Source organism: Notechis scutatus, chromosome 2 (assembly GCF_049901735.1).
Source record: "Notechis scutatus isolate UNSWTSFEM ecotype Mainland chromosome 2, rNotScu1.2, whole genome shotgun sequence".
NCBI classification, from domain to species: Eukaryota; Metazoa; Chordata; class Lepidosauria; order Squamata; family Elapidae; genus Notechis; species Notechis scutatus.
Window position 1 is genome coordinate 154,973,098 of NC_142010.1, and position 66,062 is coordinate 155,039,159.

Below are 66,062 nucleotides of genomic sequence, written 5' to 3' on the forward strand. Positions count from 1 at the left end.
CATGTGACCATGGGGATGCTGCAATGGTCATAAGTGTGAAAAATGTTCATATGTCACTTTTTTCACTGCCCTTGTAACTTCAAACGGTCACTAAGTAAACTGTTGAGGAGTACCAGTATTAAAAACCAACTGTTGAGGTAATTCCCCGTTGGGAGAATGAGCGCATACAGGGAGACATATTGAGAGTAGTGTTTGAATAATACACACACAGCACACAAATACACTGTACAGTAAATGTAGGGTTTTACTTCCAGAAACGGTTTAAGCAAAGTCCAAACAAGCAATCCAAAGTCATTCACAGGTAAGATCAGTCAGTTTTTAGTCCAGATATAGTCCAATAACAAAGTCCAGTGCCAAAAACAGTTCAGTATCAGACTTACATCAAATCCAAGAATATCAGTCAATTAGAAGAACGCAATACTTTCCAACAGAAGGAAACAGAGATTCACTGAGACACACTCTCTTCTGAGACTAAGACTAAGACAACCCAGGTTTCTGGCTCCATGTTATGGCCATCTGAGAAACCACACCCAATTACCATTTTTTTCATTTTCTTAAAGATACAATTTTAAAATGTTTATCCTGGTTTATATATTTTCAGTCCAAATAGCTGTTAGGTGGCTTACATTCCTAACACCCACAACTGACTGGGTTTAAAGTGAAAACACCCAACTGTGAGCTAAATGAAAAGGGATTAAAGTTGTAGGCAAGGCCGGGAATATTAAAATCGATAGTAGCTGTCAAAGCCTACACCAACATGCTGTATTTTTACTTCTTTTAATTTAATTTCTCTTACATTAATAGAAATTAATGTTGTGAAGGTTTTCAAATAACAATCCTTTCTTTTAAGTGAACATAATATTGCTGTTTGGGGAGAATGCAATAAATGGTCGTATTTTTTTTGCCTGTGTGGAATGGTACACCAAATTTCAAAGAATCTAGTTCTGTATAATAAATACCCCTTGCAGGTTATGTGTATAAATCAACAATTCTTCTCGTTGTCTTCAGCTAAGAGATGCCAAGGTCAGGTTGTTCCATGTATGAGGGGGGCAAATATAGCAGGTTTCATTCATGGGTGTGTATGTAAACCTCAACATGCTCACGATGGCCTACAAATCCTGAATCTGATACAACCAGAAGGGTCTGGGAAGTCACAGCTATATCTGCACAGGACTGTACAAATGACAATTAAATTTGACTGGAGCAAGAGAGCGAGGCTTAAAAGGTATAAATGTCCAGTCACCAGAGCTGCTCATTCCCAAGGAAGTCTCACAGAAGGCCGCTCCACCCTGCAGCCCAAGTTGCTTGTCTCTCATCTCTCTTGATTGTTTCTCCAACCAGTTTCGGAAATTATTTTCCAGATTGCAGCAACTTGGCAAAGAATCCAGGACAGGGGTGTCAAACTCAAGGCCTGTGGGCTGAATCTGGCCCACAGAGTGCTTAGATCTGGCCTGCAGGGCTGTCCTGGAAACAGTGAAGGATTGGCCCAAAGTGCCTCTGCCAATGAAAACGGCGCAGCCCTCCCCCCAGCCCCCCCAGGCCACCACAAGTGCCCCCGACACGAGTGACATCAAGCTGGCCATGCCCTCTGGTCATGCCCCCTCCAGCCTTCCTGAGGTCAAACACAAGCCTTATGTGGCCCTCAATGAAATCAACTTTGACATCCCTGACTCCTGGCATCCCATGACTGATTGGTCACTGCTTCTTCCCCTTCCCACCCATGCAGGGAAGGCAAACTTGGCTGACTAGCTCTGGTGAGGTTGTGTCTACCAATACCTGGCCTTTTGTCTCAGGGATTGTTCCCTTCTCACTCATTCCCTCTCTTTTGCCTTCCTTTCCCAAAAATTTATACATGTGGGTGCTTTCATCCCTCCTTTGGTTCTAACATAAAACTTTCATTCCCCTCCCCCACCCACCCCTGATAGTATCATTGCAATTCCAATGATATAATAATGAATGCAGCGGGGTTCTTCTTTCCCATTTCCTTCATAGGTTCATGGAAAATCTGATGCAAGGAAGAACCGGATAGATCGGTCTCACAGAAACAAAGCAGCAGTTATCCAACATGATCGCTTGAAAATGTTGTCAAAAACAAAAGAGCAGGAAGGGAACAGGGCGATCTTAACAGCATTATGGGCCCCGGGCAAAGCAGTGTACTGGGGCCCCTATGATAACCTGTTCTCAGGAATAAAAATGTAAATGATCAATAAAATTAAACATATATTTATTTTATTGGCACTTCCAACAAAATTAGTGTTATTTAATAAAATAACACCTATTAATTTTAAAATGCAGTAAAATTTAATAAATATGTTGCTGTATTTATATGATACAAGGTGCATTGAAGGGTTAATATACACATATTAGTGGGGGGGGGGCTATGCTCATTGGGCCCATGGGCAAGTGCCCATCAGGCCCATGCATTAAGGCAGTCAGTCCTGGAAGGGAAACTTTGTAGTACTGTAGGCAGGGTGTGGGAAAGCAAAGAGTGCATGCTTCATCCAGCCTGGACACAAACCCAAACAGGTGCAAACTGGGAAATGTCAGGGTGAATGGAGTGATAAGAGTCTGGCATTGATGGTTCACAGGCTTAACAGATCACCATTGGGTTAAGCAGAAGATTATTTAAGGAAAAGTAATTGGCAATTGGCAGACAACATAGCAGCCAGACTGCCCAGGAGTAGAGTGCTGCCCAAGCAGAACAAAGCATAGGAACCATCCACCATTGTGAGGGTCTTAAGATGACTCAGATCAGAAAACAGTAATTACCTTTTTTGAATTGAAGCTGGGAAGAAATTGGTGTGGGGCGTATTTGCAAAATGATGGGAGTAGAAGTAGGAGGACAACATCATCTGTTCCTGCATTCAAGAAGTGGCAAGCAGCAAGTTGCTGATGGGCCAAGAAGTAGGTGCAGTGCTAACCAGGATTATTGATAGAGGAAAAGGCAGATCAGGTGTAGGAACATTGGCAACTGGATATCTTTGTACAGGTAGTTACAACAGTTTCTTAGTGACCAGTTCAAAGTTACCATGACATTGTAAAATATCACTTACAAATGTTTTTTTATAGTTATGACCTTTCTAGCATCCCTATAATCATGTGATCAAAATTCAGATTTTTTTTTGCAACTGGTTCATGTTTATGACCTTTGCTGTGTCCCAGGGTCATGCGATCACCTTTTGTGACCTTCTGACAAGAAAGTTAATGGGGGAGCCAGATTCACTTAGCAACCTGGTTACTAACTTATCAACTGCAGCGATTCACTTAACAATAGTGGCAAGAAAGGTTGTAAAATGGGACAAAACTCACTTAACAAATGTCTCACTTAACAATAAAAATTGCGGGGGTCAATTGTGGTCATAATCTGAGACTACCCGAATTCCCTTTATATCTCAGTTTGTTAGGAGAGGGATTCCTTGACCGTCTCAATGATGATAACAATTATGATGATGTTATCCATTTCTTGATGGCAGTGGGGAGCTGGCGGGAAATCAAGAAACCTTGTTTTCATGATCAAGGAAAAATGTGGAGATCTTCCAAACTTGTGCTGTTTGGCAAACTAACATCCTGTTTCTCAGGTTCTGAGAATACCTTTATTGTTTGGTGAGGTGATTAAGGTGCTGCTGGCCTAGAAACCAGGTTACTGTGAGTCCTAGTCCTTCCTTAGGCATGAAAACTGACTGGGTAACTTTAAGCCAGTTATTCTTTCTCAGCCCAACTCACCTCACAGGACTGTTGTTGTGGAGAAAATAAGAGGAGGAAAGAGTATTAGGTATGCTCTCTGCCTTGAGTTACTTATAAAAATCATAAATGTGAGACAGAAAACAAATAAACGATGAACCAGAAGAACATTGGAAAAAGGAGTTTGTTTGGTTTGATTTAGTCTTCATCAGCTATCGTAACAGATCGGTGGGGTCAGATCAGCTGTACTGGGAAACCTCCATAAATTGTTGCTACAATACTGTATTGTCGTATATAATTTGTGTATGTGTGAATTTTTCAATACTGTAAAAATGAACAAACAAAAATTGCAAAGTAAGAAAAAAGCATAAAGAAAGTAATTAGAAAAAATATACAATTATGCCTTCTGCTCTCTTCTTTATTGAGCAGTTATCATCTTAAATATCCTGTCTGTGCCATTTTAATCCCAAAATTGTTGTCATCTTAATGAATTCTAGACTTGTTTGTAGTCACTTTGGAGTTTTCTGATATCTTACAAGAAAGCTAATTTCCAGAAATCAATGCTTTACATTAGAATACACCAGAGGTTGTATTCAGCAGGTTCTGACCAGTTCTGGAGAACCGGTAGTGAAAATTTTGAGTAATCCAGCAAATACCACCTCTGACTGGAGATTTAATTGTCACTTGCCTCACAAGGTGTCAGCAAAGGGTCAGGAAGACACTGTTGCTATGCCCATGTTAGGTTGCAGTTACTCTTGGGACCTTTGAATTAAATTGATTAAATTGTCCACAAGAGTTGCAAAAGGGGTCATCAATGGATAAACACTCTGGTCAATCTTGAGAGACTTTGTAAAAAAAAATCATAGCAAAAGGCAAGATGCTGTTTAAATCATTGCTAGATTAAGTGTCTCTCTTCAGGGGGAAGGAATGTGCCCATTGCTCTGGAGATGGCTCTGGCCGGAAGAATTTTTATAACCGTGGCCTCTTTATTGCTTTGCCAGAGGAGCAGAGGAAGATCAGCTTTGTTTTACTGACAAACATATAGGTATGATTTCTCAGAGTCTCTCACTGCATTTGTAGAAGGTTTAAAGACAGGTTTGATTTTCCTTTGAGAGCTGGGAAATATCTGACTTCTCCTTGTTATGCAAATGGAGTCTTTGAGATAGCAGGAAGACAAATTGAGCAAAGAAGAGGGGGTGGGTGGGTAGTCCTCTTTGTTTGTAACATGTGGGGGAATTCCAACCCCTCCCACCATCCAACCAGCATGTAAAAAATTCCGATGTTCACAGAGAGAGAGAGAGAGACAATGGGAAATGCAGGTTTAGATTAACATTGCATATTCACTCCTGGCTTCAATATTACTTTGCTTTATCAGAAATCCAAATTAACAATCTTTATACTGATGGGGTTCAGGAATTCAAATTTTAATCATCTTTTACTTTTCTGCCTTCTGCACAGAGGTGGATTTGAAGCTGTACAGATGCAGATAGATAACTCAAGAAGACGTCCATAACAAATTACATTCATTGGTTCATCAGGCATCCTCATAGCTCACATTTGTGATGAAGTTCTTCTTTAATGACCAATCCTTTGTATATCTGCCTTGTAGTAAAAGATGGTTATCTCCTAACCCATCTCATAGTGATAGAAAGCAGTTCCCATGAGTTAGAGAGTTCAGGCAAAAGTGAGGGAAACTCCCCCAACCCATCGAGGGTCAAATTAGTGACCAATCAGGATTACAGATGTGACCACGTGACATGAACTACATTTCCCAGGATACCTTTAACTACATTTACCATGATGCATTCCCTTAAGGGGACAGCTCATAATTCCTAAGTAACTATCCAATTCCCATAGACTGTCTGGGACAGCAGATTGAGCAATTATCATCTTAAATATCCTGTCTGTGCCATTTTAATCCCCAAATTGTTGTCATCTTAATGAATTCTAGACTTGTTTGTAGTCACTTTGGAGTTTTCTGATATCTTACAAGAAAGCTAATTTCCAGAATTCAATGCTTTACATTAGAATACACCAGAGGTGGTATTCAGCACGTTCTGACCAGTTCTGGAGAACCGGTAGTGGAAATCTTGAGTAATCCAGCAAATACCACCTCTTACTGGAGATTTTACAGTCTCCTTCCCCTGCCATGCCCACCAAGCCACACCCAACAGAACCGGTACTAAAAAAAAAATTGAATCCCACCACTGGAATGCATTTTCTGATTGCCTTTGTAGCACAGCGAGTGGTGGGTTTAACTTTCCTTCCACAATCTGAGCATAGTTGAAACTGTGGGTTAGCTGAAACTGCAAAGACTGAGCACCTTTGGCTGAGGGCAAAGATACCAACTGACAGACATAACTCAGGAATGAGCTGCAGAGACTTTGGACACTGTAGTGCACATCCCTCCCTCCCCTCCCCTTGAAAAGATGTTATTGATTTCTATGGAAGAAATAGACCTGCTAATACTTGAAAGGAAATACCTTTCTGTTCAAAGACTCCTCAGAAAGTGCTGCAGCTATAAAATATATAATTAATAATAAAATATGTGTTATTAAGAGTAGGGTTAACACAGGTTGGTTAACACCCAGTATTTGTTATTAATGCAAAGAGCTTCTCCTTCAGAGTTGTCTTTCTAGGAACTCAAAAGCTGGGGGCCTTATCTTCTCCTAACAGGAAGAAGTTTTGCCTGCCTGACTTTTATTACCACTAGCAGCAGAAACCTCATTGACTGGAGAAAGCTTGTAGCAAGACAACAGCACCAACCACACGGAGACCACATTGTCTTCTTCAGGTGCTCTTCCTCCTTTGAGCCACTTCTGCCACCAGGTAAGTGATTAAAACCTCCTGAATCTCTTTATCATCTCAATATGGGGAGGACATCAAAACCTTCACTTCACAGGGAATCAGCCAAATGGGTGTAGACTGGCAAAAAGGTGGAGAATGGACTATGGGAGCAAAGTAGAAAGATGCTTTGAGCAGACTTGTTTTTTCAAGCTTCCTTCACTTCAGGAAGGCTTTGATGAGGAGAAAATTTATTTTTTTATTTATTTGATTTGTCAATCGCTTACAAGATAATAGGTATAAGTATAAACATAGTTATGAATACATGAAATGGATACATGTAAAAAAAATAAAAAGAAACAATAGGACAGAGACGTTAGGCACGTTGGTGCGCTTATGCACGCCCCCTACAGGCCTCTTAGGAAAGGGGTGAGGTCAATAGTAGACAGTCTAAGGTTAAAGTTTTTGGAGTTTCGGGAAGAAACGACAGAGTCAGGTAGAGTGTTCCAGACATTGACCACTCTGTTGCTGAAGTCGTATTTCCTGCAATCAAGTTTAGTGTGGTTAACCTTGAGTTTGTATATATTGTGTGCTCCTGTATTGTTATAGTTGAAGCTGAAGTATTCATTGACTGGTAGGACATTGCAATGTATGATTTTATATACTATACTTAGATCGGACCGAAGGCGGCATAGTTCTAGGTTTTCTAGGTCTAGAGTTTCAAGTCTGGTGGCATAAGATATTCTGCAACGAGTAGAGGAGTGAAATATTTCACTCTTCTTGTGAAATATTTCTGGACTTTCTCAACTGTGTTAATATCAGATACGTAATGTGGGTTCCAGACTGATGAGCTGTATTCAAGTATTGGTCTAGCAAATGTTTTGTATGCTCTAGTTAATAGTGTGATATTACCAAAGAAAAATCTACGTAAGGTTAGGTTAACAACCCTTAATGCCTTTTTGGCTATGTACTTACAGTGGTCTCTAGCACTTAGATCATTAGACATGATCCAAGGTCCTTGACAGAGTTTGGATCATCAACAAGGACTTGACTATTCAGCTTGTATTTTATTTTCTGTTGTTTTTTTTGTCAATATGTAAGACAGAGCATTTATTTGTTTAGATTTGAAGTTGCCATTTGTTTGACCATTCTGATACATAGTCAAGGTCTTTTTGAAGGGTAGCAGCATTTTTTGTGGTGTTGAACAGCTTTACATCATCAATGAAGAGAATGCAGTTGCTCTTAATATGAATACATAAAATAAAATTGTCCTGAATTTCTTGTCACAAAGCAAGGAAGAAAAGGGGGAGATTTATGAGAAGAAAAAGCAGCTCTAGAGGATGTAAGAAAACCCAAGAAGCACTTGGAGCAGAGGTTGCAAATTGATTTTCAGAAAAAAAACACCTCCTAGCAAATTGTAAAACAGTTAGAAACAGTAAAAACAAAAATCACAAAAGATAAGGAAAGACCCATTTTTTAACATGCTTCATGGCATAAGAAGAACACACAAAAAAGCAAAAAAATCCACATTCAAACATTACAGCACTGAAGCATGTGAAGAAGAAATCAGAACATCTACACTGACAAATAAAACCAGCAACAGCAACAGATTAAAACTGTTCCAAGACTTGCAGCAAGTCTTCAGCTTGCAAGGAAAAATTAACTGGAAGAACAAAAGCCCAACCCAATATCACCAAAAGAAGAACAAATGGTGGGGGGAACCATGTAACTAAAATATTTCATTTGCATGTTGGAATATAGGGGAACATTCAGGGCCGGTTATCTTGCATTCATGTTTTCTAGACCAAGGGTCTCCAACCTGGCCAACTTTAAGCCTGGAGGACTTCAACTCTGGGAGTTGAAGTCATCCAGGCTTAAAGTTGCCAAGGTTGGAGACCCCTGTTCTAGACAGCATATCAAGGAAGATTTCAAATACTTCTCTACATGCCAAAAGATGTGGGCGCTCCTAGGCTACAAGAATGGACTCTTGGGTCCTGGAGTCAGAGGTTGACACTTAGCTTGGTCTTCACTTCGCAGTTGTCCCTGATGATTTATTCTGGGGTGATCTTTGAAGGAGATATTTTCTAAGTCAATGAGCTACTTCTTTTCCTTTCTTTTTTAGTGATGGAGGTGAAAACCTGGAAGCACTTCACTGCCTTTCTGTGTTGCACTGGATTCCTCCTGGCCCTTTCAAGTAAGTGTCCTGAAGCTGGAACCCAGGCAGAATTTAATCTCCATTCTGGACTTTGTATTCACCTTGAAGGTCTTTGCTTGGCTTTCCAAACTGTGACTCACCATGTGCTTTAATGCTACAGCATCTGTTGTGACATTCAACAGGCTAGTGAAACACAAGCATTATATTCCAACCTATGTGCAAGAGTCAGTTTGGGAAATACTCCCTTGCTTTCATTTTTTGAACTGTCCATATGTGAATAATTGAGTCTTTAACTTAACAACATGAAACCTGGATCTCGTTTCAAGATGGACTACAGCAAAAGGCTTTCTTAGTGGTAGCACAAAAATTAAGTATTAATTTTAATTTTTTCCAAGTATTGAATTTTGGTTATACTTTTAATTTTAGCTGATTTCTGTGCATACATATGTCCAGGTTTCCTTGGCTATGGTCTTAAGCATACATTTTCTTTCAATGTATGTTTATTATATGTTTGTATATTTTTCATTTCATTTCATGAGCTGCCAATATATAAGTATTGTAAATATGATGTGCCTGGGAAGAATCTTCAGAAACTATAAAGTAGAGAAATGCATTATTAGCAATAATACTAAAGGTATAAGTCTTGCTATCTATCTTCTGCACAAATGGAAGGTTCAGATATTAGCATCACAGTGTGAATAAATAAATTATAAGATTGGATTAATTAGGGTATAAACTAATTATAAATGATAAAATGATATTTTTCAATAAAAAAGAGTCTTTTCCATCTAGCATCCCATCTCTCTGGTTTGAGACAAGAAAACTAAGCATGCTTCAACCCTCTCTGGCTCCTTTCCGTTTCAGAAGAAGGTTGCCTTGGCTACTTCTAATCTATACAGCTCAGAAAATATCCAGAGACGGAGTGTTTTGCATTCAGGCCATTATCAGGACCAACAGAAACTACCCTCATGCAGGTTGAAATAACACATTTCCCAACCATACTATGTAAAGATTAGATGTCATAAATTCACACTGCAAACATGGATGCTGTATGCGAGCTCAAGAAATTTAACACAAGTTCTTGATTTTGTCCTTGCCATGGCATGCCTGTGAGACAGAACTATCAACAGAAGGAATAGAAGTTGTCTTTGGAAGTTGTGGGAGCTTCATCACTGGAAGGTTTCCAAAAGAGACTGGACAGCTGTTTGTCAGAAATGGTGTTGGGTCTCCTGCTTGGGCGCGGGGGTTGGATTAGATCCCTTCCAACTCTGTTAATCTGTTTGTACAATAGTAATGGGCCCAAGATCATGAAGATCTTGGAACAGTACTGATGTTAAATCAGGAAAGTTAAATTGGTTCTCTCTGGATTTCAGCATGTTCAGTAGTCAAGGGTGATAGGATTTGTCTTCCAGTTTACCTTCCCATAGAAGAGCACGGGGGGCAACATTTTCTGGTTCTTTCCATCTCTGGCAAGGGGAAACAAGTGAGCAACCCAGAGTGACCAAAAGTCAGGAGTCTAGTAGCACCTTTTGCAACATTTTGTTTAAAAGATATACAGTAGCTGTTATGAACTGCATCTCACTTCCTCATCTGCATAGAGTGGCCACTGGCTAAGTCTAAATCTTGCCTCAAAGATTTAAATTGGGGTGAAAAGGGGAGGGGAAGAGGGGGTGGTTATAAGATGCAGGCTACATATGAGACTGATTACAAGTACCTTATCAATTAATAGTTGTCATGTGTTAAAATGCCATTGTGTTTGTTGAGATTTATTTTTTTTGAAATCTTCCCTTCTTAGAGTTGAGAGAGAATGACTGGCTGCAGGACATCCAAAGGATTTCATGCCTAAGGCGGGACTAGAACTCACAGCTCCCAGTTTCTAGCCTGGTGTCTTAACCACTATTGTTCTGCACTGAATAGGAAAATAGAAAAACACAAAAAGAAGCCACTACTAAGCACAAGTAGACAGAGATAAAAACATTATGGGAAAACAATTTTTCCTGCATCTGTCTTAGTCAAATGTGATTTTTTTTGTTTAGCTTTTCTGGACTTTTCTGCGAAGTTTTTCCTGTTTATCCTATATAGAATCCAGAAGGGCATTGCTGGCAGATGATGGGGTATGTCACTTTAGAGTGTGCTTGTTGGAGCTGGTGATGGAGCCATTGGTATTTGTGGGAGCAAATCTGGATTTGTGGCAGGGTCAGGTTCCTGTTTTAGCATCATTGTCCTGTTATTTCTTATTGCTTGTGAGAATATGCTTCACGATGGATGGATGCTTATTTAAAATATAGGTAAATAAAATATATCCTGTACTTGAGAAAATGAAGTGTCACTGTCCATTATTGGCTTGAGCTTATTAATAATCTTTTGTGTGATTGAGCTGTGAGCTATAAGTGACAATGGTATTCTGTTCTGTTTTTGTGGTCTGTCTTTTAATAGATCTTCCCTGAGAACCAATCAGGTTCTATTGATTTGCCTGTTGATCTTCTTTGGAAGATACATTCAGCCTCCTGAGTGTCTGGTTTAATTCCACCACTTGAGCATGACCTTCAGGTGGACCAGAACAGATGCCATTGTAGTGTAGCGCCTGGATGTAGATGAGAGGGTGGCTTGATTATGTGCTCTGGGTGGAAGCTAGAAGCATGCTGTATATTGCCTAGGTGTCCATTGGTGTGATTTTACTGTGACATTAAGGAAGTGGACCAGTGGTGGGATTCGAATTTTTTTACTATCAGTTTTGTGGGCATGGCTTGGTGGGCGTGGTGTGGCTTGGTGGGTGGGGCATGGCTTGGTGGATGTGGCAGGGGAAGGATATACTGCAAAATCTCCATTCCCTCCTCACCCTGCTAACCTGCTTTTCAGCTCCATTATCCTGTGCAGGGAAACAAAAAAAGACCCAGGTGATTAGCTGGGACTCTGGTCAGCTGAGACTCGGGAGGCAGCGAATAGATGGGGATGGGGCCAGTCAGAGGTGGTATTTGCCAGTTCTCCGAACTACTCAAAATTTCCGCTACCGCTTCTCCAAAACCTGTCAGAACTGGCTGAATGCCACCTCTGAAGTGGACTTGTTTTGTAGATTCATTGATGATGGGATGGAAGCTGTTGAGGTATTGATGGAATTTGTGGAGAAATTCTTTTTTATGAGTCCAGATGGTGAAAACTGCCATGAATCTCAAGTAAAGGAGCCAAAGTGGCACAGTGGTTAGAATGCAGTACTGCAGGCTACTTCTGCTGATCACCAGGTGTGAGCAGTTTGGCAGTTCGTGTCTCACTGGCTCAAGGTTGATTCAGCCTTCCATCCTTCCGAGGTCAGTAAAATGAGGACCCAGATTGTTGGGGACAATATGCTGACCCTATAAACCGCTTAGAGAGGGCTGTAAAGCACTGTGAAGCGGTATATAAGTCTTAGTGCTGTTGCTATTGCTAAAGAAGGGGATAAGAGTTAAGAAAATATAATTCTAGATCAGCTGTGAAAAATGACATATGGAGGAGGCATTTGTGTGCCTTTTAATAAACATTTAATAAGAAAAATGTGATTGGTTGATTATTTTATTTTTTTGCTATGATAGACAAACAGCTAATTTACTGAGGGATAAAATTATGTATATGCTTCTGAAACAGGTGGCAATCCGAACATTTAACAACAACAATTTAACAAGTATTTTAGAAGTTCAGTAATAAGAGTTAACCTCCTGGTGCAAAATTTTACAAACATCTTTCTGGATGTCACGGTAGAAGCAGGTTACTATAATAACGTCCTTTTCTGAATTTTTCATGGTGATATTGGTGAGCAAGATCTCAGCTGATTGTGTGAGAGATTTAAATACTTTGGACAAAATCAGAAGAAAATGACAGTATCTTGTTATTTCCTGTTCTTGACACATGTGTTTTTTCCTTGTGTTTTCAGAGGCTCAGGAGAAAGACCCAATAGAGCCCTTGAGAAAAGCTGTGGTGAAATTTGGACACTTCTTTGTGCTGAATTGCACAACGAACAGCAGCAGCATCAGTAGCTGTGATATTCAGGAGAGGTCTTCTGAAACCTATGATTATAATGACATCGGCCCCACCTGGAAAACTTTCACTTTCATTGTCGTTTACTGGTCACTCCGTGCATCATGTGTTGTGACCTGTAATAATGAACCCAGGTCTTGGGAAACAATTGTCACAGTTTACCGTAAGTTAAATTCAGCTATGAAAGTCTAATTTTTTAATGTTGCCTACTGTGAAGGATCCTTACTGCAGTTCGGTGGAAGAGAGGAAGGAATTCTCCCTTCTTTGGGATCAGGCGCTCAAATTCAACAAGATCAGAAAAGAAAATGGGGGCTCAGGAAGCCAAAAGGCAAACCTGAGAGTACAAATCTGCCTGATATAGAGGAAGATTTATAGCAGGCATGTCAAACTCGATTTCATTGAGGGCTATATCAGGGTTGTGTTTGACCTTGAGGGGCCGGGGTGGGTGTGGCCAGGGTGGGCGTGGCCAGCTCAACATCACTCATGTCGGGGGCACCTGTGGTGGCTCTAGTGCTCTGCCAGCAGGCTCCTGAGCTCTGTTTTTGACCATGATGGCCTCCTGCAACCTTCTGCCAGGGAAAATGGAGCTCCGTTTTCACTGGCAGAGGCACCACAGGCTGGTCCTTTGCTGTTTCCAGGGTGGCCCCACGGCCAGGTCTAAACACACTGCGGGCCGAATGCAACCAGCGGGCCTTGAGTTTGACACGCCTGATTTATAATGTCCAGAAGAAGTCCCCAGGCATCTTGTAGGAACTTCCCCCCTCACAATTGCAGCAAAGTTTTAGATTTCCCCCCCACCCTGGAAAAACTACACTTTGTCCCACTTCACCTTCTGACAACAGCTGAAGAGGTTTTTATGCAATTAGGCCTTGAAATCCTTTATAATTTCTTTTAAATTTGCTTTTGGCATTAAACTTCTTTGCCACTGTCATCCCACTGACGGAGAAAAGTCATTCGAGGTTCCAATGTAATGTCAAGCATCTGTTTCAAAATCAACGCTTGACTGCTGAAGCTTAATCTTAGTAGTCCGTGGTTATCTGGCACTTAGAAGTATCTAGTGTTCACTCTAGTTACAATAAAAATTATATACTAAAATGGCCCCAAAGTGTGCCAGTAAAATGAAACAATAGAACTTGGTTTAGCTAGATGATTTGTTTCTGCCTTAGGTTAGTAAAGAAAGTGTTAACTGTTTCGCAGTTACAGTATCTCAGCCAGTGAAGTCCCTCCCTCTAGAAACCTTTTCAGTCATGTCTGGGCACATAGAGGAAAAGTTTGTGAGATTCGCTAAACCAGGCATGGGCGTGGCCAGTGCGTGACGCATCGGGCCTGCAGGCCGGGAGTTTGACGGCCCTGTTCTGCAGCAACAACAGCAGGCGGCCTGGGCTAGAAGGAAAATATTGGCCATCATTGCTGGATGCTCTTCTCACTTCCCTCTTCCTTCCTCCTTAAGAAGGGATGAGAAGAGAGAGCAGACAAATCCTGCAACTGTACATATTAGCTAATGTAATAAATCTACCCCTTTTCTGCGGTTAGCAGAATATGGCTGGCCACTTTCACTGTTTTGCAGAGCTTAAGTTGCTTTTAAAGAATGCAGCCACCAATGCTTTACTCCAGGGGTGTCCAACCTTGGCAACTTTAAGACTTGTGGACTTCAACTCCCAGAATTCCTCAGCCAGCAAAGTCTTAAAGTTGTCACCCCTCCAAGTTCTCCAACACTTACTTTTGCTGAGAAATCACTTTCCACCAGTCTGCAGGGAGATCCACTTAATTTTTTTCAAATGGGAGAAGGAAGCCTTTAGTGGGTGATAGAGAAGGACAGACGGCCAAATATAGACATATACAGGTAATGCTCAACTTACAACCACAATTGAGCCCAAAACTTGTGTTAAGTGAGAAATTTGTTAAGTAAGTTTGCTCCATTTTACGACTTTTTGCGCTTCATTTGTTAAGTGAATCACTGCAGTCATTAAATCAGTAACACGGTTGTTAAGTGAATCTGCTTTCCTAATTGATCTTACCTGTCAGAAGGTCACAAAAGGGGATCACACAACTCTGGGACACTGCAACCCACATAAATGTGAGTCAGTTGTCAATCATCCGAATATAAATCCCGTGACCATGGGGGGGGGGGCGAGGGAATGCTGCAAAGGTCATAAGTGTGAAAAACGATCATCAGTCACTTTTTTCAGTGCCGTAACTTCAAACGGTCACTAAATGAACTGTTGTAGGTCAAGGACTTCCTGTATTCTATCCCAGATGTGCTTTGGAAATCTTTTTGCTGAACTGCAATGGAATTAAGTCCAGAAAAGCCAGGATTTTACTCATCATCACATTGAAGATGTTTGGCTATATCTTATTCTATTACAGAACCTCCAGAGAAGATTGAGCTGGATCCATTACCAGAAATGGAAGTGGGCAAGCAGTATAATTTGACATGCCGGGTTTTTGGTGTAGCCCCCATCCGGGACCTCACCGTGACCTTGCTGAAAGGGGAAGAACAACTTCTGGTAAAGACCTTTAAGGATCATACTGACCCTGAGGCTGGTGCTGTTGTGGTGAACCATCACATGATAGCTCAGAAAGACGACTACAGCAAGACAATCACCTGCCAAACATCCCTGAATCTGGGACCAACAGGACCACTCCTGGAAAACACCTCCCACAGCATATCATTGTGGATTTTGGGTAAGATCCCATCCATTGCTCCAGTTCTGATTTACTTCACTCTGTAGTTACAGAGTATAATAATCCCCCCCTCCGGTGGGGTGGATGGGTGTGCATGAGGGAGAAAAGGTCTTCCCCCTTTTTAATTCATCCCTCTATTTTGATTATCTTTGCATAGATTTTGGCGAACTCCCATTCACTTCCTTTAAAGCAGGTCTTTCCAACTTGCCTTTCTTGAGACTCAGGCCATGTCAATGTCCTATAGTGACCGCCCTGCAGAATAGCAGCAGTTAAGGTCAGACAGAGAAACATGCAAGACCAGGGCAAAAAAAAAAAAATGAGAAGCAACTGGAACTTGAGGAAATTTAACTTAATTAGAGTTAATAAAGTCTCATCATCCTTTAATAACTTCCTGTTATTTCACATTAAAGTTAGATGGCAACTTTTAGAAGGGCCTGTGGACTGCTCTGGAGAGGCTAGGAGCTTCTGTGGTGCAGTGGTTAGAGTGCAGTTCTGCAAGCTACTTCTGCAGCCAATTGCCTACAATTTGGCAGATCGAATCCCACCAGGCTCAAGGTTGACTCAGCCTTCCATCCTTCTGAGGTGGGTAAAATGAGGACCCAGATTGTTGGGTGCAATATGCTGACTCTGTAAACCGCTTAGAGAGGACTATAAAGAAGCACTATAAAGCAGTATATAAGTCTAATTAATATTGCTATAGGCAGCCCTGGGGCCCCAATCCTCCTCTGCTATGAAGACAACTGCAGCAGTCAAAGGTCTAAACCAGGGGTGTCCAACCTTGGCAACTTTAAGACTTGTGGACTTCAACTCCCAGAACTCTGGGAGTTGAAGTCCACAAGTCTTAAAGTTGCCAAGGTTGGACACCCCTGGTCTAAACAAAAACTGTAACAAAAGGAAAGAGGTCATCACAGTCCCAATTTTAAGGCATAATCAGGGTGCTGATGGCAACATCTTTCCAAAACTAGTGCTGTGGGAAATGAAGAATTAGCAGGAAAAAGAGGAGGGAGGGAATTAGCAGGAAAAAGAGGATGTGACCAGGTGAGGAGGGAGGGAGGAAAAACAAGGAAGAATTTTTTTTTTCTTATCCCCTGCAGTAGGGGAAAGAAGCATGTTTCAGTCTATATGTTCAGGGATGGTAGAACCCTCACCCCCTACTTGCACTGTACTTCACTTCACTTGCAGCAATAATGATAATAACAATATAAAAGAATTTCAGGTTTAAGAATCAAATACTTTTGAAAATGCAGGAGGGCATTTTTATAAACTTAACACTTAACCTGCAGCTGAGCCTGGAATTTCCATTGTAAGTCATTGAGGTCAGTAAGTGGGTCACCATGCAACTGACTCAATTTTGTGACATGATAATGTGACCATGGCACATTGCTACTGGTCGTACCTTAGATGCAAGCTGGTTGCCAAACTCCTGAAATGTGACCAGGTGACTGCGGGCTGGGGAAATGCAGCAGGTGTAACTTTGAAGATGGGTTGTAAATAACTTCTAGGGTTTTGTTGTAATTTTTGAATAGTCATTAAGTGCCTGGTCATTGTGTGAGGACTGACTCTACATCTAATGCAGTAAATAACAGTAACTCAAAAACCCTTTAACAAGGTTTTCCTTCGTTGCAAATGCTCCAAAGCACCCAAATTTACTTCTCCACACCACACTGCCACAGGGGCTGTTGAAAGAGGCTGATAGTTCAGTGGCAAACCCAGCAAAATGTTTTTTGGAAAGATTTTGGATTTTTAGAAGAGAGTGCCAGAAGTCTCCCTCTCCTTCCCCACCAAATGTTATGGAGAATGGTCGTGGTTATTTCTCCTGCTGGTAGGTGACTTTGTCTGCAGAAAGAAAGGAAAGTTGAAGAAACCACTGCTCACTCTCCTGAAAGATTCCTGCACTAAATCTATAAGGACAGCTATGCTTCCGGGCCTTTTTGATCTGTATCAGTGTAATTCGTGATGCCGCTTTTCTGTTGCACTCAAGGATGTGCAAGACATATACTTTAGTATGGCCATAGGTTGTTGGCTATTGTCTTCAACATTTGTAAGAGTCAGGAGAAAGGAAGAGTGAGTAGCAAGAAGAGGAAGCTGTCAGTTGATTTATGAGTCCACCATCCAGCTTGTCCAGTGCAAAAAGCAACATCCTCTTGCCCTTTTAATTATGTCCTGCAAAAGATGAAAACAGACTTTTAAATCAGCATCTCTCCCCTCCCCAACACACACAGAGACTTTAGCAGCCTCTCCTGAGTAGCTATTTTCTTCTAGCTTAGGATGGAGGGCTAGAATCTCCTAAAACACTACATATACATTCTGTATGTGCTCTAAAAAGAGCATTGAAAGGACAATTCTTATATCCTCTTATATTAGCATTCATTCATTTATATCTTGCCTTTCATTAAGAGGCATAATGCTCCTCCTACTTTTTCCCATAACAACACTTGAGTAGGTTGGGCTGAGAGAAGGTGACTGGCCTAAAGTCACCCTGAAAGGTTCCAAAGCTAGCTGTGGAGTAAAATATAGGTCTTTCTGCCTCTAACCCAGCATTTTAAGCACACTGCATTCCTTCCTACGACTGGAAAAAGAGCATCATGTTTTATACAAAGGCCATGTTTACAAGCAGTTAACTCAATTTTAACACCCTGAAGCATAAACTAACTATAAATGTTGGGTTTACACATGACACACTAAAGTATAAATAGGTTGGCGAGCTTGCAGTTCAGTGTGTAGTTGAAATACAGTAAAGGATAGACATCTGTGATCAGATGAATTAAAATACTTTGGTGGGAAAACATTTCACAAAAATATGTTCTAGAAGGATGATTCATCAAAGATGTTGCTACTTTAAAAAGGAGCAGAGCAGTGGTTGAGGGGTGAAAGTAGGTTTTCAATACAATTTCTGCTGTCAAATTAAGGATGATTTATTGTTCCTTAGATAAGATTAGAAATTAAGATTGGAAATGGTTGGGCATTTAATGTCCATTTCGGCGTAGAATTTCATGACCAAATGGCAAATGTTGCCTTATGAGCCAAAATGTTCTAAGATGTCAAAATAGTCTGTTAAGAAACACTATTACAAAATTGGTCCTGAAGAATCAATCATCCTGCTAAATAGATCCACAAAGATAAAATAGCAATCAATTCCTAATTTGTTTAGATTATCTAACGTAACCAAGTGCATACAGTATGTTCTTGTGTTAGATACCTGAATATCCCAGAAGAAAAAGCCTATCAGCCATCATATAAAATACCAGCACTTCTAAAACCGTCTATCATTTGAACTATTACTTAGGTATTCACTGCTGTAGTCTGATTAATGCTGTAAACTTGGAATTTAAGGGCTACTAAAAAAAAGTCTTTTTTTAATAGCCCCTCAATTTTCCACGTAGAGTATGTGGTGATGATTCAAGGAGATCCAGTCTGTTTAAACCACAGCCCTACTTCCAATTCCTTGACTGAACAGGAATCTGAAGAAATGTCTGAGTTTTTAAGATTTCTAAGGGGTGGTGGTAGCAATGTCCAAATTTGGCAGATAGAGGAAATCTTTCTCCTTGAAGCAGGTCAATGAGGAGTTGTGAAGGAACCCTGGAAGAGCTTGGACCCCTCCAGCTATTGGCAGGAGAGCAAGGAAGAGAAATATTCCATCTCTCTCAGAGAAGAAATCCAGCCATTCAGTCCAGTTAATGTTGTCTTTCTTTGGCCACATATGATGCCATTACAGCAGGGGCCTACAACCTTGGCCACTTTAAGCCTGGAGGACTTCAACTCCCAGAATTCCCCAGCCAGCTTTGCTGGCTGGGGAATTCTGGGAGTTGAAGTCCTCCAGGCTTAAAGTGGCCAAGGTTGTAGGCCCCTGCATTACAGGACCTGTTGATAAAATGACCCTGGAACTCCAGAAGCTGTCCCCAAGCCAGAGCTGGGCCTATAACCTGATATGCCACATAATAAGAATGTATCCCTGCCTTAACCTTGTGGTGACCTTTTTTAAAGGGTCAAAGATGGTGGGTACGCCAAGTTTTACAAACTGTACTTGGGTTGAAACAGAAAACTATACGGTCACTCTCCCTGTCACCCTCCAGCCAGAGGACCATGGTTATTGTCATGCAGCAGTGCATTTCAGCCTACAGGAACCAGTCTATCAAGCCAAATCCTCAGAAGTTTCACTCAAGACTGCTGATAAGTTCACCTTCACTGAACAGACATGCCAGAACCTTGTCTCATTGCAGAAATGTAGCAACAGCTTCCATTCTCTAGGGATGATCAAATAGCGTACTTCCCTGCCGCCCTTGTTATTATAAAAACGTATAAATGGTGAACAGCCAGTTCAGACATATTTCAGAGAGAGTGGGAAGGGGGGGGGCAGATGTTTGCTATAGTATTTTTCTTTTGAACTGCATTAACTCTTTCTCCATTTTTTAAAAAGGAATGCATACACAATTGCATGCATGTTTAGGATCAGAGAAGCAGTTCTGATTCACTATGACATGTTAAGTGAACTTCACATGTCAGAATCCATATGCTCGATTTTTGTGTGTGTGTGTGCCCAGTCAGTTTGGGATAAGACTGCTGCTCCTGTTGGGTGCCACTTGGCCCTAGGCCTCAAGTGAGGATAAAACATAGACAATGGGCTGGGGAAGAAAAAGGTTGTAACACCAGAATTGTATGACTGTCAAGAGCATTTTTTCTACGGCATTTGGATTCGTTCTGGATGCTTCATTTTTGGAGGTTTTCGAGAAAAGACTAAACAACCAGGGGTGGAATAAGGACCCCTGTCTATGGCAGGGGTTTGATCTAAAAGACCCCCAAGATCCCTTCCAACCCTATGATTCGATGATAGAACTCAGAATACCATCAAGGGAAGACTGATTAGTGTTTAAAAACAAAATGCCAAGATTTTAAACCAGGGTCTGCCCAAAAGCATCTCTCTTACCCACAAGTACAACAGAAGGCTTTATTATAAGTATGCAGAAAAAGCATGTGATTGCTCAGATAGGAGAGAAAAGGACTCCGTGCATGCTCAGATACTTTTCTTTATTATATAATATGAAGAGAGACCACATCATAATGTTGAGGTTGCCAGCCACCAGTGGTGGGATTCAAAATTTTTTACTACCGGTTCTGCGGGCATGGCTTGGTGGGTGTGATGTGGCTTGGTAGGCGTGGCTTGGTGGGCATGGCAGGGGAAGGATATACTGCAAAATCTCCATTTCCAACCCACTCCAGGGGAAGGATACTGTAAAATCCCCATTCCCTGCCCACCCCACTAACCTGCTTTCCAGCTCCATCCTCCTGTGCAGGGCAACAAAAGAAGACCCAGCCGATCAGCTGGGACTTAGGAGGCAGATGGGGGGTTGGGCCAGTCAGAGGTGGTATTCCAAACTACTCAAAATTTCCGCTAACGGTTTTCCAGAACCAATCAGAACCAGCTGAATACCACCTCTGCCAGCCACCTATGAAACATACCATTCTAGACCTCCTCCACGTAACAATTCCTGCTTGTTTAGTTATTCTTAGTTAGAAAGTTACTTTAATTAAATGAGTTTCATCAACTCATTTTTAAAATAAGAACTAATCTTTCCTACCCTGTTCTTCAGCTGATACATGTCTGAAATAAAAGCGACATATTAAGTTATCTTCCATGTCACAGATGGACTATAATGCCTTTATTTACTATTTCATAATATTTCTACTGTGCATATCCCTTCAATTAATGTCACCAAGACTGGTACGGTAGATAATATAAGCAATAACATAGAGAAACAAAACAAAATGGCAGAAAAATAGAAGTTGAGACTGGAAGAATCTTAACTTGGAGAGGAAGTGAGTCCACAAATGGGAAATAGTACAATGAAAAGCATATTAACTCGAGTCCATGAATGCTGTCCTCCCCCACAAGGAAACATTTGCAAACCCCTCCCAAAAAAAACTGGATATATTCCTCCTGAGAAAAATCTCTTTATCTGTTCCCAATTTAATTTAATTTATATAATTAATTCAAATTATTTTATTCAACTGAGGCACAACCCAATTCTGAACACTGGGTGGCTCACAATCTAACAAAAATAAAATAATAAAATATAATACAATTAAAAAAACAAATCCAAACAAACATAAACAAGGGGTTAAAGGATTATAGTGAATAATCTGAACTGCGGCTATTGGCAACCAGGGCTGGACTTGAGGAAAACACCCAGCTTTCAAGTCAATGCTTAGACATATCAAAGAAGAATCGTATTCAGCATTCTATCAAGAGAATCAGGAAACTAAATTTTTAAATGACACTTTTCTTGAGGGAAAAAAGAAAATTATGCCTTGTGAGTAAAACACATTTTCCTCCTTGTAAAACTCAAACTTTTTTTGTGGTCCCTCATATGTCCAGATTATTAGCAGACCCATATTTTATCAACCCACTTATTTCCCTCAAATCTTTAGCTTAATCAGCTAAGGATTATCCAAATTTACATGAAATGAAACATGTAAAGCTGTGGCCATTGCAGTCACCCAAGATTTAGTGTAGGGTTGTCTTTATGCAAATTTTTCCTTTGCTGTTGAGTTATAAATTCAGTCTAAAATGAACAAATAATTGCTAATATACCGAAATATTATTTCTTGAAACTTAAGAGGTCTGAAATTTTTAATATGTTAAATTTGTACTAATTCAATGGCAGAAAAAATTTATTTTTGTGTGAACATATGTAAAATGCAATATCCCATCTGATTGCTATTTCTGTTAGTTGAGTTTACATTTCAGCTTACAACATAACTGTAAGCTGGTGGTGGGATATAAACAAATAATAGATACTTATACCCTCAGATGCCATCTGCTCTTCAGAGTCAGTTTCAGATCATATTAATGTAATATTCTGCTTGGAAAATATGAAGGCAGCTGGTTCTTTGTCACATGTGAAGTACGGCTATGCTTATTAATGTTTAGTTTGATTTGGAGAATTTGTAGTTATTTTATAATATAAAGTAGCATAATAGCCTTATTAATGCAGTTGGGTGATACATTGAATTCTCTTTGCAAAATTCACCCACCCTAAAATATCTAAATATTTTGACAATAATGTTGTGATGTTTCATTCTCCTTTTCCAATTGTCCTTCTATTTGATTTTCAGAATCCTATTTGGCTATCATTGTAGCTGTTACTGCTGTTGCTGCTTTGCTAGTCTCTGTGCTGGTTGTTTTTCTCATCTTCATCGTTAAACGTTGTATTAATTAATGCAATGGAAAGGGCAACTCAATAATATATATCATTTGAGAAGAGTGATCAAAGTAGAAGTTCCATTTCACAAACATCTCATTTGCAAGGAATGTGTCATGACACAATAATGAATCACTTTGTATACAGAAAGAATATTAAAAACTCACAATATGATATCCAGGGTTCATCTTGAGTCTGTGGAAATTGGAATCAAGAAAATGTATCCCACTCTAACACTCTTCTTCCTGCTTGAAATGTCCCCTTACAAGGCACTAAAGCTGCAATGATTGGCTGGTGAGTTGGATTCTCATCAATTCATAGCCTGAAAGACTGCTTAAATTTGAGGATTTTTTTTGATAATTGTAACATGAGCAATGATCATTTATATATTTTTACAAGGACCATATTTTCTAGAAGATGCACATGTGAAAGGAATGCCAACAATCATGTATGATAAATTCATTCTTTTAATAAACTGACAGAGCAATATTATATTCATGTAAATTCACTTTCTCTTCCCATAGTATATATATAATATCACAGATGAAGTGAATAATGCATTTATTAGCAATACAACAGCTCTGTAATTATAACACTTTGAGAGCAAGCAATGAAATACAAATGTATACAAAATTGGGGACATTTGCTGCAAAAAAGTCCCAGGAAAGTGGAGCATCAGGACATAAATTAGCACAATGAAATCAATGCCCATTTTGTATCCAACAATACTAATATTCTACATTTCCAGGTATTCAGAATATTTTTTTTCAGTATCTAGCCACAGAAATTTAATTGAACAGGACAATAGCCCAAACCTGAATACCTGAAAACTGGTCTTAAGGAGGAATGAGAATGTACAGCAATAATTTAGTGCATCAGGGAATAAGAATTTATGACAGCCAAGTAGACCAGAGATAAGAAGAAAAACAATATATGCCACAAAAATTATAACTGTAAGAATAGCATCATGGTACATATTGTAAATGCAACACAACACCACTGTTATAAAGACTACCTTACACCCACACTGTGTATGGTAGTCTTTCCACCAACAAGTTGCTTTCTCATTCTAACTAGTTAAAGAAACATAGCCCTTAGGAGAGTTATTCCTGAAATTGTATCTTCCAATGGTTGTTTAGCATAACCTCAAGGGTTTTACATACCAGGGCAGTCTATAAAGGAGTGAACAATTGCTCTTGGACTGCAAAGTAAAACAAGAGAAGAAAGAATTTTATTCAGCTTCTTGTGTTGTACACGGACAACCCCTGAAAGGCTGAAGAATTCCTGCAGAACTTTTCTGCAGAACTTGGGAGGGAAGGCCTGGGGAATAAAGGCTATTATTCAGTAGATGATAACGCGAAGATAAGCAACTGATTAAAATGCTTCTTCAAATAAAATGTCATGATTGCTGGTTAAAAACAAGAATGAATATTGTTCTGTACAGTCATTTACATACTCGTAAGCCCCACGTTGCGATTGGCTAAAGCGCGCGGCGACCGGATTGGTCGAGTGAGCCGCACTGATTGGCCCGTTGCGAATCCCCCGCGATTGGTGGAAACTAATCGCGGGAGATTCGAAGCGGTGCCATTGGCCGCAGCCGCCGCGGCTTGGGAATAAAAAGCCGCAGTTTTTCCCTCCAAAGCCAAGCTGTACCCGGAGCACAATAAAGAGCTGAAACCAGTCACTGACTCCGAGCTTCCTTCCTGCGACGGACACGACAAATATAGACAGAGATAATCTGAAGGGAAATGAAGAGAGAGAAAATGTGCATTATTTAGTGCAAGCACAGAAGTATACCCATCTGAAAAAGTGTGAGAGCTCAATATGACGATTTCTACCAGAGTTACCTGGGATTCATGGTGGCCATGTGCAGCAAGCTACATTAAAGATACAGAGACTCAGCCAGGGATTCAGGGCAGCAGCCTTTCTTTGACAAAAGATTTCTGCCCCAGGCTTCACCGGCAACCATGAAGAATCAGCACCGTGGAATATAACAAAACAAGGGCCATGAGGGAGGAAGACACTGCTTTAGAAAAATCTTCAAAACAAGCCGAACTAGCAAACAAATACAAACCTACCCCATGTTATTCTGTTTTTAAAAGTGTGCCAAACACCTACAGTGGATTTTTTTAAAATTGTGATTTCTTAATCATACCCAACAAAAGTATGTATGTGTATAACTGGATGACAACATGAAATAAAAATTAATTGCTGCCCAAAACACCGAAAACCTATATTACAAATAAAACAAGTTTTAAAATCTGATAAACTATTCATATCGTCTTCCTTGCTCTTTTGTCCAAAATTACTACCACCAAAAGTAAAAGCACACCCAAACTTAACACAAACATTTCAGCAAACCACAGCTTGGGGAGGGGGGGGGATGAGGGGGTGAAGCTGTCTCAAAGTCACCCAGTGAGCTCCATTGATTGAGTGGAGCCTTGAACCCAGGTTTTCCCAAAGTCCAGCACCTTAACTGCTGCAAAACAAAATATGTACTTTCTCCTTTTCTCCTAGAGGTTTTTTTTTTTTTAACATTCTCATATAACAGCTTTTTAAATCAAATCAAGTAATTGTTGATGGAAATTCTTGCTGTAGAAAGTTTTCCTGTTGAACTTTCACTGGGAGGAAGTTTTTCCCAACCATTTGGCTGCAATCTGCTTACTGCTGATAGAAAACTCTGCTCTACCTTCCGCATGCCAACCCTTTCAGGAATTTGAAAACTATTATTGAATTTCCTTTTAGCTTAAGCATATATTTATTGAATGTATGAACACAGTTCTGCACTGCACTGCTTCAGTTGGGATGGGCGGTCTTTCAGCTGGCAAGGTTTCCAGTTTATCCAAGAGCTTTATTTACACCGTGGTGGAGTCTAGACCTAACATTGGGGCAAAGAGGTGCTCATGATCACCAAAAGCAGTGGCTTGGTTTCAAAGGCAAAAAAGGTGCTTCACAGCTTCTATAGGATTCAGGTAAAGAGGTGTTTGGTGTAAGGATGCCCCCAAATAGCCCCAGTAATACCGACCTACAAGTGTTACAAATTATAAAACATCCAGAGAACCTATAATGTTTTGTAAAATGACATTGCTGATTTTTGGGTGCACAATGAGGAGGGGCTTTTTGTGGTTACACAAGGCTTATATAGGGATCCTATGAAGTTTGCATGGGAATCAAATGCAGTTGGAATTCTAAGATTATAGGATCGTTCTTTACTTTGGTCACCTTACTTTATTTTGGCTTTGGAACAATTAATCAGTGGAGCAGCTTGTCTTCAAAAGTTGTGTGGGTTCCATCACTGGAGGTTCTTAAGAAGAGGTTGGAAAACCACTTGTCTGAAATGATATAACATCTCCTGCTTGAGCCAGGGGTTGCACTAGATGACTAGAAGATCCCCAAGGTCCCTTCCAACTCTGTTTTTTGTTATAATAGAAAAGGGAATAATTTACTTTGGATTAGTTGTGTCTGTAGACTCAGGCACTTATTCCTTCTCTTCTGTTCTTGTTGTTCCCACCTGTCATCTTAACTGGTGTATCATTTTAAGGTTTTCATGATTCTTTGGGAAGGATGTTCCCAGCAAGTCCTCTTCCAGGACAATCCCACACATGCTCATACTGAAGAAAGAGTTCTGGGAGTCAGTGAAACATGGCTGTGAAACAGGGGTGCATGAATTGGACCCAATTACATTAAGATGAATTCAGAAATGTGTTCCAATTGTTGCAAATGCCAGGTTTCCAGTCCTGATCTGGAGATTAAAAACATAAGGAAAACAAACATACACCCTCAGTGGAAAAAAAGAAAGAAAGAAAGAAAGAAAGAAAGAAAGAAAGAAAGAAAGAAAGAAAGAAAGAAAGAAAGAAAGAAAGAAAGAAAGAAAGAAAGAAAGAAAGAAAGAAAGAAAGAAAGAAAGAAAGAAAGAAAGAAAGAAAGAAAGAAAGAAAGAAGAAAGAAAGAAAGATTGCAACAGGTAGAACAGCAACCTGTTCTGTTGGGAGTGAGGATGGGGTTGACCAGGGATTGAGGATCCCATGACTAAATGTTGGCCTTTGCAAAATATGAAAAGAACACCAGCAAAAGCAAAGTAACAAAAACATGAATACTGCTTTTATATAAAGCCAGCCTCTTTGGCCTTAAGGAGTTATGTCAAAATACCCTGAGTGTATGGACTGACTAGGCTTTCAATGCCAGTGAAGTCTACAAAGCTGTACTTGCTGCATAGTCCAAAACTGGTTTGATATAGACCCATCTGGAGCCAGCCACAGCATGCTTCACCCACCCACAGATCCCCAGCTATTATTATAACTGGCTCCCCCACCTCTCCTGCCTGCAAGGCAGTTGCCTGGAGCTCTCCTTGAAGTGGTTTTTCCCTAACCAGAACATGTGTTGGCTTGTTCACTCAGGAGAAAATCTTGGGGGGGGGGGGCAGCTTCATACAACAAGCAAGACCAAAGATGTTAAGGAATTGGGACAATCTAGCCGAGGCAGCTAGTTGCTTTCTTTAGAGGGTCTTTAGTAGCTGCCCACTGCAAGAGATTTACTGTCCCCAGACAACTCCAATCTGATTTTGAAACATTTTTCCTCTGAAACGGCTTGCCAAGGAATCCACTCCAGGAGTTGGCAAAGCATCTCATCCCATCTTCTGAAGCAAGCTCCATCTCAAACAGTGAAGTCCAATATGTCCCCTTGCCTTCACACCTAAAGAGGGGGATGAACCATATGCTGTGGAAATTATGTCAACACCTCCCCCCTCCTTTTTTGCTGTTGGCGGAGGAAAAGTTCCTTTTCCTGGTATTTACAGTATTCCTCTAGCCCACTCACTTAGCACACCTACCTGCATTCTTATTTTGATCAAAATGAACTCAGCAATTGCACTGCTGAGTTTAAATATCACTATGAGCTTTAGAAATATGGCCCAGGAACAATGGGAAATATGTGGATGAAAGGTTTAAAATTTACACTAAACTATAATTTAAAAGATTTTTTTTTATAAAATGATGTATCATTGGTACTTAACACCAGATAGGTTATCTAGAATATATAAAGATGTGGGAAGCCCCACCCAATATTTTGAGGAATATTAAAAAGGCAGGATATTATATTTCCCCAAAGGAGAAATGGAGAAACATGCTCTTAAACCAGCCCCAGTTTCCCTGCCCCCCAAGCAGAAACTGAGGAGGCCAGCTTTTAGAAATGCAGATTTGGTAATCCATTCAAGACAGGATATTTTTAAATTCCTTGGCAGAATGGTAGGATTGGAAAGCAACCCCTCACCCAAGATCCAACACAGGACGAAAGCCATTAGCCACAATAGGAATTGCCCAACACCCTTTCAGAACACAAGCCCCTTCATTGCACCACCCCCAGAACAGTCCAAACTTCAAAGTCACAGAAACCTGGGAGCTCAGATAAACAATAAGCCAGAGGTTGACCAGATTAGCTTAGATAAGCACCTAGGATTTGCATTTCCTCTTTTGCCTATAGAGCCAGCTATGACCCCTTCATAACCCCTACATAACCTCATAGGAATCTGACAACAGCCAATAGAATATTAGAGGACATGTTCTTTCGCAGAAACAGGAAGCTCAAATACAAAGCCCAAAGAAGGCATAAAAACCCAGTGACTCTCAACTCCATTTTGTCAGCTACCCAGAATCACATGTAGTTCTGCTTTATCAATAAACCTTTCTTTCCAATCAGTCTTCATGTTTTCAGTGTCTTTCTCTGAGCTTGGAACTGAAACAGATATGGATATTTCTTTCAACAAAGGTATTTCAAATGAATGTTGGAAGTGTAAAACCAAAGAAGAAATTTCTTATCATTTATGATTGACATGTGATAAAGCAAAGAAATTTTGGAGTAAGATTCATATTATAATACAGAAAACTCTTAAAACGAAAATAAAAATGAAACCAGAAACTTTTCTTTTGGGTTTAATGAAAAAAGAAAAATGGCCCAGAATCTGTGGGTAGATCTTCCCTATTTTAGAGCAATAAAACACCCATAAGGAAAACCAGTTACCAGTCCTGCTTTAAAAGGCAGAAATAAATACTTAGAATCATATAAACACGTATTTACATCTTTGAATCAGGATATGCCAAAGAAAATGGAGTCTAAAAAGGCACAAATTTGTGGTAAGAAAATGGAGTATATATTAAAAAGAAAAGCAATAGCCTAGAAGTTATGATGAATTTCTTTAAAGCTGGCAAAGAAGTTGAAGAAATTACCATCTACCCCAATGGGCCCCTGAATGCCCCTGACAGTGAAGCCAATATTGTCAGAGGTCTTTGTCATTGCTTGTCATTAAAACCAAAAGAATGAGCCACAGTGGTGCGGTGGTTAGAGTGCAGTACTGCAGGCTAATTCTGCTGACTGCCAACTGCCTGCAATTTGGCAGTTCAAATCTCACCAGGCTCAAGATTGACTCAGCCTTCCATCCTTCCGAGGTGGATAAAATGAGGATCCAAATTGTTGTGGGCTATATGCTGTCTCTGTAAAAACCTCTTAGAGAGCACCGTAAAGCACTGTAAAGCAGTATATAAGTCTAAGTGTTTTGCTATTGTCTCTGTAATGACTCTGTGAGACCAGCATCAACACAAGGAATTGCTATACTCACTTCTTATCTCCCTTCTGCTCTTATTCATTTCCCCTACAGATTAAATGTTATTTAACAGATTAACAGAGTTGGAAGGGACCTTGTAGGTCATCTAGTCCAACCCAAGCAGGAAACTCTACACCATTTCTGACAGATGGCAGCCCAGTCTCTTCTTGAAAGCTTCCTGTGATGAAGCTGTTCCATTGGTTGGTAATGTAGATGGTAATAAACTGTTCGGGTCAAGCATGTACCCATTCAGGTTAAATCCTGCTGTCAAATGGACTTTTGTATTGATGTGATAATGCTACAGATGTACAGCTGTTGAGAATATTTGGAAGTGCCCACAGAACAGGTCAGCAGCAAATTTACTTTTGAAAAGTAAAGCGTGATCAGATATGATTAAAGGGGATAGGAGGCCACCTAAAATCTTAAGACTGCAAGTTAGATCAAGAAGTAAAACTGAAGAAGGCAAGAGTCAACTACTTCTGTGTAGTTTTCAAGAAAACTATAGGAAAGTGTTCGTGTGGTCACCTGAAATTGAGTTCAATTTGATTATAGACTACACATTTTCATTAGAAAGCACCAATTAATTCATGCTGAATTTGATAGCATATAATAAATGTAAAAGATCGGGCTCTGCCGCAAGGAAATCACAGTCCTGATAACTAGCATCAAAGGGGTAGAGGTGCTGGAAGGTTGGTCAGAGCCCTTCCATTTGAAGTTAATAGTCACCCACTCTGGAACTAGAATACATTTCTGAAACCAGTGACTTGATTCCAGAACAATAAGGCAATATAGCTCATGTCTAAAAGGCTGCTAAAATGGAAGCAGGTTTAATGTTGCATGCTCAAGAGAACTCCATTTGGGCTATGCCAAGCACAGACCCATCAAAGCAACCTTTCAATTTGCCCCTCAAGACAACAAGGCTTGGCAAGGATTCTGCTCGGAAGCATCCCACAAATGGAAAAGGATGCAGGAATGGCTGGACCATTCTGCTGATTCTACAGGGGCGAGAGTTTTCCTTCTGAGTAGTAGGAGGTGGGAATTAAAATGCACAGCTTGTGCCCCTGAAAACAGTTGGTCTCCTGCTGCCGCCGAGCTTTTTAGCCACCTCTGCATCTTCCTGTTCCTTAGATACCAAGTTGCCAACGCTAAACCAATCAAGATCCCTCTTTCTCCTCCCCTCCGCTTGCCAGCTATTCTTTCTCTGGTTTTGCCTCCTCTCTTACTCTCTCTAGCTCAGCTTGCTTTCGGCCATGAAGCTCCAGTGGCTCTGGCATTTCCTTCCCTGCTGCTTCCTGCTTCCAATGCTGCTGCCCATGGGTAAGTGACCAGCAGTCCACCCTTCTCTCCCACCCCCGACCCCGAGATGCTCTCCACTGCCTTCTCATTGCCGGCTGACAAAAGCGAAGGGAAAGGCTTTATGTTTCCTTGTCACAAATGGGATCGGATGCAGCTGAGTGGGTTTGCCTAAGATGTGTGTAGAAACTGCCCCCCCCCCTAAAAAAAAAGAGGGTTTCCATTTGTCTCTCTTTATGACTCTCCTCCTCTCCCCTGGGCTATATAGAAATCTCTGCTTAGATCTTCGCTGCTTTCTGCACATGCTGTTTTTGCATGAAAATCTCTTACCAGCTCCCAGTTCTCCATTCTGCACTCCAATTCATTCACTTGTGGTTAAGAAGGAGAATAAGACTTGCTTTTTGGATGATGATGATGATGATGATGATGATGACTATTATTATTATTATTATTATTATTATTATTATTATTATTATTATTATTATTATTATTATTATTATTATTATTATTATTATTATCTATTGTACAGAAAAATGACAGTATACACAGCAGACGAGATAGGTTTTGTATCACAAATCACTAGTCGAACACTTCCCAAGTGTTTAGGACTGCGTGATGTATCGGCGGATTATGCGAGCAGATCCCAGTAAGGTGGCCTTCTGCAGCTGACCAATGGTGATTTTGTCAGCACCAATTGTTTTTAAGTGCTTGCCTAGTTCTTTAGGCACAGCACCCAGTGTGTATATTATTATTAGTAGTATTATTAGTATTAATATTAATATTATTATTATTATTATTATTATTATTATTATTATTATTATTATTATTATTATTATTATTATTATTATTATTATTATTATTATTATTCCTGTTGCAGCCATGAGGAAATAGTGTGTGCTTTATTAAAAGAGAACGGATGGTTTGAGGTTTGGATTGGGTTGGGATATCTTTCACTTTGGATTCTTTTCCAGACTCTCTCTCTCTCTGCTCAGAATGTGGGTTAAAACTAGGATAGGGGGGGGGGGGTGCTGTTGAAATCATTCTCTACAGCCCTGAGAATAGAGGTCCTCTAGCTCAACCTGACATAATTTCCAAACCAAGAGCTTGAGATCATATGGATTATTAAGTCTTTCTTGCTCATCTGGCAGAGGAAGTGGAGCTGACTGTGATCCTTCAGGATCCCAGCCTACACACATGGTTGATTGAGGCCATCAGATCTAACCCCATGCTCAGTGCAGAGTGCAAAACCTAGCATCTCCAACATGTGCTTAGGCATGCAGCTGGAGCCCATCCTTTCTATTACCATTAGAAAGATTTTCCTAATGTTCCAGTCAATATCATTACCTTATTCTGATCTCTTACCTGTTGAGATGTTTGGAAATAAACTTCTCAATCTCCTTTGTTTTTCATTTACACAAATAAGTAAACCTAGGTTCAAAGTACCGAAAGCTTGTCATTCAAGCTGGAGAAAAATTGGAAATTCATGCAAAAATATTGAGCAAACAAAAGCCCAGTTTTTCTCTGAACAACTGAAATGCATGCCCATTTATACTGGAACTCTCAGAGCTGATGTCCACACAACTTAAAGTTGCCAAGTGTGAAAAACACTTCTCTAATTGTTATCTGCTTCTAAAAATATAGCTGAAATATTTCTTTTTTCAGTCTCCCATTGCCTCAATTTGCTTTCTGATCATACCACTCCCCAGCATCAAAATAATGTAAGCATCTTGGGGCAGGAAACCATCTTTTTGCTTTCATTTTTCATCCTTGCCCATCCTTTTCTGGCTGGTCAAAATTCTTCCACCACTCTCTTTGATCTTCTTCAAAGGTGAACTGGTTGATTGAGTAATAACAGTTCCCACTCCCCCCTCCACTCCGCCTCTCCCCTCCCTTCCCCAAGTGTCTTGAGTTTTAATGTTTGATTTTAACTTTTTATGTTTTAGCTTAGATGTAACTGTAAGCTGTTCAGAGGTACACTATGTAAGATGGGCAGCAAATAAATAAATAAATAAACAAACAAACAAATAAATAAATGGTCTCTAAATTCCTTGTGTGTCCAACCACACTTGGTTCTATTCTATTCTATTCTATTCTATTCTATTCTATTCTATTCTATTCTATTCTATTCTATTCTATTCTAATCTACACGATGGAGTTTGGACCAGAGAAATGCTGAGGGCCCTTCCAATATTATTAATCTATTTCAGAGGGCTGAAAAGTTGTCCCTTAGAAAATATGCTCTTTGTGTAATTACAAAAAAGAATCTGATCATCGTGCTTCACCCGTAGATTCTTTGATTTCCCCTCCACCAAATCCCAAAAAATGTTCTTTCCAACCCAAGGGAATCTTAGAAAAGAAATATGGAAAAAGGATTCAGGACTAAAACTTCCCGCTAGTCTGTCTGTCAGCAAGATAACTCTCGCCCAGAACTTTCCAAGGAAGAAGAAGAAGCCAACAAAGAAAGCTGGCACTTGAAAAATGGGCTTTGGGAAAATTGCAGAATAAAATGCCCTCCATGGGGGCAATTGGACAATTGAAGAGTGGCTCAGAATATTGCTGATTCCTCTATTCTAAGTCCTGTTTTCTCCTTCTTGATCTTGTGTTCTTAAACTATTATTATGGAATTGAAAAAAGGCCCAGAAACACACTTTACATATTTCCTTGTTTTTCCTTAGCTTATTTATTTGCTAGAGTTATTATATCCACCCGTTTATTCTGGACCAAAAGGCATTAAATTATGTTACTGTAATTATTCCTTGTCCAGCTGTATAGAAAGCTGTGAAATCACTCCAAACCATGGTTGATTTAATAACCATGCAGTTGTGTTCTGGGTTCATAGATAATAATAAATGATAGGTCACTTTGGATAATAAGATGGGAGGTATATAAATTTAATAAATAAATAAAATGACTCAGATTTTCCAAAGCACAAACATTAGATTCAGACATTGTGCTATAATGTAATTCGTTTGGGTGTGATTTAGTGGTTATGTAAATCCAGGCATTATGTGTGAAATTAGCCAATTGTGTTTTCATTCCCAGACAACCTTGATAATGCAAACCATGGCTGTGCAAGATATATAAATACACAGTGACCTGGTTCACATTCAACATCAAGCATTATTAAGCAAGTGTTAATATTATATAGTCACCAGTTTCTCAGATCATGCTAGCCCAAACCAAAATACAGTAGAATGTTGGTTTAACTAGCTTGTCTATGTGAATGGCACCTCAGATTTAAAGCAAAACCAACATCTTTCCACCAGCCCAGAATGCCAGGGCCTGAGGCTAGCACAATTAAAACACCAAGCATATATGTGTTCCCAAACTACCTATTGCCTAAAGCAGGGGTGTCAAACTCGCGTCATCATGGCGTCATCACGTGATGTATTGGGACTTTTTCCCCCTCTGCTAAACCAGGCGTGGGAGTAGCCAGTGCGTGACACATCCGGGTCATGGGCCTAACAGATTTGCCAGGATGATACTCATTGGAAGACAATGGTTGGCAATTCCTTGATGCAGAGAGAGACATATGAATATAGAAGCATTTCCCCTTGATTGTCCTTCTTCACTACCTCTACTGACCTTTGCATGCAGCCAGCTCCTGCTTCATCCAATTTCATCTGCTAGATTATGCAAAATGCAAAAACAAACTAGTTTTCTTATTAAAACTAAGCACAAAACACCTTTGAAGATACATCACTTAGTATTATACAACTCATTTAGCAACGTGCTTTGAGAAAGTGAACCATCTTTTGTGCAGCCCTGCATTTTGAAACGGGGTAGAAAGTCCTTAAACCTTCTCCAGGAAGTTCCTTTTAAATGATATTATGGTCCCCACATTGTAGATAGTGTGACTGAAGCTAGTGCTTATTTGGATGGTAAAAAGCACAACTATGTTTTGGATAATGCTAATTCTCAGCATGCACCCATACACTCACTAGATGATCTTAAGGAGACTGCCACCTTCAGATACTAGAACCTGTATTCAACTCTCTATGGATCCTGGACAACCCAGAGAGCTGCCTCTGCATTCAAGCCTCCACAAGCATACATCTCAGGTGAATGTGTGCCAACACAGAGAGCTGAGAATAGGATTATAGGCATGGACCGTTCTCTGCCCAGTTTCAAATTCTTAAGCATTCAGATGAATACCTGAAGACAAGTGGGAATGCAAAACCAGCATTTCATAGAGTAGGTTAAGTAAAGTCATTCTTCTAAAAGCTAGTCTTTCTTACAAAGAAAAGTTTGGCTGAGTGAAAAGCATTATGTTTTTGTGTACTGACGAACTCCATCTAATAGGTACATTTTTCTTTAAATGCAAGTGGTTTTCTTGAAACAGTTCCATCTGTGTTTCCTGTAATTCCATTTGTGATCCCTGGGTTCCTTTTTTCATGTGTATAAACTGCAGCTACAAGAATGGCACTCTCATATTTCTTTAATTATTTCAGTGTGATGAGCACAGTCTATTGCTAAAATGCCTTGAGATTAATGTGAGGGAAAGGGAGGGAATGGACTGAAATTTCTGCTTAAGCCTGTAAGATACTCCCTATCTCTGAATCTAGAAACCTACAAGTCTCTATGTGATCTTTTGGGCCAACTAGTTGGTAAGTCTGAATACCCTATTACAGGAGCGGAACAGCACGTGTTTGATGTGGCCATTTGGCCAGAAAACCCTGTGGTGGAGCATGGAGGTTCTCTCTGGCTGAACTGCAGTACCAGCTGCCAGGAGGCAGATGCCAGGGGAGGCTTGGAGACATCGCTGATGAAGGAGAAGATATACAATGGGAGTCATTGGGCAGTTTTCCAGCTTGTGAACATCACAGAGTGGGCGTCTGTGACTGAATGCTCCTTCAGCTGTTATGGAGAACATAAATCTGTTCAGGCAAACATCATGGTCTATCGTAAGTGGTGATGATGCAAAGATCTATTTGTTGTTTATATCTGTAAAAAACTGCCTTAAGCAGCTTTTTGTCTAGGTTGGGCCCCCAAACTTGGCAACTTTAAGACTTGTGGACTTCAACTCCCAGAATTCTCCAGCCAGCTGGCTGGGGAATTCTGGGAGTTGAAGTCCACAAGTCTTAAAGTTGTCAAGTTTGGAGACCTCTAGTTTTGGTAATTACTTAATCTAGACCAGCCTGGCCTGAGAGTCTGAAAAATATATATGAACAAAGTCAGAATGTGACTCAGGACACTTCTGAATATTATGATGCTAATTAGAATGGACCAAGGGACCAAAGCCTAATGAGACTTTCCAGATTCAACAACAAGCATTATTGTTATCATTTGGTTGGTTGCACAATCAGCCAGATGTTTAGACTGGATCTGGCATTTTTGCCCACCTATCTAGTCCTTCCCAAGCACCAGGCATAGGCAGATGTTGCTTTTTAATCATGTGAAAGGGACTGTCTTAGGATGTAAGCTGTTCCAAGTCAAGCGATCTTTTGCAATTGACTAATGGTAATCTTATTATTTTTTCTTCACAATAAGAACATAATTGCCCCATTTTCCCTTTTCCCTTATTCCCCTATGAGCCCATTGAAGAAATGAAGATGCTGAATAGAACTCCAGTTCTCTTTATAGCTAAGTCCAGAGTTGTTTTTTTTAAAGTTAATAGAAATGGCAGGGAAAGGAAGCAAGTGTAGGAAGGGGGAAGAAAAATGGGGAAGAAAACTGGAAGGTTTGAATCACTGAAAAGGAGGCAATCTGCAATTCATATCCAAATAGATATTGTTCTTTTGAGTATCACCGATGATGCTCTTCTCCAAAGCATGTTGCTTTACAGGTGTCTCCAGATTGCAACCAATTAACTTGTTGGGGTTGACTGTAAGAGCTTTTGATAAGGCACAACTACTGATCGAATGTTCTCAGAATAAAATGATAGCATTTGGGTCGCCTTCAGTGACTGAGACATGCACCCTTGCAGAAGTAGGTTATCACATCCTGGATGGCCAAGAAGCTACTGCAGACCCATGGGAATCATATGAACATTACATTATTTTGAAAGTATTTAAAGACGTGACCTAGAAAGACAATTTCCAGGTTTTTATCATTCAGATCCCTAAGGAAACAAAGTCTGGTGAGATAAAAATGAGTGTTGGGATAAGGTACGAAATTAAAGTTGTATCTAACAGGTTAAGGGCAGAATCTAGCAATGCTTGGTGCTTGGAGGGTAATGGCACAAAATCATAAACGGAAAATAATAGCAATAGCACTTAGACTTATATACCATCTGTAGTGCTTTACAGCACTCTCTGAGCAGTTTATAGAGTCCGCATATTGCCTCCAATCGTCATTTTACTGACCTCATAAGGATGGAAAGCTGAGTCAACCTTGAGCTGGTCAAGATCAAACTCCTGGCTGTGGGCAGAGTTTGTCTGTAATACTGTGTTCTAGCTACTCCACCCACCAATAACTCAGCAATCTTGGGTTTTCTTCTTCCCCATCACACTGTACCTCTAAAATTATAGTCAAACCTTGAGATGGTCACCTGAGCAGGGAAACCTTGAAAAATGGGTTTCTGAAGGTGTGTTGCATGCAGTGGGAATGTGTGGTCCACAGGGCTGAAGGACTTCAGTGTCTAAATATTTAACATACTGTAGATAAGGGTTTTACTTTTGCCTGCCTTTCTGAGAGCTACTTCTTGCTTTACTACCCTGTTTCTCCAACAATACGGCCTCCCCCAATAGGAAGTCCCAGCATGTTTTATAGGCATGAAATGAAATTAAGCCCCTCCCCCCAAATTAAGGCCTATATTAAAACATGCGAAACGGGGAAATGGCGGGGGGCTTGCTATTAGGAAGCACTTTTGTTGCACACCCGGATATGGTGCTGCCTGCGTTGACCCCGATACAAAGTGCCCCACCAACGCCGAGGTCAACATCCAAGCTGTCGCCGCCCACCTGCCCGAAGATGCAAGGGGGGGAGAATTAAGTCACCCCCGAAAAGACGGCCTAGCCATTTTTTCAGGGCTCAAAAAAAAATAAGACCCGGCCTTATTATATGAGAAACACGGTATAGACCAAACCATAGGTGATTGGTGTGGGTTGCAGGATTCCCATAAATGCTCAGCGCTACTGCTTTAAATCTGTTTTGTCTATGAGATATATCTCAATGAGAATTTGGAGAGGAGACATCTCCAATGGTCTAGATCAGCAGGGCAGACAATCTACGTCATTCCAAAGATTGTTGGATTGTGGTTGCCCTTCTGCTGCATGATTAAATATGCTGGCTAGGATTCATGGTTGTTCAATATCATTTGGAGGATCACACACTGTCTATGCCTGATCGAAATGGTTTGACTGTTCCTGTGGGATTTCTTCAGCAGCTGCCACCTTCATATGACATCCTTTCCCAGTAGGCTTCCATGTATCATTGCAGAAATTCCAGAACATGTAGAGCTGGACCCAGTGCCAATCATGGAGACGGGCAAAGTGTATAATCTGACATGCCGAGTTGCCAGTGCTGCTCCTGTCCAGCTCCTCACTGTGACAGTGTATAAAGGAACGGAAAAGCTCCACGTAGAGACCTTTGAGAATCACAGTGCTCCTGGGGCAAGTGACATCCTAGTGACCTTCCCCATCACTGCTCAGCAGGACAATCACATGGAGGAAGTCACCTGCCACATTGCCCTGGACCTGAGGCCTCGAGGGCAGCTCCTTGAAAAGAAGTCATTCAGTGAAGTCCTAAAAGTCTTTGGTAAGTTGCAAGTTCCTTATTGTACATTCTTTATCTTCTCCAGAATGAAGCTTCCTCCCCCCCAATAAAAGTGGTGGTGAATAGTTATCAAAATAGAAAGAAAAGAAACATTAAAAGCCATCATCCCAATATCTGGGATTCTTGTTTGCTCAAAAAGAGAGGAGTGGGTGCCTGTTTGGATCTTAGAGGAACACTTGTGCTGGGAACTGTGGGGAAACCACTTAGAGTTCTGATCTAAATTGAGAACTGAATCTGGAATCAGCAGGCAAAACATGATCCTTCCCATGTTGCAGTTACGTAGGTTTGCATTATGTATTTAATGGCTTTATATATTGGTGGAGAGGACAAATGTGGTGACTCAACCTTATTACATGGGGAAGGGCAAGTGGGCTGCTACTTATTCTGCACAGTGAGCTCTGATGTCTCTGAGTATCTGCCCCCAAATCTTTCCCTAGTAGTCACTACTATTAACAGAAAGTTCAAATAGTGATAGAAAAGGGATTTATCAAAAGGGAGGCGATTGGATCAAACCAAACAGTGCTTGGGAATGTAACTCAGATGCTTTGGGAAACCAGGAACCAGGTTCAAAACTAACCTCTGGAAAATCAAAACTGCTAATGAATAGCAATAGCACTTAGACTTATATACCACTTGACAGTGCTTTGCAGACCTCTCTAAGCAGTTTACAGAATCAGCCTCCAACTAACTGAGTCCTCATTTTACTGACCTTGGAAGGATGGAAGGCTGAGTCAATCTTGACTGGGTTGGGGTTTTTTTTTGAAGATGTTTTGTTTTTCCTTGGATGAGAAGCGAAAAGTCTTCAAAGAAAAACCAGAAAGTCCAGTTGCCTCTTGAAAAAAGAACTTCCGGGGCAATGATGGCCTGGATGACTGAGAATCTCCACAGATAACAACATGAGTAATTATTTTATCAGTGACCTATATTTTTAGCTTCCTTTTTTGTTTTTTTACAATTTAAGGCTTAAAATAGTGGATGTAATGTGACTGTAAAGGCTTAATAGATATTTCCAATATATTTGAATCCAGTGCTCCCGCCATCTCTCCAAATGTTGGGCCTATGAACTCTAATGATATCACTTAGTTATAGTATAACACCAGTCACGCCTCAGGAGTCCTCGAAAACAAATAATACTAAAGAGGAAGAAGAACAAGAAGAGTAAATGCAGCACTTGGCCAGAAAGATTAACCCAACGTGATAAAAGCATGGCTAAAATTTTGTTGTTGTTTAAGGACATAGACTAATGATAAGGAAGCAAAGGCTAGCAGTGGCTGAGTAGGATAACAAAATAAGTGTTGCTTTCCCACCTTCCCTCCTTTGTGCCATGCATAATTTGCCAAAAGAATGAAGGATCACTTCCTGATACAAGAACCAAGGATCTTTTGAAATTGGGCTAAGCAAATGACTGATGCATATGGCAACAGCCAGACTTCAATTTGTCCCAATGGAAAAAAGGACTCTTAATGCAATAATGTTATAAACAAAATATTTTCTGATGTTGAAATAGAAAAAGAAGTTGGGCCACTTAAGAATTCCTGTATTTTTATTGATTTCTCAGATAATTTAAACCATTATGATTAATTGCAATATATTTAATTTGATAAGATATTGAAGCTATTTGATAAGCTAGTAGATTTTCATTCATAGGACAAAGAATTGCTGAAGGTTTTTTTCTCCTTTTTCCATCCCAGTTCCTAGTTCTGTGCTCAGGAAAGGCATTATACTGCTAGTGAGGATGCCAGAAACATGGAATTATTATAATCCTGTTAGTGGGAATATATGAATAACTGTATGTCAAAGACATTGCCCTTTATTTTTCCTGAGCTGGCTGCTTTAATGAAGTTACGATGGCTGTGACTCACAACTCCATCCTGGTGCCCGAAGAATAAACTGCCCTTAATTTTACCTGCAGCAGAGTGCATGGGCATTGGAAAGAAAAGATGCAGGCAGATTTCTTCACCCATTCAATTATTGTCACATAAACATGTGTACCTGGATACCTGAAAATCAGCTGACAGTACTGTATGCCATTTTTTCTTTATTCTAAAAGGTTGAAGATATGTTTTAGAAATAATTATGCCCCATTTGCTAACATGAAAACCATCAATGGCTAAGAACAGTGAAGGCCCCCCAAAAGATCAAAACAACTAGTGAGCACATTATGTCAGTGAAAAAAACAATAATTGGAGATTGTGTGAACCTGTGAAATTTTAAAAGCGTCCCATGGATGCTTTCACAAGACGCTTTCACACTTATCAACAGTGTGTCCGCTGATATCCCATCCAACCTCCTCTGGGATCACTACCATCCCCCCCCCGCCAATTTACATATGTCAGCTTGTTAAGCAAGGAGGAGCATTTGCAAACAAAACCTTGGTTTGCCCACATACCATTCCCACCCCCATTTTCATTCTGTTTCCTAAGATGGGGATATGCTTCAAAAGCGGTGTTGAAGGCTAACACTTTTTTAACCACAAAACAACTTCTCATTTCATTTGGTTAGAAGAATTAGAAGTAGAATTAGAAGAATCCTTGAGAGGGGAGCAGTTGGGGCAGGAAATCTGGAGAGAACCAAGAGAAATGTCATCACATTGATGTTCAGCAGCACAACACTGCTTAATTATGTGGTATCCTCTAAATCCATTCCTATGCTGCTCTGGCACTAGTAGGTGTACCTCGTTATAAGGGTCTGGGAGTCCTTAGCCTCTGTCAAGTCTATCAAGTACTCAGTTATCTCAGTATTCCCATCCAGCAGTAACTCAAAATATACGTTCAGGTGGAAACGTTCAAGTCTTGCAATAAGCATAGTGTTGTCATGTCAACAGAGGTGGGCTGCACTTATGTTAACAACCAGTTCGCTGGTTGTGAGTGCACGCATGCGCTTCGCTCACACACGCCCCCTTGGGGCTGAAACGCAGCTTCAAACATGCAGCTAATCTACCCAGGTAGCTCCAGTGAGTACAGCAGGGGGGGGCGTGGAACTCAGCTGGACAGCATGGGCAGGGGGGGGGGGAACAAGCCAGAAAGTTAGTTATATATGGAAAGGATACCGCAGGGGCAGGTGGGCAGGCCCAGACAGTTATCATAGTTACCCATTCACTCGAACCGGTCCAGCCAGGCAACAGCCCACCACTGCATGTATACACAATTCCAGAGAACCTCCATGGAGACATATGTTGCTTCCAAAGACTAAAGTGCCCATTCTGGATAAATTAGGCAAATATCATTAATGACAGGAAAAGAAAAATAGAAGTCCCAGGACTTCCTGATTGGTTAGAGAGCAAAAGGACAAACATGTATAGAGAAAAGTAGATTTCTTCGTGGGATTCATGGAACCAACCTGGCTTCTTAAGAGGGTGCTTAACAGAGGTTCTCGTAGATCTGATGGCTTTCCCGGCAGAGAAATAATCAGAAAAATCATTCTTTCTTATAGATTTTTTAGCAGATCCCCAGCTTCACACTTTGCGCTACGTACAAGCTAACTCTAACCTGAGTGTGACCTGCGAGGTTGCTGGAGTCTTCCCAGCTGAAGAGGCCCAATTTGACTTGAAGTTTGCGGAACAGATTCTGAATGCCAGCATCACTCTGTCGGGTAACACTGTGAGAGCTCAAGCTCAGGTGTCTTCCTTGCCAACAGGAAACTATCAGCTAAACTGCACCGTGTCCCTGGGGCCCATAACCAAATCTGCAGTGGAAACCGTGCATATCTACAGTGAGTGGCTGCTCTGATTTCCCACAGAATTCTGGCTTTTTTCCAAAACAAGCTAGCTGGGACCTAGGAGAAAGAATGTCAGTACTAAGCACATTAATCATTGTTGTCATTATTGTGATAGGTTTTGAGATAGAATAAAGAAGCCAGTCCCCTCACTTCATTGTAACGGAGTTTAACCTTATGTTTATATCATTGGGGTCATACATATTGTGAATCCAGTTTTTTGAGCAATGAAGGTGGGGATAAGACAAAGACAGTGGGAAAGTAAAGGGCATCTGTATTCAAAGCAAGTTTCTTAACTATTTCAGATCTCAAGTAGACCTCAAAAGTGCTTTTTCAGGAGGCAATTGGACTTTCTGGTTTTTCTTTGAAGATGTTTCACTTCTCATCCAAGGAGAAACAAAACATCTTCATAGAAAAACCAGAAAGTCAAGTTGCCTCTTGAAAGAGCACCTTTGAGACCACCATAACCTGGATGACTAAGAATCTCCACAGACATCTCAGATAGGCCTGACACCAAAGCTTTTACAAAAACTGTGGAGAGATATTTCAGTTGTTTTCAGACTTTGGGACAAAGGTCTTCCTTTATAGCTGAGTAACACACAGTCTTCTTTTTATTCACATCTCCTGTGTGTTTGTGTTGTCTGCTGACATGCAATCATCACTAAGAAGTCAGAATGACAGTGCACTATACTTTCTATTAAAGGATGGGGGAGGATTGCAATAATTTTTGAGGCAGGAGTTCCACCTGCTGCTGAGTGGGATACCAAAGGCCTGATTTCAACAAGTAGGTGGAGAGCTTCAAGAAAAATTAAGCTGAGGCAAATCAATGCCAATTAAATTCAGTGTCATTATAATGATTATTCTCCATGTATTCATTTTCTCCCTTTTGCCTTAGTTTGGGTTCAAATTTTAGAAGGTCTTTGGGAATTTTGAGGGATTGCATAAGATTTCAATTTGTGCATGCCTGCTGTTGAATAAGCTTCCAATGGCAGCAGACCAGGAGACAGAAAGATCTGGATTGCTTTCCTTTTCTCTCATTCGGTGTCCGTTTAAGGTGGGTAATTGGTTCTATCTCATTAGAATCCTTTAGCGAGCACACACTCACGACATCAACAACCATTGACCAAAAACCCTAAGGTTTTGCTTGGGTTCCTAAAGCCATAGTTCTTTCTAGCCCCATAAGAAGGCATTTCTGAAGCAGAGGTCATGGGTCATCTCACAAATGCAGTGAGATGTTTGTGAGATGACATCATGATAAGCTACTCTACAAAGTTCTGAAGAACCTGAGAGAAGGACAGAGCAGGTCATGTTTTCAGCCTTATTTTTTCAGTCATCAGATGATCTTCCAAATCCCATGATCCTTGGACCCATCTGTTTTTTCTCTCCTTCAGCAGGCTGTACAAAAAATAATCTGGTCCCAGAACTATAAATACATAAAACTCTGCCAAAAATGTGCTTCTGGGTATGCCAAAAATGTAACATCATGCTTCCTTCTGTGGTACCTTACGCAATTTCCCTCCAACCTGTGAATTTTCCTGTTATATTGAGCAGCAACTCCCACTACATTTGATCACTGCCTGTACTAGCTGGAGTTGATAGGTGTGGTACTGCAATGCATCTGGTGAACAGCAATTACACATATCTGTTTAAAAGCAATTTCTGAAGACTATTTATCTGTCAAATGGTGCCTAGCATTGGAGGTAATTCCACAGCTGCCATCATCTCCTGAGCTGTTTCAGAAGTAGCATTCTCCCCCCACCCCCTTTTTTTTCTTCTTCTCCAAATTGCAGGTTTTCCACAGCCCTCTTTGGAAATCCACCCCTCTGAGGCCCTTGCCAATAATCTTGTGACAGTTCTATGCAATTCATCAGCACCTGAGCCCCCGAGCTTTTTTCTTCAGATCCAAAATGCTTCTGGGAGAATCTTGGCATCCAGTGATGAATTTCCTTTGCAGCTCAACCTGACAGCTCAGGAGGAAGACAATGGGCAAGAATTTGTATGTGAGGTAGAATTCAAAATTGATGGAATAACCATAACAAAGCACACCTCTGCCACTCTCACTGTCTTCTGTGAGTACAGAATATTCTTCCTGCAACAGCATGTTGTTTGCTAGTTTTCCTTTAAAACTCTTGTTTCATTTATCCCTGCAAATTAGCACATTTGAACCATTTTGCCTCTGCTTGGAATTGCCCAGTAGAATCTAAGAGGCAGAATCTCTTTGATTATATTGCTGGAGATCTCACAATGACCCGTCCAAATTCTTTTCTGTACTGCTGTTGCCACTGAAGTTTCTGGTGCACTCTGGCTACAAAACAGCTCATTATTCTAACCCCCAATAAAAGCAGGCAAGCTTTTTACTATAGGTGGGAACCCAGGAAGCACCAGTAACCTTGTCAGCAATGCTAGGACCCTTCTGTGTTTGTAGTTTGCATTAAAAAGAACAATAAAAATCTAGCAAACTATTGCACTTACACGTTCACTGCTACTTTAGATATAATAACTGTGTTAGCCTAAGATAACAGCCAGCGATGGGGAAAGGAGGCAGACGGATTCATTTGCAATTCAGTGTCTATCGGGAAGGAACAAGGAGGTGTAATTCTATAGTGTTGCTACAGGCACTGCCAACACTGAATTAAAGATGCCTGGAATTTGTGCTGGTGAGAGGGACTAGAGACCTGGATTCAACCTTTGGTCAGGGAGTACAGGGAAGGGAAACAGAGATGGAGACCGCTGAAATCTCTTTTTATTCTGTTACCCGAGGTGAGAACTGGCCCCAAAGATGAGCTGAGGGGTCTTCCATTTCCCATTCAGCACAAAGCCAGAGGAGCTTTGTCCACCCAAGAAGCAGGGGGAGGAGAAAGGCAAGTGGGGAACCCATTTTTTGGGTGCTAGTAAATGGCAGCATGAGACCCTGCCTAAGCCATGGAGATAACAGAGAATGTGCCCCAATCTGCCACTTCTTTCCTCCCCCACCCTGTTCTTTCTGCCTTCCAAACAAGAGCAGGTGGGAGGAAAACCAGACCACCCTTCTCCCTACACCTAACTCTGCCCCTTGACCTAAGTGGCAATCAAAGCAGAAGAGAGGAGGAAGGGAAGAGTACCTACTCATGCTTTCATGCAGGAATGCAACCAGGATTCTCTATTGTGACATAGTGGTCCACTGGATCAATGCACTCCTGATGGCGCACAAATGAAGTTGCATTTTATTGTAAAACCAAAAAGCGCTGCTGTTTTCAGGAGTGCAGAAGCGGCAGCTGTTTGTAAGCAATCTCCTGGTGAAATCCCAGCATGTATCACGTGTCCAGCAGTTCACCAGCAGACTGTTAGACAGACAGTATGCAAAACGGTCTCCTGCATCCTAGACCCTGCAGTAGCTAAGCTGCTCCTCTACACTGCTGAGGAACCATAGTAGGTACCCCTGTAATTAAGTAGACTTTCTTTGAGAGAAAAGAGGTCTTGTTATTGCTGGAGAAACCGGAACCCAAAGATCAACTTCCTATTATTTTCTCCCAATCCTCACCCTCAAGTATTTTTTTGTCCCACCTAGCACTCCTGGTTTGCTACTGCCAACTTTCCAAACCCATGGAGACTAGGGCAATGATAACCAGAGACCCCCCCAGAGAAGGGAGAAGTGGGTCTTTTAAGTCCTGGGAGAACTGGCATCCAGATTTTCCCTCCTTTTCACCATCTTTCATCTTCATCCTCCATGGGTTGGTAGAGAGACGGCTTTAGGGCACAAGGGAAGAGCCCTGGCAGCAGGCGAATGGTCCTAAAAGATCAGGGGCTAAGAATTAGAGAGAGTGTGTGTGTGTGCCCCTTGTCAGAAGATGGCAAAAACTCTGTTACACATAATTGGAGTGGGAACCCTGAGATTGTGGGGCAAAAGATCTTTGAGTCTATATCTAGCTCTTATCTTCTGCCTTGGTGTGTGGTTTGGTAGCCGTCACTACCACCACCTATTTTGCAGGCAGCCCCTCACCTGGAATCCTCCCCCCCACCCTCTGCCCTTAGTATGTGAGAGATATAGCATTCCCACAATCTGCATTACGTACTTATTTCCGGCAATTTTAAAAAGAAAGAAGGGAGAAAAACAATTCTATAGCACAATTCTTCCTTCTGGTTGCACAGCATTGAGGTGCAGCTAAGGAAGTCAGCTAGTTCTTATCTATTCATTTTTAGGAAGGCAGATCAATCTCATAAGACATAAATAAAATAAAACAGTATTTTAAAAAAGATAGGAAAAAATGGAAAATTGAGCACAGTAAGGGTCTCCTCTTAATATGAAGAGCCTGTGCTGTAAAGTTGTATAAAACACCTGTGTAACAGAGAACACTAATACCAAATACACACAGTCAAAATAAAAATTCTAAAGTAGTGTTCTGTCTAGAATTGTCTATATCTATTCCTTAGAGACAAAAAGACTTCCAGATCAAAAGCTTTTTTTTGTTTCGCAGGAACTGCCATTTTCTCATAGATTGCAACTTTCAACCAGAGGCCCAGGAGCAACCTTTCTCAACCTTGCTACGCAGCTCCTGCCTTTGTCTAAAAAAATAAAAGCTTTTCTCTAGCATATTAAGAGGAGACCCTTACTGTGTTTAGATTAACCCTCCTGCGTACATGATCTTTAGCTACAAGCGTTAGTCAGTTCAAATGAATATTGAAACTCAGATGTTGCTGGCTGTCAGTCAGTATGGGAGTGGGGGCTTACCTGCCCAGTTTCCATAGTAACAGTGTCCACCACAACTGCAGATGTATCCTTGCCATATATGTTTAAAATACAACGGAAGATTGATGGGATTCTATTTTTTAAAAAGTGACCTCCCTCCTTGCAAATTATAGAATGATTTCTGGTACTCAGAAATCTCTGTGCAACCCAAAATGCACCTGAGGGCAGGGCAAGAAGCAATGAATGGAAACTAATCAAGGAGAGAACCAAACTAGAGAAATTTCCTGATAGTTAGAACAATTAATCAGTGGAACAACTTGCCTCCAGAAGTCATGAATGCTCCAACACGGGAACTTTTTATGTAGAGATTCGGCAACCATTTTCCTGAATTGGTATAAGGTTTCCTGACTGAGCAGGAGATTGGAGCAAGGGCCCTTCTAACTCTGTTATGTTGTTCTGTTCTATGTTGAGCAAATAATTAAGCTGAAATATGTGGGATAGCCATGAACCTACTCCAAGGTCATAACTCTGAATGTCCCACCACAGAGCAGAACCACTTTGGTACAATGGTTAAATCACTGGGCTAGAAACCAGGAGTTCTGCTTGTGGCATAAGGTCAGCTGGATGACCTTGGGCCAGGCACATTCTCTCAGCCCTAGGAAGGCAAACCACTTCTAAAAAAACCTTGCTAAGAAAACTGCAGGAGCTAGCTAGTCCAGGCAGTTATCAGAAGCCATCATGGATTCAAAAGCTTCAAAAACCAAAAAAAATAATAATAATCACAGGACACACCAAAAAAAAAATCCCCAGTTCATTTTACTTTTGTTGAAAATATTAAATAGCCCTCACTTCCACTGAAAAATCTCCAAGGCAGCTTGCAGAAGATCAATTAATCTAACAGTAAAATATAAGACAAATTTATAATGGCTGCCTGCACATACTCTGAAATCTGATAAAGAACACACCATTTTCTACAGTTTAGCGATAGACAGAACATGCCACTAGCAACATTCCCCTCCCCAGATCTTAAATCAGCCTCACTCCAGGCTTAACTAACAATATGCCCACTGTCATCCCAATATTCTTCTCCAATCTTAAACATCCCCCTTTATTTCTCATCCAAAGAGAGAAGAGCCTCAACCAATGTGTATGTTCCCTCTGCACATTGCAGATGTGCCAGAAATGGATGAGTTGTCTTGTCCCAGCAACCATACATGGGTAGAGAGAACACAACAAACGCTCCACTGCTTGGCTAAGGGGAATCCAAAGCCTTCGGTGGCTTGCTTCAAAGAGGGCATTGCTTATGATGTAGAAGAGAAGAAGAAACAGGTTGACCGGAGCCAGGCTGGCATCTATAACTGCACTGCCACAAATGAGCTCGGCTCCAGCACTAGAACAGTCACCATCCATGTTGAATGTAAGTAATGTTTCTGTATCTATGTGCATGTATGTGTGCTTGCGGGGGGGAAAGTAGCATCTAAGGAGTTGAACTAAGAGAGAAGATCCTGATTCTAGCTTTCTTTTAGGCACTGGATGACTTTGGGCCAGCCACTCTCTCTTAGACCTAGATTGTAAAGTCAAAAAGCATCTAATATGTTTATCAATCTTTCTCCCTTCTCACATTCACATCCATTAAAATTCATTGCAGGGAAATTCACAGCCTGTAAAAGGAAGCACTTCTTTACAAAACTGTATCAGCCAGATATGTCAAGGGCCACAAGTTGCTTTTATAGGGGACTAAGATAAATTCATGAAGAATCACAATGTTTTTGGATATCATATTGACTTCTAGTTTGGTGATCATATGCCACTTACTGAATCACAGGTCTTTTCCACTAGTGATGCAAACAACCATTGAAGAAAGTTTTCATATCATCATCTTCATCATCATCATCTTGTAAGATTCTTGAATGCATCTGTTTGCCTGGACTGGAACACAGAATACTGGACTAGATGGGTTTTGGCCTAATGCCAAAAGGATTGTTCCTATGTTCTTATCCCCAAACACCTTCTCTATCTTCTCTCTGTTGTAGATGGCCCTGAGCTGGAAGAGTCCAAATGCCCAAGTCATCAAACTTGGCTGGAAGGAAACCTGTGGAATCTCAGCTGCCATGCTGATGGTATTCCAATTCCAGAAGTATTCTGCATAAAAGATGGCAACATGTACAATGCTGGAAGGATGCACAATATCACTCGAAGTCATGCTGGTATTTATTACTGCAATGCTACCAGTGTACATGGGTCAGTTACCAAGATGGTTGATGTTACAGTGGAATGTAAGTGCAACTTGTGAATTTGTCAGCCTTTCCAAGTAATGTAATCAGGAAAATATGAACAGATGAGCTAATATTACTTTATTATACCACTTTTATATTCAGAATCTTGCAAGTCTGAAAATACTGATCACCTACCACCTTTTAGCACTACAGAAGTTAATGATGTTCCTTTTTTAGTTTCTTTCTCTGATCGTTTTACAACTGAGGCTATGCTCCCTCTTATCTGATTGTTCCCTAGGCAGTGTCTCTTTCCCTTATCTTCCAGGGTCATTTCCACATACCATTTCACTATTGCATGCAAATTGTGTAAGTTAATACTGAAAACCCAGAGCTCCATGATGTTTTTACCAATGGCTATGTATGCATAATCAACATATGATCATCCATCTTTAAAACAGAAATTGCCAAGACATGGAAAATTCCCCCTCCAATGGAAATAATCAAGCGTCATTGTTTCTACACCGTTTGTATATAGTTGATCTGTATTTTCCTACATTTCATTGGAAAATCAGGATTTTTTTTAATCTTCTAGATGAGCCTAAAATGGATGATTCCAGCTGTCCTCAGAACTGGATTCTGACAGCAGGGGCACCACACGTGTTCACCTGTTTTGCTCGGGGAAACCCAGAACCAACTGTTGAATGCACTAAAGATGGAATGGCTTATACTCTTGGGATTCTCCAGAACGTCACCAGAGAATATGCTGGAAGTTATCTTTGTACAGCCACAAACATCCATGGCACCACCTCTAGAGCTGTGAGCATCCAGGTAGAATGTAAGTGAACATGGATTTCAGCCCAACAGCCAGGGATGGGTAGACTGGCAAGGATTTTTTAAAAAAATCGCTGCCATTTAGAAGTGATCCAAAATCAAGTGGTGCCATTTTGGTGCTCCTTAATTTTTCTTGTACTTTTTCATTTTTAATAATTATCTCTCACTTAGTTTTTAACTCTTGCTGCAAACCCAACCAAAGAGGGGCCCTTATGGATCAGATTAGACTCATGAGCTAGGAGGGTTTCTCATACCTTTCCTATCATCTTCCTCTTTTATTGGTCTTTTTCTCCAGTTGGAAACTTCAACTGATGTAATTTTTCCTCCAAAAGGTATTTTCTCTATTTCAGAACTGCTTCTTAAAGAAATTCTCATTTGTATCACTGTCAGAACTGTCATCCATTTTAAAACATTCTTTGGGGGGACAAGTTGCTGAAAAGGTTCAAGTACAGGCAGTGTTAAATGAGATAGTTTTTTCTTATTTTCCATTCATCCTCAAACCATGATTTGATATGTAAACAGCTTTGCCAAAATCCTACATTTAAGAGAATTAAAAGAGTTGATTTCTTGACAAGTTTTGATCTGAATTTTTAATTTAGCTTTAATACTTTAAAAACCTGTGACCTAACATTTTCAAATTATACTCTTTCCTCTGATACTCTGATATTCCAGATAAGCCAGAAATGGATGAAACTAACTGTCCAAGCAACTGGACGTTGGTGGAAGAGGCATTGCCAACTTTTCTATGTAAAGCTGATGGGTTTCCACCTCCTGAAATTATATGCACCAAAGATAATAGATCATATGATCTCAGCCAAGGGCCAAGAATCCTGGCTAACAATGGAATCTTCTGGTGTAATGCAACCAACCGACATGGCAGTGTAGCGAAGGCAGTCAAGATTACAGTTGAAAGTGAGTGTTGATTATAAATACAGCTGGTTTTATCCATCTCTTACTTTCACCTGACAGGGAGACTTGTTTTTACTTTATTTTTGTTCATACTAGGATCCCCTAGTCATACCACTAAATGTTAAGAGCCATTTATCTAAGTAACATATGTATCTTAGGAAACCCAGGCTTTCCTCATTCTTTGGTACAAGAGGAATACTACACCAGGTTGTAGAGTGGTTTTAAACATGTCTTTTTGATCAGCTGAATCTAACTCTGTCTGTACTTAATATATTTGATTCTAAAATAAGGATTAAATTATTTACTTTCTGTCATATTTTTGTCCCTATGGATATGGCATTTAATGTCCATGAAGTATTAAAAATCCATAGTTCAGGCCTACATTTTCAAGGTTCTTGCAAACTAAAGTGAAGAGAATTTGCCGGCAGCTTTAATTTACTGTATTTGTTTTTAATGTGAGACATCTTGTGAAATGGAATACGTTAGTAACAGAGTTATAGTCCTCTAGTTTGAAGTACAGTGGCCATCTGTGAAGCAGGTTGACAGCAGCTGTTAATTACCTATGCGTAGTTTATATATGTCAGGAAATCCTTGTCCCTCAATTTGTTGCAGCCAAACCCAAAATGGATGAATTGAGCTGCCCAAGCAATCAAACCTGGTTGGAAGGGACTCTGCAGTCTCTGGCCTGTGAAGCAAATGGGATTCCCACACCACTTGTCTTGTGTGCCAAGGAAGGAACGACTGGAGAATTCTACAGAGAGCAGAATGTCAGCAGGAATGACTCTGGCTTCTATGAGTGCAATGCTACTAATGGCCATGGAACAGAGAGATGGAGGGTGAACGTGGAAGTGGAATGTGAGTCATCAGTTCATTCAGTGGCTTCATGGTGAACATCCATAAGATCTGTGCCTGAAGAGAGATGAGGTGGTACCCCCAATTCTATTCATCTCCAAGAGTTCATAAAATTCCTTAGTTGGCCATTATTATGCTAGAAATTACTGAAGGAAAAGAGAGGGGAAGCTGGATGTACATGTGGGGGAAGAGCAACCCTTTTCACCCAGTGCAAGCTTCTAGAAAGAGTATTACCCCCTTATCTACATTCCAGGAGCACCTACATATCTGTAAGACCAATACTGTGTGACTGACTGAAGGATATGTGAGGAAAGCTCATTATATCTCTTCCTCTCACCCCAGTGAACATCAATCTCCTCCTTGCACACTCTTCTTTTCATTTGCCAATGTATCTTCTTGTGAGGAAAATCTAAATAGGAGACTGTCCTAATGCCGTCCTTTCTTGGAGAGCAACTAAGGTGCGCCATGGTGGCACAGTGGTTAGAATGCAGTATTGCAGGCTACTTCTGCTGACTGCCAGCTGACTGAAATTTGGCAGCTTGAATCTCACCAGGCTCAAAGTTGACTCAGCCTTCCATCCTTCTGAGGTGGGTAAAATGAAGACCCAGATTGTTGGGGGCAATAAGCTGACTCTGTAAACTGCTTAGAGAGGGCTGTAAAGCACTGTAAAGCAGTATATAATTTTAAGTGCTATTGCTATTGCCACAAAGAAAGCAAAAAGCATGCCCATTAGAATCAGAACCTGATTTATATCTTGCCCCATGATTATAACTGGTTGGCAATCATTTCTGGAAGCCAGAAATTGATGTGGTCCTCTTCTATCAATCTTCTGCTCAACCTGCAACCAACCTGTATCTGCTCCAGTTCAAAAGTTCACCTCTTCTGAAGTGGTCCTCTCCATTTGGGCTGAGAAGTAGGGACAGCCTAAACCCAGCAGTTCATTGGTTCCTTTGTAGAGAAAAGATAACCTCTTTGGCTGAGCCAATATTGAGCTCTCATGTATTTTAGATCTTTCCTTTATGTTCAGTGCTACAATAGTAAAATCAGTAAAATTCCTGCTTTGTAATCCAGATGTTGTGGGTTCAAAGTGCAACAGAAGCTTATTCTGGTTTTCTCCACCTCCTCTTCTTTCTGCACACTCACCTTTTCTATTTTTTTCTCTTTTGTCGATAAAAGCAATTCTACTCTTTCACTTTAAACACACTCTATTCTTTCTAGTCACACAAAATAGCAGGCAACCTGTTTTCAAACAGCCCAAATAACTATAAGTGGTTTGTGGGCTCGCATGGCGGGTTTCTGTCTTTAATACTTTAACCTTGTGAAAGTTGTGAGGTTGTACAGGAGATGAGTGGTTTAACAATATGATAAATAAAATAAATTTTGTAAATACACACTTGTGTGTGTGTATACACACAAATGTGTATTTACAAAGTTTATTGTACACACACGTGTGTGTATATGAAATGCATATAAATATTGTACATATTATATATACCAAGGAAGAGCTGCACACAGGGAAGAGGGTTATTGGCCACTATTTTCTTGAAAGGGAAGAGTGGGAGGACACAGCAGGAATGTATTATCCAATTTGACTATGTAGTAGTTTGCAATTCAGACTTTGCCAACTATCAGCACATCTTCACTCCGGATAGGATTTTCTTAGAATGGCTTAGAGTCAAGTGAGCAGTAAGTGCAAATATGCCCTAGATCTATGGATTTCCTGGCTTACTGTATTCCTGCTTAGAGGTTTTAGCACAATTGGTGCAGTCAACTTCTCTCAATACTATCCCAAACTGAGAAGGAATCGGTTTCTCTAATGCTTATCACTTCCTATGCATGGCCACTTGGACTCCAAAGACCATGTGAAAAAATATCTGTTCTTTAAACCTTGTTCCCAAGTTCCAGTAGAAAGAGAAATGTGAATCACTCAGATGTGTTTTCTCTATTATACTTGCTCTTACATAATAGCCATTTAAAGTTATTGTTATCTGTCATCTTGTATTTTCAGGCTAAATCTGAAATCTTAAAATGTAATTTTCCAAACAACCTAAGAACAGCTTCCCAGGAAAAAGTTGTTTGATTATTTCTTTAATGCCTTTTCTCCATAATCTGACTTGAAATGTTTTTCTGTGTTGATGCTTTCTGAGCTTTGTTGTTTTCCTGCAGATGACTCAGTTTTGTTTCAACTACTTTATAGGTCAAAATGCTACTAAATATTTTTAGATGCTACTTTGAAATTCATTTAAAATCAGTAAAATAAGAACATGAGCTTTCTAAGTAATGACTTGATGGCACTCAATCAATCAGTCAGTCAGTCAATCACAATTTTGCTTCCCTTTTCTCCAGCCCTGTGTGAGGGTTTTCTTTTTCAGTGCTAAAATCCTAGCATCTTGATTCAAAGCCTGGGCTTCAGAAACCCAAATGCACAACAGCAAAGAATTAGTTTTTTGTATCTCAGTTGGCATCCAGAATTCTGCAGCCCAAATCCTCCTTAATTTTACTCTTAAAGCTATGTTGGGAAAAGAGGCTTGAAAATAATACACTGCTCAAAAAAATAAAGGGAACACAAAAATGAGACATCCTAGATCTGAATGAATGAAATATTCTTATTAAATACTTTGTTCATTACATAGTTGAATGTGCTGACAACAAAATCACACAAAAATTATCAATAGAAATCAAATTTAGCAACCCATGGAGGTCTGGATTCGGAGTTACACTCAAAATTAAAGTGGAAAAAAACACTACAGGCTGATCCAACTTTGATGTAATGTCCTTAAAACAAGTCAAAATGAGGCTCAGTAGTGTGTGTGGCCTTCACGTGCCTGTATGACCTCCCTACAATGCCTGGGCATGCTCCTGATGAGGTGACGGATGTTCTCCTGAGGGATCTCCTCCCACACCTGGACTAAAGCATCCCCCAACTCCTGGACAGTCTGTGGTGCAATGTGGCATTGGTGGATGGAGCGAGACATGATGTCCCAGATGTGCTCAATTGGATTCAGGTCTGGGGAACGGGCGGGCCAGTCCATAGCATCAATGCCTTCATCTTGCAGGAACTGCTGACACACTCCAGCCACATGAGGTCTAGCATTGTCGTGCATTAGGAGGAACCCAGGGCCAACCGCACCAGCATATGGTCTCACAAGGGGTCTGAGGATCTCATCTCGGTACCTAATGGCAGTCAGGCTACCTCTGGCGAGCACATGGAGGGCTGTGCGGCCCCCTAAAGAAATGCCACCCCACACCATTACTGACCCACTGCCAAACCGGTCATGCTGGAGGATGTTGCAGGCAGCAGAACGTTCTCCACGGTGTCTCCAGACCCTGTCACGTCTGTCACATGTGCTCAGTGTGAACCTTCTTTCATCTGTGAAGAGCACAGGGTGTCAGTGGTGAATTTGCCAATCTTGGTGTTCTCTGGCAAATGCCAAACGTCTTGCACGGTGTTGGGCTGTAAGCACAATCCCCACCTGTGGATGTCGGGCCCTCATACCACTCTCATGGAGTCTGTTTCTGACCATTTGAGCAGCCACATGCACATTTGTGGCCCGCTGGAGGTCATTATGAAGGGCTCTGGCAGTGCTCCTCCTGTCCGTCCTTGCACAAAGGCGGAGGTAGCGGTCCTGATGCTGGGTTGTTGCCCTCCTACAGCCTCCTCCACGTCTCCTGATGTACTGGCCTGTCTCCTGGTAGCGCCTCCATGCTCTGGACACTACGCTGACAGACACAACAAACCTTCTTGCCACAGCTCGCATTGATATGCCATCCTGGATGAGCTGCACTACCTGAGCCACTTGTGTGGGTTGTAGACTCCGTCTCATGCTACCACTAGAGTGAAAGCACCGCCAGCATTCAAAAGCGACCAAACCATCAGCCAGAAAGCATAGGAACTGAGAAGTGGTCTGTGGTCACCACCTGCAGAACCACTCCTTTATTGGGGATGTCTTGCTAACTGCCTCTGCTTTCCACCTGTTGTCTATTCCATTTGCACAACAGCATGTGAAATTGATTGTCAGTCAGTGTTGCTACCTAAGTGGACAGTTTGATTTAACAGAAGTGTGATTGAGTTGGAGTTACATTGTGTTGTTTAGGTGTTCCCTTTATTTTTTTTGAGCAGTGTATTATTAAGACGTTCTTCCAAAGTTTGGTGGCACCACTGGAAACACCACTGTTTAAAATTGGTTCAAAGTAATGGAAATTTTGTATAAATTCCACTTCAGGTCTCCTGCCTGGGCAGCTAGAAGACTTCCAAGGTCCCTTCCAACTGTGTTATTCTGAATTCTGAATACCACAGAAAATATTCCTTTATAGGGGGCGTGCATAAGCACACCAGCGTGCCTACCATCCCTGTCCTATTGTTCCCATTTATTCATACTCATTTACTATGTACGGTATACCTGCTTATACTTATATGTTTATATATTATGTTCATACTTATACTTGTTTTCTCATACTTGCTTGACAAATTAAACTAAATAGCTAAATAAATAGATTCATCACTCTCTATATACAATATTAATGGAGAAGAAGGAGGGTATTCTGAGTTCACAGATCTGAGCTGCAAAACTCCAAAACAATCACTATATGCAAGCCAAAAAGTTTTGATATCTTTATGCTGCCGGGTCTGAATGTTTACAGCCTAGATCAAAGCGCCCTAACGTTCTCTTTCTTTCTGGAACAAGCAGTTGTGCTACATTTTAGCTGTGTATCATGTCTGTGTTCAAAACTCCATCTAGTGGTCATTTGCTGTTTATTTTATTTTATTTTATTTGGTTTGTCAATCACTTACAAGATAATAGGTATAAGTAAAAACATAGTTATGAATACATGGATACATATAAGAAAAATAAAAAAAATAAAACAATAGGACAGGGACGGTAGGCACGTTGGTGCGCTTATGCACGCCCCCTACAGGCCTCTTAGGAAAGGGGTGAGGTCAATAGTAGACAGTCTAAGGTTAAAGTTTTTGGGGTTTGGGGAAGAAACCACAGTGTCGGGTAGAGTATTCCAGACATTGACTACTCTGTTGCTGAAGTCGTATTTCCTGCAATCAAGTTTGGTGCGATTAACCTTGAGTTTGTATCTATTGTTTGCTCTTGTATTGTTATGGTTGAAGCTGAAGTACTCATTGACTGGTAGGACATTGCAATGTATGATTTTATATACTATACTTAGATTGGACCGAAGGCGGTGTAGTTCTAGGTTTTCTAGGTCTAGAATTTCGAGTCTGGTGGCATAAGGTATTCTGCAACGAGTAGAGGAGTGGAGAACTCTTCTGGTGAAATATTTCTGGACTTTCTCAATTGTGTTAATATCAGATAGGTAATTTGGGTTCCAGACTGATGAACTGTATTTGAGTATTGGTCTAGCAAATGTTTTGTATGATCTAGTTAGTAGTGTAACATTACCAGAGAAAAAGCTACATAAGATTAGGTTAACAACTCTTAATGCCTTTTTGGCTATGTAGTTACAGTGGGCTCTAGCACTTAGATCATTAGAAATGAGTACTCCAAGATCCTTGACAGAGTTGGATCATCAACAAGGTCTTGACTATTCAGCCTGTATTTTATTTTCTGATTTTTTTGCCAATATGTAAGACAGAGCATTTTTTTGTTGAGATTTGAAGTTGCCATTTGTTTGACCATTCTGATACATTCTGATACATGCTGTTCGTCTGACTTTTTCATCCCAGATCCAGTAGCCCCTACAGCTGGATGCTTTGCAGATCTCAATATCAACTTGTCTAGAAGCATTGCAATGCTATCTATTTATTTGTTTGTTACTTTGTTTAACAAAGTGTATAGCCTACCTAACTCAAGAGATTAAGATAGCCGGAGAAGACAGAGAAAAAAAAATGAGTGCCTTTTCCTGGAAGAACTGAACACCCACCATTTTTGTTTCCAGACAGGCCTGCTATTGTCATTCTATCAGTCAGTGGTTCTTTACCCATTAGAAGGGGAGAAAACATTACCATCACCTGCCAGGCAGATGGGTCTCCAGCTGCCAGCTACACTTGGAGGTTGCCCCATGCCTCCAACGTCATCTTTCTTGGTAATAACAGCACAGCAATAATTGTCCATGCAGATGGACAGAACAATGGTTTGTATGAGTGTACAGCAAGCAACAGGCATGGACAGCAACACAGCCAGATAGAAATCCAGGTGGAAGGTAAGACCGGATGCTACACAAGCTTTGAAAAATGCCATTAGTAATGACATTTTATTTGTAAAGAGGACAACAGGATAAAGCAGAACTGGGACAGCTTACAAGCTCTCCTTTTCTTCCCTAAGAACAAAAACCCATTATCAGGAGTTAAGTGTGAAATAAGGCTTAGTAAGAAAGTTGGGCGTATGCTTGGTATAAAGAAATAAGCTTCAGATAGGAAGATAAAGCAACTGAAAGGGAGAATACTAATTATGTAAACCCACCACCATTGTGCTAATGCTTCTGTCTGCAAACATCCTGGTTGGTTTTCTGTAAAAATAAATGCAAAGTATACTTATATCCATGTGTCATATATCATCTCATTTAGGGGTGTCCAAACTTCGCAAATTTAAAACTTGTGCACTTGAACTCCCAGAATTCCACAACCAACCACAGAGAATGAACTTTCAAAATAGCTGAACCATAGATAAAATTTCTAACTCAGCGGGACAAAAGAGAACCGGCTAAGTCGTTTAACATTTCCGATGAAACATTCCATATAAAGCGAATTTTCAAAGGAAGGAAGGGTTGTCAATGTCTTTTTTTTCTCAGTAAAAGGCCGTGTGAAATTTTGAAAAGAGCAAGTTGAAGCCTGCCCACACGGGCTTATATGTTTTTCAGCAGGGTCAGGTTAGTTTTATGAAAAGCGGCCACTACTTAAGAATTATTTTTTGTAAGCCAAAAAGCTGCTAGCTAATCATATGCTTCCTCTTTTACAGATCACTGGCTATATATTATTGTCATTGTGGCAATTGCTGGTGCCACCATGCTGGTCCTGGGAGGAATGGCCGGGGTCATTTATTACCTCAAATCCACGGCCTGTAAAAAGGGGGAATACAACGTCCGTGATGCAGAGAATTCTACTGAAGCCACTTTCCTAAATCGGGAGACGCCTTGTGATATTGACATCTATGGCATACAGCTCACCAGAACCTGAACAATCCCAGGCAACCACTCCTATCTGCCTCCCCAGATAGGGTCCAAGGAAGGTAAATGAAAGAACAACCGGTTTCTATACCATCCACTCATATCTTTCACTATCTCGGCCTTTGAAGGGAGGGTTTTGGCACTGTATAGTTTTCTATTTCACTCTGCAGTGTATTAACAGACAAATGACTGTCCCATGGTTGACCAGGGGCAGCCAATTTTAGTGTGTCAGGTTCTGGACCAGCCCACATGGCATTTTCCCAGACTAAAGCCTGAAAGCAGCCTTCATTTTTCCAGATATCATTTTAAAGTACTTCCTGCAGTTGGAAATATGAAATGAGTCCATCGCCTTTTGAAAATGTTGTATCGGAGGGACTGACTGGTCTTCTGTTCTGGGGCATGGATGTTAATTCTGGCAGTAAAATTCTACAGATTCACTCTTCTCTCCCTAGTTGATTTGGTGCCTTGCCAAGGTGGGAGACATCAACTTTGGACCATAAGTTTGGAGTCATATTTGGAGCGGATGTAATGTTTTTAAGACAAGACAAAGACTATACTTTAAAAAGAAATATGGAGGAAATTAATCTTAATAGAACATGGAATAAATACAATTATGAACTGATATACAGAGAATTATGAGAACTACTCAAATTGTTATTGTGGGGCAACTCCTTAATGTAGAAGACTGTAACCTTCCATTTTAATATAACTAAGATGGTAACTGAAGGGAGGGAGGGAGGGAGGGGGGAGGGAGGGGGAGGGAGGGAGGGAGGGAGGGAGGGAGAGAGAGAGAGAGAGAGAGAGAGAGAGAGAGAGAGAGAGAGAGAGATCAAATGAATTGAGTTTAAATTCATGCCTTATGGATTTCGTTTGATATATAGTATTGGATGTCAACCTCCATAATTCCATACCAGCAAGACCATTGGCAGGCAAGTTATGAAAATTGAAATCCAGCACCTCTCAGGGCATAAGATTGGAGTAGGCTGTGAAGCATCACACGTCTAAAAAGAACCATGCTTATTACAATTATCTTTTATTCTTCATGGGATCAAAATAATCTATTAATTTAATTCTTTTCTTTTAAGGCCATTGCAGGTTCAGCTTCCAGGCTACTAGAAGCCTTTAGGGAAGAAGAACAGGTGTTTATCTATAATTCTGATTTTTCTTGGAATGCATTCTGTGCATTCACATAAATGAAATCCAGAGCCTCTACAAAGCCCCTTTCTTTGCTTAAGTCACATGTCCAATGAATTTCCTACATCTCTTCCATTCCTTGAGTCAGTGAAGGTGAGCATCATTCAAACTAAGTAGAGCTAAGTGAGTGGATAGTAATTGTGTGAATGCATAGGTGGCTATTTAAAGAATCACAGTTAAATATAAGCAATTTGTTTTCCTTTTTGGAGCAGGAAATGGTAGTCTTGGGACTTTATAAGAAATGGAAAAATATCAACCTATACTTATCAAAGATGGGGCAAGTCATCAAAACACAACAAGCAAACAGGATCAAGAAAGATTCTTATCTTGCTTAAGCCTTTGGTGGCAAAAATAAAATAAAATACAGAAACATAAGAATATGTTGCTAACCAAGAGTCATCTAAAAGAAGCTAGGAAAATTACTTCGGCAAATTCAGACTACTTCACTTTATGCTGTGCCAAGAAGTGAGCTTTTTCTGTATAAAGCACAATGCACCAGCTGTGCCACAAATGTTGAAATGATGAAAGCCAAGGCAATTCCACAAAAATGAGCCTGTATAGAAAAAAAAAATGCAGGTAGTACAATGTCTTGAGAAACATGAAACTGAAAAATGTCCTTTAGTAAAAATAAATAAATAAATGAGACATTCATATGAAGAATGGCCTTGGTCATATCATATACTAGCTGTAGAGAGTTGACTCATTAATTGACCAGTTTGCTATACTTACAAGGCAATGGAACAACTAAGAGAAATACACTTCTGTGGTAGGTCCTACTGTAGACTCTGTAGCAAATCATACAAAGTCAGGTGGTCTGTGATTTACCACGGTAATCTAAATCACAGTTGAGAAACACACTAGAATCATCCTACCTGGTCTTTCCCACCCTTTTTTTTAACAAAAGAATGGAAAAGAAAAAAATATACAGATGATGTCCTATTCAATGAAACATAAAAGTGTCCTACTTGGCTATAGAGGAAATTGCACTATACATTGTTCTGGAAGTGAACAAATCAACTATATTCTTCTCCATCTGTTTAGAAGAGTTGTCTGCCAAGTGCTTTACAGTAATAAGTTGATGAGATAGCTTGGATGCCTCCCCTCCAGAAGGTCAGTGCTGTTAAACACTGAAAATGGCAAGGCGTGCAAAGGTTTTTTTATTTATTTGTTCAATTTCTGTAGCTTCCTGTTTCAGTCAATAACTGTGGGCAGCTTACAATTCAGAAAATATATCATGATAAAAATTTTAAAGCACATTTTAAAACAAAAATACTAAAACCAATAAAAACATTTAAAACACCCAGTTCAACATACACAACAGCAAGATATTTGGCCCATTAGCAATAGAGCCAGGAAACAGTGACTTTGGCACATTCAGTGCCCCAGAATGAGGAGTATACCTGGGTTTTTAAGCCTTATGAAAGAGTAACAGGGTTGGGCCCATTCTGATCTCTGAAGGAAGGATGTTCCATAAAGCGGGGGCCACTGCGGAAAAAGCTCATCTTCTGGTCCCCTCAGCCAACATTTTTTGGCTGACGAGATCTGCAGCATGCCCGTTCTGCTTGATCTAGTTGGACCAATAGAGACTCTTGAAAAAAGGTTATCCTTTCAGGCACTCTAGTCCCAAGCCACGTAGGGCTTTGTAGCAGGACCATCTTAACAGCATTATAGGCCCCAGGCAAAGCAGTGTATTGGGGCCCCTACGACGACAACTCACAGGAATAAAAATGTAAGTGGTCAATAAAATTAAACATACTGTATATTTATTTTATCAGCACTTCCAACAAAATCGGTGTTGTTCTTTTTTTAAAGAAACTTTATTCAGTTTTTCACATTAAAAACAAAAATCTCTTTTTAGTGGACAACATATTTCCGGGTCATCATCCTTACATACAAATATGACAGCAATTATACATTGATATATGCATACTTAATTCTATTATTGCCTTTTCCATTCCAAATTTTCAGTAAGGAGAGAAACAAACACGTTAATTCTGGCCTCTTTCATTAATCTCAGTCGATTTTGTTTCATTTCAATTATTTCAAATATAATCCTTTGGTATTAGTTTTTAAACATAAAGATAAACAATATGTGTTTGCCTAATAATAAAAATAATAATAAAGTTTAATTCTAAGTTCTTTAATTAATCTCAATCTAAACATCTTTTTATTTCATTTCAATTATTTCAAATATAATCCTTAATATTTATTTTAAAAATAAAAATAAACAATATATATTTGCCTAATAGTAGTAATAATGAAGTTACCAATGTCTCTCCTTGCTTTTAATAATCTATATTAAACTTATTAATTTAGCTGGTTCTTTAGTGTGTCATATTCCCTTTCCATTACACATTTTTTTTGTGAATTCTAAATTAATACAAATTTTAACACACCCACACAAAAAGAAAAAAGAACACATATAAGTTTCCCCTCTTTTACTATTTTGAGTGTGACATCTTAATGATTAGAATATACTTTTATTCCCTCATCTTAATTCCCAATAAACCATTAATCATTACATCTTTTCAATTGGATTCCACAGCATATTTCCCCCTCCTTTAATAAGAGTTATCAGTTTCTATATTACCCTATTTTCTAAACATTTTTAATTGCAGAAATATTCTTATTACCCCTTGTCACCCTGCGGAATCCCCTTTTTAATTCATCAACCATTATCTCTGAAAAAGCCATTTCTTTTTAACATTTTACTAGTTCTGCGTTTCTTTCTTTCGCATGCCTGTTTCTTACTGCTTCTCCTCCCCGTCTTTTCCCCATATCTTTTCTCATTCCAGTTTGTATCCCTCTCTTTCTTAATATCTTCCTTTCCCCTTTTCTGCTGAGTCTTTCTGCCTTTCCTAACTTCACAGGTATTCCTTCTTTTAGTTGTAAAGAAACAATTTCCTTTCAACATTTTACTATTTCTGTATTTCTTTCTTTCATATGTCTGTTTCTTGCTGCTTCTCCTCCCCCTCTTTTCCCCATATCTTTTCTCATTCCAAATTATATCCCTCTCTTTCTTAATATCTTCCTTTCCCCTTTTCTGCTGAACCTTCCTGTCTTTCCTGACTTCACAGGTGTTCCCTCTTTTAATTGCTTTCTTAAAACTCAACTTTTTAACCTTCCTTCTTTCCCCACTTCTTTGTAGCGTTCTTTGTGTTAATTGTCTATTTAAAATGTCTACTCCTTGAGTCGATTCCTCCTCCTCTGAGAATCTTTCTTCTTGTTCTTTGATCGCCATTTCCATTTTTTCTAGCACAGAGCAAAGTGATTCGCCTCTTTCCTGTAGTACCGTGGCGTATAACACGCACAGGCGTATAACACGCATCTTCATTTTAAGAGGGAAATTTCAGGAAAGCGCCCGTTCACCCCACTCCCACCCCGCGCGCTTCAATCCACAGTGTCCCATTCTGCCTGCCTGCCTGCCTGCCTTAGTTTCTGGTTGTTTGGGAGCAGCTTCGGCTGAGAATAATAACTATTCGCCTCTTTTACTCAGCCGAAGCTGTTCCGATTCAACCATTAACGAAGGCAGGCAGGCAGGCAGAACGGAGCACTGCGGGCGGGCGGGCGGGCGGGCGGGGTGGGGGTGGGGGAGAAACGGGCGCTTCAGGGAAGCCCCCGCTTCTTTGAAGCAGTTTCTTCCTGTGCTGGTGGAGGAGCGAGAGAGCGACTGAGAGAGCTGACCCAGAGAGAAGGACAGGCTTCGGTTGCTTCCTCCCTCCCCTTCTTTCATTTGTGTCCTTGATCCCGATCCCAGCAGCATTCACCGAAGGCTTCTTAACAGTATATCGGGCGTATAACACGCATACATATTTTCAGGGGAAAAAAGTGCGTGTTATACGCCGATAAATACGGTTATTCTCTCATATTTTTAAGTTCCATTTTTAATTCCCGAAGAGATATCATCATTCTTATATTTTATTATCGTTAAAGTCCACAAAAAGAAACCACTTTTACTTTCCTTCTTTCAGTTTTTTTTTAAAGTTCTCAGTTATTCCAGTCGAGGGTTTATACCAAAAACATCAATCAGTCCCACAATCTTTCCTTGCTTTTTCCTTTATTCTGGTTCTGCTTTCACCTTCCAAAATTCTTACTTTGTTTCAATATTTCTGTAATGTTATATCCACACCAGTTAATTCAAAAACAGGATGCTTTCCCTTTTATTTGAACCAAATTTTTATCACAAGGTGACACTCTCCATTATACAAAGTCCTCACCTTTTTCCCCTATTTTTTTTATTTAAGGTTTTTTGAACCTCAATATTCCAACACAATCCAGTCTCCAATTTGTAAACTTTGTTATTATTATTCTTTGACAATCTTAAGTCCAGCCTTAGTTTTATACTTGTTTATTCCCAAATTATTTTAGTCCAATTTCATTAAATCTTTAATTCCAGCTTCTTCCTTTCCTGGTTCGAAGCCCCATTTAGCTGTCAAAAATATTTTTCTTTTTTTCTCTGTCCCTTTGTAATTTCGCCACTCACTTTTCTTTTCTTAAAAATTCTATGTTACCTTAATCTAGGGGTACTTTTGTTTAGTTATATTGCCCAGTTGTCCCGGTTCAGATGTTATCCACCTCTTTCTTCCCTCCTGCACAAATCTTAGTCAAGCTGAGTCATCCTCTTCGGGGTGGCCATTTTGGACCACCGCTGCAGTCGTCTTCGGGAGGAAAAAAAACCAAGCCCAGGAGTGGGAGATGCGGCTCCCCACAATCAGGCTTGCTGCTTCCTCTTACTCCGCTGCCCCTCCAAGGCAGTTTCAGCCCCTAATCAGAATGATTGGGGCTCTCCGACAAAAGAGCATGAACGATAGCCGCAGAGAGTTGCAATCTACCATCCGTCGGCGAGGAGGCTCCGCCTTCTTCCAACAAAATCGGTGTTGAAACATTAAAAACATGCTGTGCAGCAACAACTAATCAACATGATAAACATTTGAACAATACACGAGGCTTGAAAAATACAGTAATACTCAGTAAGCCATACAATTGCTGTATTTATATGATACAAGATGCATTGAAGGGTTAACATACACAGATTAGTATGAGGCCCCTATGCTGGTGGGGCCCATGGGCAAGGGGCCATCAGGCCCATATGTTAAGATAGCCCTGCTTTGTAGGCAACCACCAGCACCTTGAATTGCACCCAGAAACACACTGGTAACCAGTGAAGCTCACACAGGAATGCTGTATATCTGACACCCATTAACTATCCACACGGCCACTTTCTGCACCAGTTGGAGTTTCCAAATGATCTTCAAGGGCAGTCCCATGTGATACAGTCCAGTGTGATATAGTAGTCTAACCTGGAAATTACAAGGGCATGAGTTACTGTGAGCAAGGCCTCCTGATTTAATATGGGCACAACTGGTGCACCACCCAAAGGTTTGCAAAGGCCCTCCTAGCCATGGCTTCCAACATACTTCCCCCCTCTTTGAGAGATAAAAGTCCCGTTAATTTTGATCGGGTTGTGTCTCTTTGTACTTGCAGTCCAGCATAGCCATAATGGCTGTTATCTCCACAGCAGTGAGTGGTGGTATTGCAGCACAATGGGAAAAGAAAATTTAATGGGCAGGAGGGCACACATAATATAGGCCATTCAAGCAATACAAACCACCACAGAATATTAACATAGAACAGACAGGTCTAAGTAGCTATGAAGAGAGGAATTGCCATGTTTTTGAGAAGGAAGCATCAGGCTGCAAGGGCATAAAAGTTGGCAGAATGTGGTAGAAAAGTCTGAACGTAAGAGGGACTTTTGTTGGTCTACAAAAGTATAACAGCTAGTGTTAATAAAAGCACAAATACTCCTTGACTAGTTAATAAAAAATCCAGAACCATACAATTTTGGAGAACTACTTATGAAATTGAAGTAACTATTTGTAGCCTACCAATTGCATCCGCTTTAGTATTAGCATAAATCTCAAGAGACATCAGATATATTAAGATAGGTGAATTTCATGTCAGTAATCCCTTGGTGAGGGCATAAACCATCTAAGTAAGGAGTATAAAGGAGATTGCCATTTCACTAAAGGATTAAGTATTGAACAGGAAAGGGTGGTGAAGGTCAACCCAAAAGATGGGAAGAGTCCATATACTGACAGGCCCCTAGACTGCATGTTCCATACCATGTACAAGATAAAATTTTGTATGCTGTCTATTCAAAATTGCAGAGACTGTTTCTTCTGGATTGTTCTGGAATTTAGGTCAATAGAGACCTTATACAGGTAGTCCTCGACTTATGGCCATGATTGAGGCCAAAATTTCTGTTGCTAAGCAAGACAGTTGTTAAGTTAATTTGGGCTCCATTTAATGATCTTTCTTGCCACAGTTAATTGAGTCACTGCAGTTATTAAGATAGTAACATAGTTGTTAAGTGAATTTGCCTTCCACATTGACTTTGCTTGTCAAATTGTCACAAAAGGTGATCACATGG

General features: G+C 40.4%; 2 protein-coding genes across 2 annotated transcripts; both read left to right on the forward strand.

Moving 5' to 3' along the window:
• Nucleotides 1-6,397: 6,397 nt before the first annotated feature.
• Nucleotides 6,398-22,686, forward strand: ICAM4 (intercellular adhesion molecule 4 (Landsteiner-Wiener blood group)). The gene is made up of 5 exons (XM_087956915.1): nt 6,398-6,510; nt 8,588-8,659; nt 12,525-12,791; nt 14,996-15,313; nt 22,427-22,686. Exons 2-5 carry the CDS (start codon nt 8,590-8,592, stop codon nt 22,528-22,530), a joined length of 759 nt encoding a protein of 252 aa, XP_087813041.1. The 5' UTR covers nt 6,398-6,510; nt 8,588-8,589; the 3' UTR covers nt 22,531-22,686.
• A 7,639-nt stretch (nt 22,687-30,325) lies between these two features.
• On the forward strand, nt 30,326-59,116 carry ICAM5 (intercellular adhesion molecule 5). The gene is made up of 12 exons (XM_087956917.1): nt 30,326-30,424; nt 35,032-35,304; nt 37,781-38,098; nt 41,549-41,827; nt 43,621-43,899; nt 47,668-47,913; nt 48,530-48,772; nt 49,305-49,547; nt 50,216-50,455; nt 51,065-51,307; nt 57,212-57,475; nt 58,231-59,116. Exons 1-12 carry the CDS (start codon nt 30,358-30,360, stop codon nt 58,446-58,448), a joined length of 2,913 nt encoding a protein of 970 aa, XP_087813043.1. The 5' UTR covers nt 30,326-30,357; the 3' UTR covers nt 58,449-59,116.
• Nucleotides 59,117-66,062: the final 6,946 nt, after the last annotated feature.

What these genes read in the sequence shown, in the direction of transcription:
- ICAM4 (XM_087956915.1), top strand. Translation starts at nt 8,590, where the DNA reads ATGGAGGTGAAAACCTGGAAGCACTTCACTGCCTTTCTGTGTTGCACT. An exon ending in AACAATTGTCACAGTTTACC is followed by an intron (nt 12,792 to 14,995) that starts GTAAGTTAAATT and finishes ATTCTATTACAG; the next exon opens with AACCTCCAGAGAAGATTGAG. An exon ending in CATATCATTGTGGATTTTGG is followed by an intron (nt 15,314 to 22,426) that starts GTAAGATCCCAT and finishes TTTGATTTTCAG; the next exon opens with AATCCTATTTGGCTATCATT.
- ICAM5 (XM_087956917.1), top strand. Translation starts at nt 30,358, where the DNA reads ATGAAGCTCCAGTGGCTCTGGCATTTCCTTCCCTGCTGCTTCCTGCTT. An exon ending in AGTCACCATCCATGTTGAAT is followed by an intron (nt 47,914 to 48,529) that starts GTAAGTAATGTT and finishes TCTCTGTTGTAG; the next exon opens with ATGGCCCTGAGCTGGAAGAG. An exon ending in AGTCAAGATTACAGTTGAAA is followed by an intron (nt 50,456 to 51,064) that starts GTGAGTGTTGAT and finishes AATTTGTTGCAG; the next exon opens with CCAAACCCAAAATGGATGAA.